The sequence below is a fragment of the Salvelinus namaycush genome, chromosome 32, assembly GCF_016432855.1.
Source record: "Salvelinus namaycush isolate Seneca chromosome 32, SaNama_1.0, whole genome shotgun sequence".
Taxonomy (NCBI): domain Eukaryota; kingdom Metazoa; phylum Chordata; class Actinopteri; order Salmoniformes; family Salmonidae; genus Salvelinus; species Salvelinus namaycush.
Window position 1 is genome coordinate 7,136,529 of NC_052338.1, and position 54,825 is coordinate 7,191,353.

Here is a 54,825-nt window from a genome sequence, read left to right on the forward strand (position 1 = left end):
GAAAGTAAAATACCCATGTTAACTGAGTCTACAATGGCAGACTCTTAAAGTAGAGTACAGATAGTGAGAAGTTACATTCAAGACTGAAATGGTCGACTTTATACTATATGCCTGCTCTTTAAATGACAGACTGACCAGGTAAAACTATGATCCCTTATTGATGTCACTTATTAAACCCACTTCAACTAGTGTAGATGAAGGGGGGGGAGACAGGTTAAAGAAGGATGTTTCAGCATTGAGACAACTGAGACATGGATTGTGGATGTGTGCCATTCAGAGGGTGAATGGGCAAGACAAAAGATGTAAGTGCCTTTGAACGGGGTATTTAAGTGCCTTTGAACAGGGTATGGTAGTAGGTGTATCAAGAATGGTCCACCACCCAAAGGACATTGAACAAATTTGACACAACTGTGGGAAGCATTGGAGTCAACATGGGCCAGCATCCCTGTAGAACACTTTCGACAGCTTGTAGAGTCAGTACAGTATCACACATTACAATACAATGCCATAAAGTGTGGGCCTGTAGTACCTGTAAATCAACTAAACTGTGTTGTTTATTTCCATATGCAAAGAATAAAGCATAATTGTTCATGTAATATTAGCCTCGTAACTCCAGGAAGAGGAAATAGGGATGAAATAATCAAGTAAATGAAAAGACAGAGACAAATGCTTTTGAACTACTAGTTATTTTATTTAAGAATGTAAAATTCAGTGCAAAGTAATGTAATGCATTAGTGTCTAGATCCCTGTTAGGTGGCAAAGTGTCACAAGAATCCTGTGGGGAGAGAAAACAAGAGAATACATTAATTTAATGGGTGTTAACTAATCAAGGTTCAACGAAGCACTTCAAGTCCTCAAATCCTGAGAGCGAGAGAGAGAAAGAGAGATAGACAGAGAGAGAGAGCGATAGATGGACAGAGAGAGAGGTGGATGGAGAGAGAGAGATAGAGAGAGTGGCCTTTCAGATCTCTGCAGTAGGACTACATGCTAGCCATGAGGTTCTCCAGGTGGTACTCCAGGAGTCTGGAGAGCTCAGTGACCAGAGACACTGGGTTAAAGTACCAGGCCAGCTGCTGCCCAAACATGTCATCTAGCAGAGCCATCAGCCCGCCCTGAAGAGAACACCACACAACACATAGATAATGGCTCTGAGTTACTAGCTTATCAAGAGGAAAGAGACAATGAGAGTTACTCCCTGTAAAACGTCATTGAAACCCTGTTAATCAGGAAAAAGTAAACTAGGAATAAGGAAGTAAACTCTTGACTCTTACATTGAGCAGCAGCAGGTATCTCTCAGCCTTTGGCTCAATGCTGACAGCAGCGGGCAGGAAGGAGTACAGGAGAGCATACAGACGCTCCATGAACCCACCAGGGTGCTAAAGGAAACAGAGGAGGAGAGAAGAGAAATTGAAGTGAAATTGCCAAGAGAGAGACATCGAAACATGTACCAGTGAGATGCTACTTACCACCATCAGGGACTTCTGAGCTGTCATCATCCCAAACATCACCAGTTCAAAGAGGACATCTATCAGGTTAACATGATGGATCTAGGACAAGAAAACAGGAATGATTTCAAATAGATCAGATACTGTGATGTATAAAAGACATGCATGTGGAAGAACTCAAAGTGAGACATGAAAGAGTTAATGAACTCACCTTTGCCTCAGCCAGCTCCCTCTCAATGTCAATCTTCTTGGAGGGGTCACTCAGGTAGTCCACAAAGTCGTTATAGGCACGGATGAATTCGGCCTCGTCCTATCACAAAGCAAAGAGCATTGATGTTAGTGAACAGAACACATTTCCCACTGAGGACGCTCTCTTTCCCTTGAATGAATAATGAGTTAGTGAGCTACCATGTGGTGGGCCTGAACCAGTGCGCCCATTAGGACCTTTCCCGCCACAAACAGATGGTTCCTGCTCAGGGTGGAACCAAGCAGTGTCTAGAGAAGAGGGAAGAGTTAGGGTGAGACACCCATCTTCCTCTAAGAGACAGACAGAACAAGAAGATACAGAGAGTAAAAAAAAAAAAAAAAGTGGGTCCACTCACAGTGAAGGCCTGGCGCAGGGAGACGAGCCTCAGGGCGATGTCCTCCACTCTCTTGGTGGTAAGGTAGAGGCTGTGTGAGGGAGGGAATGGAGCATGTCAACCATTAGAGTCAATGGAGATAACAGCATGGTGACCACTATCCTTCAGCATCTGACAAGCCCAGACTACACAGACATTTAGAGGAACTCACTTTAGCAGAGGAACCTCCCTCTCCTCAGGCAGCAGGTCCTCCTCCCAGCCCTACAACAACAGAACAAACATTCAACATCAGTGACCAATGCAATGACATGACAAACAATGGGTCAATGGAAGGATCTTAATGCTACTAGTCAATAGAATGTGTAGCTGTGTGTCTAACATCTGACCTCATAGCAGTTGTGGCCCTCAGGCTCTGGCTCAGTGAACTGCTGATTGGTGGGCGTAGAGACGGAGGCAGCCTCCGACCACGCCGAGGAGGAGAGCAGCCCGTCCAGCCCCATGTGGAGAGTGGTGTACACAACCGAGACATCAGTCTGCTGCTCCAAAAACACACACAACACACCTGTTTACCACACACACACCTTATTAGAAAACAGAGCATATCTAATGGAAAAATGCCCAGTAATTGGTATTCTATATACATAAGAAAACCTTTATTTACCTGGTAGCAGCCAAGCGTCACGTCCACAGACGTCTCGTGGCGGAGGTGAGACGCATACTGGGTCACCCTGCCAGCCACATACTGACAGAGAGAGACGACATGTTAAGGCCAAATGGAATAAGTGAAGAAAAGCCTAATCTAATACTATTTCAGTAGTATTTACATCTTACCTGGATCCAAGTGACGGACTGCACCTTGGTGGCACAGTAGGGGATGCCCTCTGGACTAAGCCTGGCTGTCTCCTTGGAGATGGCCCACACCAGTTGAGTCTCCAGGCCTCGAACCCTACTCACATGGTGCATCCTCACCGCCACCTGCTGTGGAGAGAAACAACAAGTAACATCAACAAAACAACATCAGCCATCGCTGTAACACATTTCCATCAAGATCACATGACTCTGACAATGTAGATTAGGACTAGGTAGTTACAAAGACACATACCTGGGATCCCCCACGCATGTAGGTGATAATGGGGCTGATGAACTGGAAAGTTCTCCAAGCTTTAGCCACCGGACCGGCATTGTTCTGCACAAGAGGGGGGTGACATTACAATACATTCAGGTTAGAAACAGCAAACATTGTAACGGTGATGTGACTCTGTGTGGTTCTCTTACCCTGATCACAACAGGCCCACAGTACAGAGGGCTGAACCTAATCGGGATCAGCTGCCAATTACCAGTGGCCTCCTAAAGCAGACAACAAAGATTTTAAGAATTAATATGTGGGATACTTTTCAAACATAAAACCAAAAACTTTCTGAAAAGTGTACCTCAAGGATAGTCGGCACATCCTCAAGGATGATAGCAGCATCCTGGACATGAAGGATAACTGGCAGCGGTGGCACATCCAACTGGACCTCATCCAGTACAGTTGATTCTAAAATGAGGAAAAGGAATACAAACAAACAATTATTAGGACGTAAAACGTAGCACGCTAGCTAGTATTACTAGCAAAAGTGCATCGCTTAGCAACAATTACTAAAGTTAACGTTAGCTTGCAAGTCAGGATTACAGAAATACACAACATTTCACAAATTACATTGTCAATGTTGAATGTGGTAAAATAAGAAGTTTAAAACTCCACATACCCCTTTCCAAGTCACTGTCGCTGTCCACCTCCAGACGATCGCGAACCCTGCAAAACGGAAAAACACAACAAAAACAACCCACAAATGAATTTGAACAACCTGTCGACGCAGAAGGCTGCCGACGTCCTCGCACTCTCTCCGTCAATCTTGAAAAGCACCCAGGCATTTTCCAGTCGATGTTTCAATCTCAGGTCTCACAAATCAGTCAAGTTTGTTGTTGTTGAACAGCAAATTGAAGTTGTTCTTGTTTTCGAACAGAAAACGTTCAATAGAACGCCGATATGTTCTAACGGTTAGATGTCTCATGGCAACACACATATTTGAAAATTGTTGTTTACAAAATTGACAGCTGTGTTGCCATAGAAATGAGTTTGGAACTCTATGGTTACCATTAGAATCCTATACAATTCCTGGTAATCATTCTAATTCTATTGACCCTATTTTGTCACCAGAGGCTTTCCTATGTTGTGTGTGTATAATATAAAATAAAAAGACCCAATGTTGTTTTTTTAAGTCACTAACTAGGTCAATGGCCCATTTAAATGTTTTAGCTTGTTTCATGGAAGTTGTTGAACCTCTGAAAGTCTAGGCTATGCCTCAGTGGGCTATAAAGTCTTGTGGAGCACAGACAACCCGGGTTAAAACATATTGACCACATTCAGACAAGGGGGGCGAAGCCACAGCCCACTGAGGTAGGAGAGCACTGAAGCATCTGCATAATAATAATCCATATCTCTTTTATAAACAGGATATTATCATTGATTATATCAAAGTGTATGTATGAATAAGTCAGTCTGACCTTTTTCATGGCAGGTTCACCTTTTGAAGCCAGATGAGGTTCCCAAAGCGTGCTGCGCACCCACCAAGCTCAGTCCCATCTCTGTACTCTTCTACGACGACAACAACAATGTGATCCTAAAGAAGCATCGCAACATGGTGGTCAAGACCTGTGGATGCCTGTGACATCTGTGGTGGCCCATCTATTCTACATCATTTTAATAAACTTCACTACCATTGTTCCAAAAGATACAAACAGGGTAATATACCTTGCAACCAGCAGTTGATAGCAATAATCTGGCAATATGCGGAGAAATAGTATGTATTTACACTGAACAAAAATATAAATGCAACATGCAACAATTTCAACGAGTTATAGTTCATATAAGGAAATTAGTCAATTAAAATATGTTCTTTAGACCCTAATCTATGGATTTCACATGACTGGGAATACAGATATGCATCTGTTGATCACAGATACCTTTTTAAATAAAGATAGGGGTGTGGATAAGAAAACCAGTCAGTATCTGGTGTGACCACCATTTGCCTCATACAGAGGGACACATCTCCTTAGCATAGAGTTAATCAGGTTGTTGATTGAGGCCTGTGGAATGTTGTCCTGCTCCTCTTCGATGGTTTTGCGAAGTTGTTGGATATTGGCGGCAACTCGAACCCACTGTCGTGCACGTCGATCCCGAGCATCCCAATCATGCTCAATGGGTGAGATGTCTTTTGAGTCTTCGATGGGCACTACTTCTTCTTCTTCTTCAAGCTACAGATCACCACCACTACCATCCTCTACTTGACCATGATCATGGTGTTCATATTCTTCCTCAACGACAGTGGCACACTACGCAACGACAGTGGCATACTACGCAAAGCTAGACTGTAACAGGTTTTTTCAGAGGAGCTCAAACAAATACGGTGTATCCTGGTTTTTACTTTACCAAACAGTACTGGAGCTTTTTGCAGACTTTGGCAGATTCATCGGCTGTTTCCGGCCAACCCTCCCGTTAGGAATTGAATCAACCTTTTAATAAATGGAATTTGGTGGTACTATAATACCGAGCCGCGCTAGTTGAAAATATTGATGCCAGGGTTATTTTTGGTCTGTGTGCTCCTGAAGTACCGTGGCCCTGTGTTCTCTTTCATTTGTTTTGTTTTTAATGTATTTCTGGTACCCTCCTACCTGAGCGGAATGAGGCATGTGTGGCGTTTCACTGTTAAAATCATCCCAGTGGGGAGATGAAACACCTGTGTGTTGCAAAGTCACATGCTCTAAGTCAGGGGTATTCAACTCTTACCCTACGAGGTCCGGAGCCTGCTGGTTTTCTGTTCTACCTGATAATGAATTGCACACACTTGGTGTCCCAGGTCTAAATCAGTCCCTGATTAGAGGGGAGCAATGGAAAAAATGCAGTCGAACTGGCTTCGAGGTCCAGAGTTCATTTTGAAGGCTCTAAGTCATCTCTGCTCTACCAATGTGTTTTAATGGGCTGATGTGGGTAATACTAATACAGAGAACAATTGTAAAACGTTTTTTTTTATCTTTAAAGCTTTTGGCCTTTTTATGCCATTGTGTTTACCACCATTAAATCTGTAGTTTGAAGCATCTATTCTTCCACACCCAGAAACCTGTTCCTTTTACTCTCTTTTCCGAACGCAGTAGACAACCAGTTCTTATAGCCTTTAGCTGTACCCTTATCCTACTTCTCCTCTGTTCCTCTGGTGATGTAGAGGTTAATCCAGGCCCTGCAGCGCCTAGCTCCCATTCCCCAGGGGCTCTCATTTGTTGACTTCTGTAACTGTAAAACCCTTGGTTTCATGCATGTTAACATTAGATGCCTCCTCCCTAAGTTTGTTTTACTCACTGCTTTAGCACACTCTGCCCACCCGGATGTTCTAGCCGTGTCTGAATCCTGGCTTAGGAAAGCCACCAAAAATCCTGAAATTTCCATCCCTAACTATAACATTTCCCAACAAGATAAAACTGCCAAAGGGGGCGGAGTTGCGATCTACTGCAGATACGGCCTGCAGAGTTCTGTCATACTATCCAGGTCTGTGCCCAAACAATTCGAGCTTCTACAGTACTTCTAAAAATCCACCTTTCCACCTTTCTCACCGTTGCCGCTTGTTATAGACCACCTTCTGCCCCCAGCTGTGCCCTGGACACCATATGTGAATTGATTGACCCCATCTATCTTCAGAGCTCGTACTGTTAGGTGACCTAAACTGGGACATGCTTAACACCCCGGCCATCCTACAATCTAAGCTAGGTGCCCTCAATCTCACACAAATGATCAATGAACCTACCAGGTACAACCCCAAATCTGTAAACACAGGCACCCTCATAGATGTCATCCTGACCAACTTGCCCTCTAAATACACCTCTGCTGTCTTCAACCAGGATCTCAGCGATCACTGCCTCATTGCCTGCATCCGTGCATCAAATGACCACCCCTCATCACTGTCAAACGCTCCCTAAAACACTTCAGCAAGCAGGCCTTTCTAATCGACCTGGCCCGGGTATCCTGGAGGGATATTGACCTCATTTCGTCAGTAGCGGATGCCTGGTTATTCTTTAGAAGTGCTTTCCTCACACAAAAAATTCACCCAACTTATTGTGGGAAGCTTGTGGAAGGCTACCCAAAATGTTTGACCCAAGTTGGTTGGAGGAGAAACCTGAGAAGGCTCGGCCTCTGAATCCGACTCGTTGCTTAATGGGGAGAACCGGTTGAAAGTTTCTGTCGGCTGAATGAGTGACACCAGTTGAGCATGTCGACAGCATTTCATTCCAGAAGCCTTGAGAAAATTGTCCGGCTACGTGGACTGTTTTTAGGAGCATATACCCACATGGGGGATTTATACTACTATCTGTACTTACTGGTGGCACAGACGCTGTTTCATCCTTTCCTACACTTAAATTGCCCTTCCCTAACGATTGCATCTGAAGCTGTGCTTGCAACACGGCTATCCTCACCATAAGGCGATAGTAATCCTGTAAGGTTATATTATGAGTACAGGGACTGCAATTAGATGGCATAGCGTTAATGTTACTACTACCCCAGGAAATCTTAAGTCTTATTACATACAGCCAGAAATAACTATTGGATATAAGAGCAACGTCAACTTACCAACATTACAATCAGGAATACGACTTTCCCGAAGCAGATCCTCTCTTCGGACCACCACCCAGGACAATGGACCTAATCCCAGCAGCTGACCGAAAACAACGGAGTCGGAGAAGGGGCAGACGGAGCGGTCTTCTGGTCAGGCTTCGTAAACGTATCCCTCCCAGCTCCCGAGTATACTACTCGCCAATGTCCAGTCTCTTGACAACAAGGTAATCAGAGATTGTAACATTTTCTGTTTCACGGAAACATGGCTGTCAGAATCTATGTTGTCAGAATCGGTTCAGCCACCGGGCTTCTCCATGCATCACGCCGACAGAGATAAACACCTCTCTGGGAAGAGGAAGGGCTGGGGTGTATGCTTTATGATTAACAACTCTTGGTGTAATCATAACAACATACATGTACTCAAGTCCTTCTGTTCACCCGACCTAGAATTCCTTACAATCAAATGTTGGCCATTCTACCTACCAAGAGAATTCTTGGCACAGCTGTGTACATCCCCCCCCCTCAAGGGAACACCAAGACGGCCCTCAAGGAACTTCACTGGACTCTATGTAAACTGGAAACTATATATCCGGAGGCTGCATTTATTGTAGCTGGGGATTTTAACAAAGCAAATTTGAGAACAATGGTATCTAAATTTTATCAGCATATTGATTGCACGACACTGCACGACACTTGGCCACTGCTACTCTAACTTCCGTGATGCATACAAAGCCCTCCCCCGCACTCCCTTCGGCAAATCCGACCACGACGCCATCTTGCTCGTCCTGGCTTATAGGCAGAAACTCAAACAGGATGTACCAGTGACGAGAACCATTCAACGCTGGTCTGACGAATCGGAAGCCACGCTCAAAGATTGTTTTTATCACGCGGACTGGAATATGTTCCGATCAGCCTCAGAGAACAATATTGACCTATACTCTGACTCGGTGAGTGCGTTTATAAATAAGTGCATTGGAGACGTCGTACCGACTGTGACCATTAAAACCTACCCTATCCAGAAACCATGGATGGATGGCAGTATTCGTGTAAAACTGAAAGTGCGATCCACCGCATTTAACCATGTAAAGAGGTCTGGAGATATGGCTGAATATAAACAGTGTAGTTATTCCCTCCGCAAGGCAATCAAACAAGTGAAATGCCGGTACAGGGACAAGGTGGAGTCACAATTCAATGTCTCAGACAGGAGACATATGTGGCAGGGTCTACAGGAAATCACGGACTACAAAAACAAAAACAGCCACGTCACGGATACCGACGTCACGGTTCCAGACAAACTAAACACCTTCTTTGCCCACTTTGAGGATAATACAGTGCCACCGTCTCGGCTCGCTAACAAAGTCTGCGGCCCCTCCCTTTCCTTCTTAGTGGCTGGAGTGAGTAAAACATTGAAATGTGTTAACCATCGCAAGGCTGTTGGCCCAGACGGTATCCCTAGCCGTGTCCTCAGAGCATGCACAGACCAGCTGGCTGGTGTGTTTACAGACATATTTAATCGCTCCCTATCCCAGTCTGTTGCTTCAAGATGGCTACCATTGTTCCTGTACCCAAGAAGGCAAAGATAACTGAACTAAATGACTACCGCCCCATAGCACTCACTTCTGTCATCATGAAGTGCTTTGAGAGGCTAGTCAAGGATCATATCACCGCTACCTTAACGCCCACCCTAGACCCACTTCAGTTTGCATACCGCCCCAACAGGTCCACAGATGACGCAATCGCCATCACACTGCATAATGCCCTATCCCATCTGGACAAAAATAATACCTATGTAAGAATGCTGTTCATTGACTACAGCTCAGCATTCAACACCATAGTACCCTCCAAGCTCATCATCAAGCTGGAGGCCCTGGGTCTCAAGCCCTCCCTGTGCAACTGGGTCCTGGACTTTCTGACGGGCCGATAGGAAGGTAGGAAACAACATCTCCACTTTGCTGACCTTCAACACTGGGGCCCCACAAGGGTGCATTCTCAGCCCTCTCCTGTACTCCCTGTTCACCCACGACTGCGTGGCTACGCACGCCTCCAACTCAATCATCAAGTTTGCAGATGACACAACAGTAGTGGGCTTGATAACCAACAACGACGAGACGGCCTACAGGGAGGAGGAGTGGGCCCTCGGAGTGTGGTGTCAGGAAAATAACCTCACACTCAACGTCAACAAAACAAAGGAGATGATCGTGGACTTCAGGAAACAGCAGAGGGAGCACCCCTCTATCCACATCGAAGGGACAGCAGTGGAGAAGGTGGAAAGTTTTAAGTTCCTGGGCGTACACATCACAGACCAACTGAAATGGTCCACCCACACAGACAGTGTAGTGAAGAAGGCACAACAGCGCCTCTTCAACCTCAGGAGGCTGGAGAAATTTGGCCTGTCACCCAAAACCCTGACTAACTTTTACAGATGCACAATCGAGAGCATCCTGTCGGGCTGTATCACAGCCTGGTACGGCAACTGCACCGCCATCAACCACAAGGCTCTCCAGAGAGTGCTGCGGTCTGCACAACGCATCGCTGGGGGCAAACTACCTGCCCTCGATGACACCTACAACACCCGTTGTCACAAGAAGGCCAAAAGGAGGACAAGGACATCAAGGACAACAACCACCCGAGCCACTGCCTGTTCACATCGCTATCATCCAGAAAGCGAGGTCAGTACAGGTGCATCAAAGCTGGGACTGAGAGATTGAAAAACAGCTTCTATCTTAAGGCCATCAGACTGTTAAATAGCCATCACTAACTCAGAGGAGGCTGCTGCCTACACTGAGACCCAATCATTGGATACTTTAATAAATGGATCACTAGTGACTTTAAAACAATGCCACTTTAAATAATGCCACTTTAATTACGTTTACATATCTTACTTTACTCATATCACATGTATATACTGTATTTTGTATAAAAATCTACTGCACCTTACCTATGTCGCTCGGCCATCGCTCATCCATATATTTATATGAACATATTTTTATTCACCCCTTTAGGCATTGTGTGTAGTAGGTAGTTGTTGGGAATTGTTAGATATTACTTGTTAGATATTACTGCACTGTTGGAACTAGAAGCACAAGCATTTCACTACACTCGCATTTTAACACCTGCTGACCCAGTGTATGTGACCAAAACATTTTGATTTGATTTTACATGCTGACCACACCGCTCACATTACATGCACGATCGTTACAAAATAAATGTACACATACATGTTATTCAATCATTACACACACATAGCTCACGCACGTCTGCATAGCCAGGCGCAAAAATTTGGGATGCACCGATATGACATTTTTGGCCGATACCAATATCCAATATTTTCCTTGCCAAAAAAACTGATACCGATAACCGATATTTAAAATTTTAGCAGACTTTTAAGCTTTCTAGTACAGTTAAATAGTTAACACACAGACACACACATGGACGCAGCGGTCTAAGGCACTGCATCTCAGTGCAAGAGACGTCACTACAGTCCCTAGTTCAAATCCAGGTTGTATCACATCCGGCCGTGATTGGGAGTCCCATAGGGCGGTGCACAATTGGTCCAGTGTCGTCCAGGTTTGGCCGGGGTAGGCCGTCATTGTAAATAAGAATTTGTTCTTAACTGACTTGCCTAGTTAAATACAGGTTACATACACACACACACACCACACTGACCAAAACGTTTTGTTGGCATTTACATACATCCCCATTACCAGTAAAACATCATCAAAACCTATTTCTTTCACTTACTTGAGTCGTTTCATTCTCAACCAGGATTTCATCATGCATGTCAAGCAGTGAAGTTTCAGCTCTGTCTGTCCGTGGCCTCCCTTCCTTTGTGCGCACTGTCACTGTGTCCGTTTCCATCTTGTCCAGCTGTGTATGTAACATTTCACATAAACCCTGTTTCTTGTCTGCATCGAAGTAGCGGTCCTTGTACCTAGCCTCGAGCATGGTGACGACACAGTAAAGAGGCTCAGAGAGAATGCCACCGAATCGCTTGTTCACAGCCTCGAGTACTTTTGTAAGTTTTAACCCAACGGTCTGTGTCGGCAGTTTTGTTGAGCAGGTGTTTCAATGCTATGACAGGGGGTATCACATCTGCTGCAGACACAGTTGAGCTTATTTCTCGAGTCAGTTGTTCGAACGGAGCTAGGAGTGTTCATGTTTCCAAGTGTCAAACATGTCCTCATTTGCCTTTGAAATGGCAGCAGCGGTATGAGAACCAGCGCATTCTTGAGCCTTCAATACCTTCTTTCCTCAGGAGGAAATTCTCGTATGATCCACTGTGCTGTCAGACTCATAATGATCATGGGGCTGATATCGCTGGTCCAAATGTCAGTTGTGAAGCTAATAGCAATGACGCTTATGGATGTGAGTTTCAACAATACTGTGTAACTCCGGTAGGGCAACATCTGAAAAATAGTGTGTACCGGGGCTCGACCAGTCGATGAAGGCCAACATCATCAAAGACAGAGGACGGTTGATTGTCAAGGGCAATGAATTCCATTATCTTGACGTTAATGGATTTCGCCTTTGAGTTGTCTCACTGAAACTTTCTTACTCTTTCAAATGACTGCTCGACTTGAACTTGTTTAGTTGTTGGAAGTGTGCGCTTAGTATCTTTCTGCTTTTGTTCTGTGTAGCGCTGTATTTTTTGTGGCGTCATTACGTTATCTACTTACGTTATATTGGTATGCACGCCAGCTTTGACATCGGTTTTGCACGTCAGCTTTAAACGAGACATCGGGCCGATGCCGATGTTGGCATTTTTAGCTAATATCATCCGATTCCGATATGCTCACCGATATATCATGCATCCCTAGCTAAATTAGAACTTGGTTCTATTTCAAATCAAGTTCAAATCAAATTTATTTATATAGCCCTTCTCACATCAGCTGATATATCAAAGTGCTGTACAGAAACCCAGCCTAAAACCCCAAACAGCAAGCAATGCAGGTGTAGAAGCACGGTGGCTAGGAAAAACTCCCTAGAAAGGCCAAAACCTAGGAAGAAACCTAGAGAGGAACCAGGCTATGAGGGGTGGCAAGTCCTCTTCTGGCTGTGCCGGGTGGAGATTATAACAGAACATGGCCAAGATGTTCAAATGTTCATAAATTACCAGCATGGTCAAATAATAGTAATCACAGTGAACAGGTCAGGGTTCCATAGCCGCAGGCAGAACAGTTGAAACTGGAGCAGCAGCACGGCCAGGTGTACAACAAAGAGTCATCATGCCAGGTAGTCCTGAGGCATGGTCCTAGGGCTCAGGTCCTCCGAGAGAAAGAAAGAATTAGAGAGAGCATACTTAAATTCACACTGGACACCAGATAAGACAGGAGAAATACTCCAGATATAACAGACTGACCCTAGCCCCCCGACACATAAACTACTGCAGCATAAATACTGGCGGCTGAGACAGGAGGGGTCAGGGGACACTGTGGCCCCATCCGACGATACCCCTGGACAGGGCCAAACAGGCAGGATATAACCCCACCTACTATTTGTGATGCTTGACGTGCTGCAAGTCCCGCCTCTCCCATCTCCTCAATAATATTTAGGAGCATATACCCACGTGCCATCTCCTCATTGGTTTTTAGGAGCATATACCCACTTGGGTGATTGAAAGATGAACTGAGGTCCACACTCCAGTTCAGTTGGTGGTGGTAACGCACCTTAAAGGTGGTTTCCAACAGCCATATAAAGTCCAAAGAAGAAGAAGCCTGTGGATTAATTGTCGGAGTAGAGGACCTTGTGCATTTCAGGTCAAATAATAACCCAATGATTATATCCGAGGACAAATTAGCTAGCACCAGCAAGCTAGCTAGCTAACTTGCCATACATATTTAATGCTCATTGACCTGTCCCCAAATTAATATAGTTGGTTCAGAGTTAGTTTTGATATTTCAACCTGTGTGTCCTGATCGCGTCTGGTGCGGTTGGACAAAATCAAAATGCGTGCGATGGCGCACGCGAACGCACGAGCACGAGTGGTCTGGTCAGCATGTAAATCGAAATGTTTGGCAGATAGCCAAGTAGCAACAAACAGCACAACAGCACGGAGACAAGTCCGGAAGTTGATGGCGGGAGTGATTGATTCGTGTTGGTCCACACAGAGGATGACAACAAATCCAAAAGAATGGAGCCTTCAGAAAGTATTCATACACCTTGACCTATTCCACATTTTGTTGTCTTACAGCATAAATTCAAAATTGATTAAATATATTTTTGTTCACCCATCTACAAACAATACCCCATAATGACAAAGTGAAAACATGTTTATAGAAAAATGTAATGCTGAAATATCTCATATTTGGCACCGATTACAGCTGTGAGTGTTTCTGGGTAAATCTACTGTATAAGAGCTTTGCACACCTGGATTGTACAATATTTCCACATGATAATTTTTTTAATTCTTCAAGCTCTGTCAAGTTGGTTGTTGATCATTGCTAGACAGACATTTTCAAGTCTTGCCATGGATTTTCAAGCCGATTTAAGTCCAAACTGTAACTAGGCCACTCAGGAACATCCAATGTTGTCTTGGTAAACAACTCCAGTGTATATTTGGCCTTATGTTTAGGTTTTTGTCCTGCTGAAAAGTGAATTTGTCTCCTAGTGTCTGTTGTAAAGCAGACTGAACCAGGTTTTCCTCTAGGACTTTGCCTCTGCTTAGCTCTATTCCGTTTCTTTTTATTGTTAAAAGAACCTCCTTATTCCTTGCCGATGACAAGCATACCCACAACATGATGCAGCTCCTACCAGGCTTGAAAATTTGAAAAGTGGTACTCAGTGATGTGCTGGATTTGCCCCAAACATAACACTTTGTATTCAGGACATTAAGTTAATTTCTTTGCCACATTTTTTGCAAGCAGGATGCAGACAGAATGCATGTTTTGGAATATTTGTATTATCTACAGGCTTCCTTCTTTTCACTCTGTCATTTAGGTTAGTATTGTGGAGTAACTAAAATGTTGTTAATCCATCCTCAGCTTTTCCTATCACAGCCATTAAACTCTGTAACTGTTTTAAAGTCACCACTGGTGTAACGTCCTGACCAGAGTTCTTATGTGTTTTGCTTGTTTAGTGTTGGTTAGGACGTGAGCTGGGTGGGAATTCTTTGTTGTGTGTCTAGTTCGTCTGGTTCTGTGTTCAGCCTAATATGGTTCTCAATCAGAGACAGCTGTCAATCGTTGTCCCTGATTGAGAATCATATATAGGTGGCTTGTTTTGTGTTGGGGATTTGTGGGTGGTTGTTTCCTGTCTCTGTGTTTGTGTTCTGCACCAGATAGGACTGTCTCGGTTTTCACGTTTGTTGTTTTGTATTGTTGTAAGTGTTCACAGTTCGTCAAATTAAACACGTTGAACACTAACTGCGCTGCATTTTGGTCCTCTCCTTAATCCATGGAAGAAAGCCTTTACAACTGGCCTCAGGGTGAAATCTCTTAGAGGTACCCTTCCTCTCCGGCAACTGAGTTAGGAAGGACACCTGTATCTTTGTGGTGACTGGTTGTATTGATACACCATCCAAAGTGCAATTAATACCTTCACCATGCTTAAAGGGATATTCAATTCCTGCTTTTTAATTTATTTTTTACACATCTACCAATAGGTGCCCCTCCCTGGTCTTTGTGGTTGAATCTGTGTTTGAAATTCACTGCTCGACTGAGGGACGTTACAGATATGTGTATTTGTGGGGTACAGAGATGAGGTAGTCATATAAAAATCATGTTAAACACTATTACTGAAGTCCATGCAACGTATTATGTGACTTGTTAAGCAAGTCCTGAACTTATTTAGGCTTGATTACTTATTGACTAAAGACATTTCATCTTTTCATGTTTAATTCATTAGAATGGTCCAGTGAGTGTGTGTAGGGTCAGTGTAAGCGAGTCAGTGCAGATAGTTTGGGTCCCATGAATTGACTATTTAGCAGTCTTGTGGCTTGAAAGTAGAAGCTGTCTCGGAGCCTGTTGGTCCAAGAGCCGATGCTCCGGTACCGTTTGCATGAAGGTAGCAGGATGAAGAGTCTATGGCTTGGGTGGCTGGAGTTTTTGGCAATTTTTCAGCCCTTCTTGTAACGGCAGCCTTCCTTCTCTTCAAGAGAAGAGGGAGTGTAACAGGGATCAGACCAACACGCAGCGTACCCAGTGCTCAACATGTTTAATTACGAACGAAAACGTGAACACTTACAAAACTACAAAATAACAAATGTGGCAAAACCGATACAGTCCTTTCTGGTGCAGACAAAACACAAAGACAGGAAACAACCACCCACAAATCCCCAACACAAAACAAGCCACCTATATATGATTCTCAATCAGGGACAACGATTGACAGCTGCCTCTGATTGAGAACCATATTAGGCCGAACACAGAAACAGACAAACTAGACACACAACATAGAATGCCCACCAAGCTCACGTCCTGACCAACACTAAAACAAGCAAAACACACAAGAACTATGGTCAGAACGTGACAGTACCCCCCTCCTGAGGTGCGGACTCCGAACGCACGCCCTAAATCTCAAGGGGAGGGTCTGGGTGGGCATCTGTCCGCGGTGGCGGCTCCGGCGCAGGACGAGGCCACCACTCCACCATTGTCTTTGTCCCCCTCCTTAGCGTCCTTTGAGTGGCGACCCTCGCCCCCGACCTTGGCCTAGGAACCTTCACAAAGGTCCCCCCTAGATTGAGGAGACAGCTCAGGACAGAGAGGTAGCTCAGGACAGAGAGGTAGCTCAGGACAGAGAGGTAGCTCAGGACAGAGAGGTAGCTCAGGACAGAGGGGCAGCTCTGGACTGAATGGCAGCTCCGGACTAATGGCAGCTCCGGACTGAATGGCAGCTCCGGACTGAGTGGCAGCTCCGGACTGAGTGGCAGCTCCGGACTGAGTGGCAGCTCCGGACTGAGTGGCAGCTCATGACTGGAAGGCAGCTCATGACTGGAGGGCAGCTCATGACTGGAGGGCAGCTCATGACTGGAGGGCAGCTCATGACTGGAGGGCAGCTCATGACTGGAGGGCAGCTCATGACTGGCGGGCAGCTCATGACTGGAGGGCAGCTCATGACTGGCGGGCGGCTCTGGCGGCTCCTGACTGGCGGGCGGCTCTGGCGGCTCCTGACTGGCGGGCGGCTCTGGCGGCTCCTGACTGGCGGGCGGCTCTGGCGGCTCCTGACTGGCGGGCGGCTCTGGCGGCTCCTGACTTGGCATGGTGTACGGGTTAGAGACAGTTTGCACTGTTCTGTGAAGGGAGTAGTACACAGCGTTGTACGAGATCTTCAGATTATTGACAATTTCTCGCATGGAATAGCCTTAATTTCTCAGAACAAGAATAGACTGACGAGTTTCAGAAGAAAGGTCTTTGTTTCTAGCCATTTTGAGCCTGTAATTGAACCCACAAATGCTGATGCTCCAGATACTCAACTAGTCTAAAGAAGGCCCGTTTTATTGCTTCTTTAATCAGAACAACAGTTTTTAGCTGTGCTATCATAATTACAAAAGGGCTTTCTAATGATCAATTAGCCTTTTAAAATGATAAACTTGGATTAGCTAACACAACATGCCATTGGAACACAGGAGTGATGGTTGCTGATAATGGGCCTCTGTACGCCTATGTAGATATTCCATTAAAAAAATCTGCCGTTTCCAGCTACAATAGTCATTTACAACATTAACAATGTCTACACTGTATTTCTGATCAATTTTATGTTATTTTAATGGACAAAAAATGTGCTTTTCTTTCAAAAACAATGACATTTCTAAGTGACCCCAAACTTTTGAATGGCAGTGTATGTAAATAAGGTATCTGGTTTTTTTTATCGATTTGCTAAAATGTAAAAAATAAATAAAAATAAAAATAAAAGTTTGCACTTTGTCATTATGGGGTATTGTGTAGATTGCTGATATTTTTTTTTGAATACTTTCCGAAGGCACTGTACCTAGGGGCATGGCTCAGAAAACCAGTCAGCATCTGGTGTGAATACCATTTGCCTTATGCAGCGCGACATCTCCTTTGCATAGAGTTGATCAGGCTGTTGATTGTGGCTTGTGGAACGTTGTCCCACTCCTCTTCAATGGCAGTGCGAAGTTGCTGGATATTGGCGGGAACTCGAACACGCTGTCGTACACGTCGATCCAGAGCAACCAAACCATGCTCAATTGGTGACATGTCTGGTGAGTATGCAGGACATGGAAGAACTGGAACCTTTTCAGCTTCCAGGAATTGTGTACAGATCGTTGCCACATTGGGCAGTGCATTATCATGCTGAAACATGAGGTGATGGCGGCGGATGAATGGCATGACAATGGGCCTCAGGATCTCGTCACGGTATCAAATTGCCATTGATAAAATGCAATTGTGTTCATTGTCCGTAGCTTATGCCTGATCATACCATAACCCCACCACCATTTTGTGGCACTCTGTTCACAACGTTGACATCAGCAAACCGCTCGCCTATACGACACCATATACGTGGTCTGCAGTTGTGAGGCCAGTTGGACATACTGCCAAATTCTCCAAAACGATGTTGGAAGCGGCTTATGGTAGAAAAAGTAACATTAAATTCTCTGGCAACCTCTCTGGTGGACAATCCTGCAGTCAGCATGCCAATTGCACGCTAGCTCAAAATTGTTGACATCTGTGGCATTGTGTTGTGTAACAAAAACTGCACATTTTAGAGTGGCCTTTTATTGTCCCCAGCACAATGAGCACCTGTGTAATGATCATGCTGTTTAATCAGCTTCTTGATATGCCACACCTGTGAGATGGATGGATTATAATGGCAAATGAGAAATGCTCACTAACAGGGATGTAAACAAATGTGTGCACGGAAATAAGGTTTTTCTGAGTATGGAACAGTTCTGGGATCTTTCATTTCAGCACATGGGACCAACATCCTACATGTTGTGTTTATATTTTTGTTCAGTTAGATGAATCACTGTACCGAGTGTTGAAAGGGTTTCCTGACTGTGACTGAAATGGACCTGTTCCTTTAAGCATCACTCTAAGATGTGCATACCATCAATCAATAATATGAAGCTAAGAAAAAGCATTTGTATACAACGTGATAGCAAAAACATTAACATTGGGAGCAATAGCCAGGACCAGATTAAGAAATCATAAACCCCGGGGCTTTGTTAAAAAAAAAAGTTAAAAAACAAAAACAACGTATTATGCATGTGACTGTTATTAAATTGTATTTTAAAGGCATGGGCATAGCTGGTGTAGCATATTTTAATGTTAGTTGGGTCATTCCTACTATGCGTAGCCTTTTGGACCATTTTTTCCCAAAAGTTATATCTTCCAAAAAATAAAAGTATTCTATCAGAAAAAGGACATGTTTGACTTTCAGAAAAACATATGGGTCAAGCTCAGGCACTGAAATGTTTAAATTGGGTCATTAACCCGACGACAAGCAAATTACATGATCATAACATTGTTTCAAAAGTTTGTGTTCTTGGTTACCATGGATGTGAATAGTGACAGTGGAGCACATGGATGTCATAAATCAACCAAGAAGAAGACAAGGACATATATTTGTATATATAGTGTATGTGGACACTCCTTCAAATGAGTGGATTTGGCTATTTCAGCCACAGCCATTGCTGAAAGGTGTATAAAAATGACCACAAAGCCATGCAATCTCCATTGACAAACATTGGCAATAGAATGGCCGGTACTGAAGAGCTCAGTGACTTTCAACGTGGCACCGTCATAGGATGCCACCTTTCCAACAAGTCAGTTTGTCAAATTTCTCCCCTGCTAGAGCTGCCCCGGGTCAACTGTAAGTGCTGTTCCGGTCAACTGTAAGTGCTGTTACTGTGAAGAGGAAACGTCTAGGAGCAACACCGATTCAGCCGCGAAGTGATAGGCCACACAAGCTCACAGAACGGGACCGCCAAGTGCTGAAGCACGTAGCGCGTAAAAATTGTCTGTCCTCGGTTGTAACAAACTACCGAGTTCCAAACTGCCTCTGGAAGCAATGTCAACAGAAGAACTGTTCATCTGGAGCTTCAGGAATTGGGTTTCCATGCCCGAGCAGCCGCACACAAGCATAAGATCATCATGCGCAATGCCAAGTGTCGACTGGAGTGGTGTAAAGCTAGCCGCCATTGGACTCTGGAGCAGTGCAAACGTGTTCTCTGGAGTGTTGAATCACGCTTCACCATTTGGCAGTTCGACGGACAAATCTGGGTTTGGTCGGATGCCAGGAGAACGCTACCTGCCCCAATGCATAGTGCCAACTGATAAGTTTGGTGGAGAAGGAATAATGGTCTGGAACTGTTTTTCATGGTTCGGGCTAGGCCCCTTAATTCCAGTAAAGAGACATCTTAACACTACAGCATACAATGGCATTCTAGACGATTCTGTGCTTTCAACTTTGTGGCAACAGTTTGGGAAGGCCCTTTCCTGTTTCAGCATGACAATGCCCCAGTGCACAAAGCGAGGTCCATACAGAAATGGTTTGTCAAGATCGGTGTGGAAGAACTTGACTGGCCTGCACAGAGCCCTGACCTCAACCACATCGAACACCTTTGGGATGAATTGGAATGCCGACTGTGAGCAAGGCCTAATCGCCCAACATCAGAGCCTGACCTCACTAATGCTCTTGTGGCTGAATGGAAGCAAGTCCCCACAGCAATGTTCCAACATCTAGTGGAAAGCCTTCCCAGAAAAGTGGAGGCTGTTATAGCCGAAGGGTGGACCAACTCCATATTAATGCCCATGATTTTGAAATGAGATGTTTGACGAGCAGGTGTCCACATGCTATTGGTCATGTAGTGTATATAAAACAAAATCAGACAAGATCCTATAAGATACCAGGAGTATCTTAAGAAACAAAAAGATACCTCAAAACAAAAGAAAGTGGTGAACTGAAACCCATCTCACAACTTTCCCAGTGAGGAAAAAAAGGGGGGAAAAGGAAGCAACGGAAAATAAACCAATGTAACAGAAGATCAACTATCCAGAAAAGAGTGGTTATGGAGTCATACCTGTCAAGCAACACACCACCAAAATCACCTGAAGTCTTACAGCTACACAATGATGACCTATCTGCCCCTCAAATAACTCCAAATCTATGTGATTGTTTTGGCCCACAGACCGTGATAATTCAACAAACAGAGGCAGACAAAGCACAGCCTTCCACTTCAACCTGCACAGCATCACAGCCATCTCCCAGAGCAAATCAGCCCATTGCAGACATATATGAGGGACTGATTGGAAAGTGGTGTGTTGTGAAATAGGATGAAGATCCTTACCCTGGTATTATACAAGATGTTGATGCAGAGAGATGTGCTCTAGTCAAAAGTCATGTGGGAGCCAACCGATTATTTTGGCCAATGAGAGAGGACATTGTACAGTATGGTACCAACCAGGGAATGTGCTTGGGCTTGTCCCTGAGCCTCATCCAGTGACAAAACGGCATGTGATGCTTGATGGCGCAGTGTGGGAGGAAATTTGGTCTCGTTAAGCAATAGAGTGCATTAAGGGCAAAACCTAATCTTGCATGAGCACACACCTGTCTCATGAGTCTGAATCAATAGACTGCAGCCAGTGAACCAGTCATGTGTTTAATGTCAACCCGTGTTTCCAACCTTGTACGTGTATTTATGCCTAATGCATTGAATCCCAAATTGTTCTAAAATATGCTGTTTTTTGAGGTTTTGAATGGTCTGTTTTATATCTTCAATAAAATAAAAAATGTACAACTGTGACAATGTTTAATGGAATTTTCCATCGGTTGTTTTATATGAAATGGAATTTCCACCACAGTAAGTCAGGAAAGGGTGTATTAAATTACAATTGATTTTGATGATGTTTCCCATATGTGAATCTTATATGTATGTTCTTAAGATATTTCCTAAAATAATGTAAAATATTAAGATTTTGATTAGGTAAATACATGTTTCTGAGTATCAAGGCATATATAGACATTTAGACATGACAATGATGAATACATATAATTAAAATGTACATATAGTAAAAAAATATATATAAAACACAAATGTCATGTGAAATGTTATATAAAACACCTTAGGCACAATTTCGGTAATTTCCTTTTCAACTAAAATAGCAAATTTTATGACGTGGAAGTAATGACATTTCCTCTCAGGTATTTGGGGAAACCAATACAAATCTTTATATTTTTTTAAAGTATGGTCTCAGCCCCTATTCTATCTTGTCTACAGACAGAGTGAAGAAAATATTCAGATAGATAAAAAGCAGTTTCAACGTTTCATTTTCTAAAGCATTTAACATCCAAAAGTGCTCGTATTTGCAAATCAACTATGTATCTGTCACTGTGGGGACAAAGACGCTAACCAAATTCCCATATCGATCAATGTGATACAATCCTTTTCCAAAGCGTCTGGTCTATACCTTAACATTAATAAATGTGAACTCATAGCTGTCAAAGATTGTGTGACACCTTCATATTATGGTATTCCAGTAAAAGAAGAACTTACATATTTAGGCATAACCATTACAAAGGATCAGAAGTCTAGAGGCTTACTAAATTTTAACCCTCTTATTAAAAATACCCAGAAGAAGCTAAATCAATGGCTACAGAGGGACTTATCTTTAAAAGGTAGAGTCCTAATAACCAAGGCCGAAGGTATCTCTAGACTAACATATCTTCTATCTTTGTATCTTGACAGTAAAATAAGCAAGGAGATAGACCAGATGCTTTTCAACTTTCTTTGGAGAAACCGTACCCATTACATTAGGAAAACTGTTGTAATGAACACTTATGAGAATGGTGGACTGAATTTTCTGGACTTTATTACTTTAAATAATACTTTTAAGATCAATTGGATAAAACAATTCCTAAGAAGACCCACTTCTATCTGGAATTTTATTCCTCATCATGTCTTCTCTACTTTTGGTGGCCTTAACTTATAATATTGACAAAATTCCAGTGAAACTTTCTGCTTTTCATCGGCAGGTTTTCTTGTCATGGTCCTTAATTTATAAACACAATTTTTCTCCACACAGATATTATATATGGAATAATCGGGATATATTGTATAAAAATACTTCTTTGTTTTTAGAATATTGGTTACACTAATGTAAATTTACTAACAAAAAAACATATTTTCTTACCCTACAAAAATAAATTGAACTGTATTTTAAGACAGTTAAATACTCTACTAACAAAAAAGCTGTTAGAATTGTCAGTGTATGTATGTATGTATGGTTCTTGTGTAATTGTAATGTGATATTGTACCCCCTTGCTCGATTGTCCATTATATATAATCTATATATACTTGTGTTCCCTTATGTACTTTCTGTATTGATTTTTTGTTAATAATTTTTTTTTACAAAAAGAAAAAAAGACTGATGTGCTAAAGTCTGTGCTAGCGAAACAGTCCTCTGATTTAGCGTTTCCTTCATCAGACCACTTCCGTATTGAGCGCGTAACTGGTACTTCCTGTTGGGGTTTTTGCTTGTAAGTGTTAATCAAATTTGCCAAATGGAGGGCGAGCTTTATATTCTTCTCTCTATGTGGAGTAAAATTGATCTAGAGTTTTTTTTCGCTGATGATAAAATGTAACTAAATTTAACTCATCTTCTGGACTGTTTTACTGATACATTTTAATCAAACGTACTTCGGCAAGTTAGTTCGTATTACTTTCTATTTATAACTTATTTGGCAATATTCAGATTCACAGCACGACTGCAAAGAAGCCCACCTGGAAATCGACCATGTTTTCTTGTAGATGACGTCATGACGCCACGTCGAAGTAGCCAGCCAAAGAGGGAGTAGTCCACCACTTTGTTTAGGCGACCAAAGCTTTTGGACTTAGCTACTAACACTAATATTAACCTTGTATTATCTAGTTTACTAGTTGCTGTAGACTACTATCAAAAAAGTAGATCGACAATGTCATTGGCAGACGATGTCGGATGGACATGGTCCGCAGATGAGACAAAGGCGCTGATCTCGGTATGGTCAGACGAGCAGATTCTTCTGAAGATGGAGCAAACGTATAGAAACAAACATGTTTACAGCGAAATTTCGGAGCGGCTAAAAGACCTTGGTGTCAAACGGACGTGGAAGCAGTGCCAAAACAAGATTAAGGCCTTGAAGTGGAGATACAGAGAAACACTGAGAAACCCAAGCAGTAGCCGACCGTGTCCGTTCTTTTCTGAACTGCACGAATTTCTCGCCGCCATGCCTGACATGCCTGAGTCCAAGGAAACTGACGAGGAGGAAGATAATGGTAAGAAAATCAGGTTACATTAATAGTTTTCAGTGTCAGACTTGACAATTGTTTTCTTAACTAAATGGATAGACAATTATTTAAAGAAATGTGGCGCAATATTAATTTCTAGAATTCGCAGCCCAATTCTGCTATTTTTTTCAATGGACCAATCATAACAAGCTCAAATATATATATATATATATATATATATATATATATATATATATATATATATATATTGATGTGTAAAGATCTGATGTTAATGGTCAAAAGACCAATTAGTGGAAAAAATATAAAAATTGAGCTGCCTGTGTAAACCCTGTCACACAGCTCAACATAATAATCTTCAAGAGTTTAAGGCTATGTTTAGACAGGTTACACAGTTATGATATTTTTCCCACAAATTGGTGTTGACCAATCATTTCAGGTCTTTTTTACATCAAATCTTTTTAAGAGCTGATCTGATTAGCTAATTTTCACAAATTAGTCAAAAAAACATCCGTATTGGGCTGTTTGTAAAGAATGTAACCTGTCCCCAGGCTTAATTCGTATCACATATAGGTTCGATATGGCAAGATGGCGCCGACAGACATGGCAGCTCTGCTTCTAGCTCCTAAGCAACTTTGCAGATTTGATTTGTTGAGCGGCTGGTGGAAATTCGTCCTCTGTCTTCCCCAAAACCCAAGACACACACACATTGAGAGGCACAGTGTGCACGCAGCACCCCTGGGTGGATTAAGTGCCTTGCTCAAAAACACAACAGCAGGGCCCGGTTGGAAAACGTACCTCAATGCAGGGATGGGATGTACTCCAAATTTGACCTATATCCAAGCTGATACATTGAAGATTTATATACTGCTAGTTTTTATGGAAAACTGCCCTTTTCGTCCTCATGCTAGCTAGCAGTAGTCACTGCAACCATTTTGCAATGGCATTGTCAGCCAATCAGCTCCTTTGTTGATCAACATGACGTGCCATTCCTAAATGGCTGGTGTGGCTACTGCTAGCTAGCATTAAGGCGAAAAGGTACGTTTTCTGGAAAAACTAGCAGTATTTCAATCCTCTCGATGTAAGTTATCAGTTTGGATATAGATAAAATTGTAGTGGCACATCCCATCCCTGCATTGAGGTACATTTTCCGACCCATATCGCACACCGGCTCCGCAATGTTTTAATCTAACCATGACTGCGTTCCGACCCCAGTGCAGTAGTGTAAACAAGTGTAACGGTAGGATCAGAATTTGCAGGCTAACAAACAGCTGACTGAATGACCACAATGCAGCAGCAGCAGCACACAGGAATATAACCTCTAACCCTGCAATAATTTCAAGTTTTAGGGTGAGTTCATAAATCCAGATTCAGAGCGTTTTGCTGAAGCACCAACGCTACCTGGCTAAAGTTAGCTAGCTTGCTACTTTCAGACATAAGAGAGAACATCTCACTCTGACCATTTTACTTGGCCTAGCAGAGCTGGTTGAGCTGTTTTCATGTTATCTAGAGCATTGGTGACTAACTGTGCTGCTGGCAACAATTTCATAGTTTTTTTTGCAGACGTTTACTGACACCGGTCATGTTCAACGGTTGTTGCACATTTGTAAATTAATCCGTTATTCTGCACACTGAAATCAGAGTAGATGGCCAAAGGGATTTTACGTTCGCACCCTTAAAATCACATGCACAATTACAGTGAAAAATGCCTTTCTTGCAAGCTCTAAGCCCAACAGTGCAGTAATCATAACAATGTAATACAAAAATAGCAAGCTAGAACAAAACATGCGATATATAGAAATAAGAACACGATAAAGTAAGCATACTATATACAGGGTCAGTTCCAGTACCATATTTACAATGTGAAGGGATACCGCATTGATAGAGGTAGATAGAGGGGTAAGGTGACTAGGCTAGGCATCAGGATATATGATCAACAGAGGAGCAGCAGCGTATATGATGATAGTCAGTATAAATGTGTGTGTGAGCAAATGATGGAGTAAGTGTTTGTATATAGAATGTTCATTCAAATTATGTTAACTAATGCGGCTCATGCAATGGAATATATAAAAAAAAATTGTAATGTCAGTGGAGTTGAATCCAAAAATCGCAGCACATATTTTACTTCCTGCTTTGCTGCTCTGGGTACACTCATCATTGAATTGAATGTGGACGTCCATTGTATTTCTATGGCAGCACATGCAGTCAGGAGCGGAGGAGAGGACAAAATATGGGTCAAAGTTTTTTGAACCGTTATTATGGTGACCTCGGTCATTTGGCTGTCCAATTACAGTCTTCCAAAATGCCATGACAGTCACAGCCCTAATTGGATTAAATGTTGGGTATTTCAAAACTGAAAAATAAGATTCTCATCCTCCGAATACGGATTTGGTAATCCAGTCTGACCTTTAATCAGGATTAGGTTAGGTTGGTTTTAATGCAGAAAATACATATAATCTTGATCCCACTGGAAGGGTGGATTCAGGATGGATTTAGAAAGTAGAAAGGCACTACTGTGATTTTTCTTTGTAATTAAGGTGGGGAGGCTTAAAAAAACGTTCTTACATCTGAATACCAAAGCTTCATTATGTTTAATTGATTGCAGTATAGGTCAGTTGTTATATTGAGAAGTGTCAAATAAATGCTTGTAGGCTACTTATAAGTGAAATGCAGGCTCTATTATTTGTAATCTTAGTTGCCTTCATTCATGTAGTTAACTCATTTCTGTTTCATTATGCCAGTGTAGAAGTAGGAACATAACCTGTCCAGTAGAAGGCTAGCCTCTAGGCTACTGCCACCCACATTTAGCTACGCAGCAACAAAACCACTCCATGACGTGTACAATCTGATAATCTGTATGTGGCAATTGCAATAAAAGATGGCCTGGAACGTCAACAAATGTTTTCTTTCCTACCAGGTCTTCCTCTGTCGTCTCTGCGTCTTTTGGTTCCTCCACTGCGGCTGGTGTCGGCAGCTCTATGGCAAGTTGTTCAGCGGAGAGACACAATGGACTACGGGTTGGTGGAGGAGTTTGTCACCACTGTTTTGGAGATGATCCCTGATCTGATGAGTTACAGAGAGAAAGTACAACTCATCATGGGGCTGCGAGCACAGGTGAGAGATGGAGGGGTATGACTGAAGTAGAACGTAGGGTGACATTTGTGTGCATGCAGGGCTCCCTTGAGAAAGAGACCTTGGGCTCAATGGGACTCCTGGTAAAAATAATGGTAAAATAAAACAAATCCGGTTACACTTTACTATAAGGTTCCACTTGTAAAGGGGTTATAACTATGTTTTTAACATTTCTTCATTTGTAAATGCATTATAAATCATGAACAAATAGTTATATCGCATTGGTCAAAATAATGCAATAACTGGTCTGTGTTTGCCAAATAGTGAGCCAATATTTACATCCAGTTATTAACAATGTTTAAATGCACTTAACAAATGCGTATAAGATTAATTCTTATGTACCATCATGCAACCTTCTATTCAATAGTTGCACAGTTGAACAATTAGTTATTTGCATTGGTGCTCTGTCCCAGGAACAGAAGAGGTTGGTTTTCATGATGTCTTGACCCACATTTGAAACCGTGGCCAAATTTACATTCATATTACATATTACCGCTTTATATCAATATAATATTATATTACCAGATTATATCAACACACTTACCACTTCTCTGTGATAGTCCAAGTATGGGGAACGCTCTGGTGTGAAATGGTAACCGTAATATTTTTGTTTGGTGAAACAGTGGAGGTATCTTCTCACAATGCTTAATGTTTTGATCTTCATACCCACCATTCATTGACTGAACAAGTTTAGTGTCATCTTCTCTCATGTACGGTACCAGTCAAAAGTTTGGACACACCTACTCATTCCAGGGTTTTTCTTTATTTTTTCTATTTTCTACTTTGTAGAATAATAGTGAAGACATGAAAACTATGAAATAACACATATGGAATCATGTAGTAACTGCAAAAGTGTCAAAATATCTCTTGGCTTTCTCTCAACCAGCTTCATGAAAATGCATTTCAATTAACAGGTGTGCCTTGTTAATTTGTGGAATTTCTTTCCTTCTAAATAATCAACAGGATTTCTGGATCCAAAAGTGAAACAAATTGTGTAGAGAATGTACCCTCTGAAATGTTTTTTCTTGTGAACGTTACTTTCGCGCAATCTCTTCTTTCTGGCCTTTGCACGCTTTTCATAGCCATGTCCATCCTGATTCTTCACGACACACTATGGGTGCAATGCACTATGGGTCACATTATGGGTGCGTTCGTAAATTCACTCTGGAGTGCCAGAGAGAGCTCAGAGTGTGCTCTGGGCGTTCGTAAATTCGGAGTGTTTCGCTCTCGGAGCGTTTAGAGCACACACTGGTCGCTCTGGCCTAGGAGAAGGGTTGATCCAAGAGTTCTGACCTCACAAAGGCAGTCAAGCTAACGTTAGCTAGCTTGCTAGCTACTTCCAGACATAAATGAGAGAACACCTCACTGACCATTTTACTTGCCCTAGCAGAGCTGGTTAAGCTGTTTTCGTGTTATCCAGAGCATTGGAAACTGTGCTGCTGGCAACAATTTAATCAAGCTTTTTTCCCGATGTTTACTGACACCGGCCATATTCGTTTGGTAAATTCATCAGTTATTCTGCCCTCTGGCACACAGACGAGAGTGCTCGGAAATCGGGGAGATAGCCAGAGTGAATTTACGAACGTGTCAACACAATTCTGGGCACGTTCCAGGTCGTCTTTATTTCAAGCACGTTTCACAGATGTGCACATCTCACAAAGTCATGGGAATTTCTCCGGAACCAGCAAACCACACCAATAATATGGCTTGAGATCTTCAGAGGAGGCTTTCATCCCTGGAATAAATAAGTGTACCAATTAATCATCAAGGTTTCAAATGTGGGGCTATTGGTCTGAAAACAAACCATATGGGTGATGTGTTCGGAATGAGGATTCAGTAACGTCCTGGATGTAAATTTGACCAGGGCGTCAGGGTTTCAAAGGTGGGTCAAGACACGTTATGAAAACCAACCTCTTCTATTCCTAGGACAGAGAAACAATGCAATCACACCCAAAAGTGAGAAAATAACTATTGTTTAACTGTGCAACCATTGAAAAATAAGGTTGCATGATGATACGTAAAGGTTCAGTATTATACGCATTTTTAAGTGCATTTACATACTGTGTAACACTTACTTTAACATTCTTATACCATACTCACTGCCAGATTGGTTTGTTTGCATCTAAAATGCCTCAGTGTTACCTGTTTGTTGTTGACAGCTGGTTCTGGAGTTGTGTCGCTCTGATAGTTCAGCAGACCCAGAGACCATCCAGCCACACCTGAGCAGGATGAGGACCTGCATCATCACTCATAGAGAAAAGGAGGTGAGTGCCACTCAAGTGATCAAGCCTTGTAACTCTGTTGGCTAGGTTCATTTACTAACTGTGTTATGTATACTTGCTGTAGATAGATACAGAGGTGGAGGCATCGGAATCAAACTTCTTGGAACTCGTCCAAACTCTTCTCGATGACCCAATTGAGAGGGAACACTTCTTCCAGGTTGGTGTGAGAACAATGTTTCTGCTAAACAGACATTTAAATCAAAGAGGTAAACTGTACGGCAGTGTGTGCGCAATCTGTTCCACATCTTATTCCATGGAAGTCCTCGTTACTGGCTTACTCAGTAATGCTGAACCCCAACCTGCATTAGCTAATATTGAGTTGTATAGCTACTAATGATGTCAATAGGATGCCTCACACTCAATTAAGGCATTTGTTTAATCTGTTTTACACCACTCAGATGCACTTTAATGTTTCCTCTAGGATGTTTTTCCAGAAGAATTCGGGCCCAGGTATGACGCAGCACTGCAGACTCTGATGTGGGAGTTCCTCATCAGGCTGGAGAAGTTGCTTCCAATGCCAACCTTTCAACAGGTAGATGCAATTTGGGAAGAGCCAATAGTGGCAACCTTGGCCGATTTTGAGTTGTTGTTATATTGCGGAGTCTACCATACCTTACTTTTGTCATTTGGTCAATTTAATTTGTTGCTAATTTTAAACCACCTCCCCTTCAGACTGTATCATGGCTCAGACCTGCCCCCTCTGTGCTGAAGGAGTGTGCACATTCTGTGACTCAACCTCAGCCTTTGAAGACTCTTCTTCAGCACAGCAGATGCCATGGCCATTTGTTCACTAATGGTAGGCTTTTTTCCAGCTCTGTTTTCATACAGTGGCAAATAAGTTTTTCATTACGTTTTTAAATGTAACGAGACTAACAGGCTGCTACACTGGACGTGTAACTGTTGTAGAGACGCTCCCATTTGTTTTGAAAGGAATCATGGGCGTAAGCAGCGAGGGCTCTGGGGGAATTTATGCTTTGTTTCTATTTTCAAGATATTGATTTAGTAAACATCTGAGGGATGGAGTTGGAAAAATGTAACCACTCTCATATTCACAGACAAAGCTATGGATACAAGGACTGACCATCCATACCAAAATTTTAGTTTTAACCATGATTTGAGGCTATAAAGTAAAACAAACGTATATTTTCATTTTGATGGGCTACGACAGTTGAACTAAGCTCATGAGGCATTTACAAGTTATATTCTTCAAGAATCATATATCATCATAGCATATATCATTTAAATCCAAAAATGTATGTAGCAATCACAGGCAGACTAAATATTGATCTTTTTCCCAATGTTTCAGCTCCTTCATCTGGTGCCGACGATCGTATCCTCTCTTCACTGTCTCACTCGCTCTCAGAGAGGATAGAAATGGACATTGATGAAGCACGCTCGCATAGCCAGTCTTTATCCACGTGTGCATCCAGAAAGGACGGGGACACTTTGATAGCGCAAGGTAATGTAGAGAAGGAGCTGGGGATGAGTTTGGACACGGTTAAGAAGGCAGTGGAAATGGTGGATGGAAGAACAGAGGAATGGGGAGAGAACGACTATGAGGAGAGACTGCGACATGACTTGGCTTATGATGTTTTAAAGGTAGAGATTGTAGATGGAGAAGACATGTCCTCGACATCATCGATGACAGCAGACGACGTCGGATGGACCTGCTGGACACCTGAGGAGACAAAGTCGCTCATCTCTGTATGGTCGGATGAACAGATTCTTCATAAGATGGAGCAGAGCTATAGAAAAAGACATGTTTACAGTGAGATATCGGAGTGTCTAAAGGAGCTTGGTATCAGAAAGACAACCAAGCAGTGCCACAATAAGATAAAAGCCTTGAAGTGGCGCTACAGAGAAACACTGAGGAACCCAAGCAGCCGACCGTGTCCGTTCTTTTCTAAACTGCACAAATTTCTTGCCGCGGTGCCTGATATGCCTGGGTCCAAGGAAACTGGCAAGGTTTCAGATGGAGAAGTCATGTCTTTGGATCGGGATGAAGGGCCTTCTGTGGCTGTCGAGTTGGCGCCTCAACATGAGAAAATGGTTTCCAGAAAAGTGAAAGGCAAGACACTCCCCGGAGAGCAAACCAAAGAGAAAAATGAGGATGAAACATTTTGCATCCCTCAAAGTGACAGCAAGATGAAAAGCCCCCCCAAAAAACATTGTCGCAAACAGATGGTTGAAGACATGTCTTCTACAACATCGGCAGACAATGACACACGGACCTGGACCCTGGAGGGGACGAAAGCACTGATCTCCGTGTGGTCAAACAAACAGGTTCTTCAGATGATGGAGCAGAGTTACCGAAAGAAACATGCGTACAGTGAAGTTTCAGAGCGGCTAAAGAACATCGGCATCAAAAGGACGTGGAAGCAGTGCCAATCAAAGATGAAGCACATGAAGCACAGCTACAGACAAGCACTGAGGAACCCAAGCAGTAGTGGCCGAGCAACCTGTCCGTTCTTTTCTGAACTGCACACATTTCTCGCCAACATGCCTGATATGCCTGATTCCGAGGGAACTGGCAAGGTTTCAGATGGCGAAGTCTTGTCTTCGGATCAGGATGAAGGGCCTTCTGTGGAGTTGGATCATCGACATGAGAAAAGGGCGTCTAGAAAAGTGGAAGTCAAGGCACTCCCCGGAGAGCAAACAGACGAGAGAAAAGGGGATGAAAGTGACAGCAGAATGAATAGTGGAAGAAAACAACAGGTGGTTGAAGACGTGTCTGATTTAGAACTTCAGCCCGTAGTGCTGCTGACCCAACTTGATGACAACAGTCATATGACAGGTGAGTAAAACATAAAAAAATATATATATATCTTTTTGACATGTATGGAAGGTGTGTGTGTGTATAATTCATTCCAAGATTTAAGTTAGTGGTGTGTGTGTGTGTGTGTGTGTGTGTAGAAAATGTATTCCAAGGCTCAAGTTAGGGGTGAGAGTGACATCTGTAACCTTCTAACAATGGTACTTCTCTCTTCCAACACCAGTTGGCGCTCCTGGTCCTGTTTCCCATACCACAGAGCAGTCTCCTAAAAGAAGCAAGCGTGCCAAAACGTGCTCCTTATGTGGGAAGAGTTTTGTTGAAGCGAAGGATTTGACAACGCACATGCGAAGTCACACTGAGCAGAGCCCTCACCAGTGCACCCAGTGTGGTGAAGGCTTTGACCATCAGGACGACTTACAAAAACATCAGCAGCAGGAGTGTGAGGAGATGATGAAACGACAGGAGGTCAATGAACACCAGCATGGAAAGAATGACAGGATATCAGGACAGTCCAGTAATGCAAGTAGTGATCCCAAAACATGCCATCTATGCCATAAGACTTTTGAATTTCAATATATGTTGAGAAGTCATCTTATCATATTTCACAAAGGCAAAATACTTTTTAAGTGTCCTCTTTGTCTGAAGGGTTTTGCCTTCCTCCGTGATTTGAAGAAACACCAGAGTAACAAAAGATGTCCTACAAGTGAAGCCGTCAAAAAAAGGAAGGAGCTAAGATCAAAAAGCCCTTCTGCTCGCATCATTCCAGAACTTTCCTTAAATGCAAATAATTCCAAAACATGCCCTGTATGCCATGCAACGTTTTCACAAACGTCTAGTTTGAAAAGCCACTTTCTTCACCATCACGCCTCAGACAAAAGCCGCTTTAAGTGTCCCAGTGCTTTGAAGGCTTTTGTATCCCACAGTCAAAGGAAGAGACACCAGCAGAGCAAAAGAGGTTGTCGGTTAGAGAGAGTTTACAAACATGGGACTAAGCCAGCATGGTCACTGGCTCCAAGGGAAAATAAAAATGACATTCCTCAGCCTTCCAGTACAGCAGCCCAGGAACCACCGATCTCTCAAGCCCCCACCACTACAGCACAGTCCTCTAATAAAAAGACAATTCCTAAAGCATGTCCTCTATGCCATAAGACTTTTAAATTTGAAGCTACGATGGTAAGGCACATTGCTTCACACCAAAAGGAAAGTCTCAACAAGTGCCCTGAAGTCTTGAAGTGCACATTTTGTGACGAGATTTTTTCTCAGGGCATGGACCTGAAGAGCCACTACAGTCGTACTCATCAATTTACGGGACCGTTCCCCTGTCCTTCTTGTCAGAAGACTTTTGTTTCGTTAACTGAGCTGCGCTTACATCAGAGAAATGAGTCCACTCCTTACCAGTGCTCAGTGTGCCAGCGACTATTCCGAACACAGTACACCCTGACTATTCACGAGCGAATTCACACAGGGGAGAAACCATTCCTCTGCGCTGAGTGTGGAAAGGGTTTCCGGAGTGAAAAACTACTGCAATCGCACTCTAAGAGTCATGTCGAGGGAAAACCCCACGCTTGCTCCACTTGTGGGAAAAGGTTCCAGAGAAAAGAGCTATTGAAACAACACATGTTGCATCACACAGATGCTGCTTTCATCTGCCCAGACTGTGGGAAGAAGTTTTTTCAGTTGGTATGGTTAAGAAGGCATATGTTAATGCACACTGGCGAGAGACCGTTCCTCTGTGACCTCTGTGGAAAGGGTTTCAAATCTACGGCTGAATTGAGGATACACACCCGGACACACACTGGAGAACGGCCATTCAAGTGTCCAGAATGTGGCAAAGGTTGTAGGCAGAAGAGTGAGCTGCAGGAGCATCTGCGGAGGCACACAGGGGAGCGGCCGTATCCATGCACAGTGTGCGATAAACGCTTTTATGTCAGCAAAGATAGAAAACGACATATGCTCATACATACTGGAGAGAAGCCGTTCAAATGTCAAGCATGTGGCATGGCTTTCAACCGTAAAGCACTTTTGAGGGTACACCAAAAAAACAAGTCGTGTTTATATAGCCACACAAGTCCCCTACATTACACTCCCCTACATTACACATCATTGTAATATTTGGGGATTTGTGTGGCGTGATCAGTGTTGGGATTCATTACTTAGAAAAGTAATCTATTGTTACATTTAAGAAAATGTATCTTGTCAAGTTACGATATTGTTGCATGAAAAGTAATATATTACATATTACTTGTTGTGATTGTGTTTCTTTTCTTCCGCTGTCCATTCAATACCATGAAGCTCCACTATAGGCCTACCTGTATCAGATGAGCAAAGCCACACCTAAGGTGCTATCCTAGGTGCTGAATCCTTCATTCACAATTACAATTGATAGCCTGATTGTCACCCATCAGACTTGTGAATTTAATCTGGTCTTTAGACTGCATCTATTGTTATTATGTGTGAAATTATGTTCAATATAGTTTAGGTGTAGTTTTGATTGGCCGTTAGTCAACTGTCGGGTGAAGGAAGGGCAGCGTGGGGAAAAAAATACATGTCTTCCTTAAAGTGCTTAGAACACACTCGTGATTGTAATATCGAAATTCTAACGTCAGTCAGTGTGTTAAATAGACTTATTTAGGAAAGGTCAAGGACAGAGGAGGTATGACTTTATTACAATGCATTTTGTGTAGGGTTTATATGACACGGTTTGTATTCACCTTCAGCAGGTTAATGCGCCGGTTATTTGAAGTCATCCTTGTTGTCACTTGATAGCCTGTATTTAGTGGCTTTAATGTACATTTCGTTTCGTAAAGCTGCCTAAATGTTTATGGCCAATAGGCCTATTCCTTTGTATATTAAAATATAATTTTGTTGTGATCAAACATTGGATTTATCATTTTGATTGTTTATATGGACATTTTGTAAGAACACTTGGAAATATTGTTTAGGCATGTGCATCTTTTGTTTATTATCATAATGCCTATAGATTTCTCCTCTTTCACGCATTTCTGGAACTTAGGCTTCCAGCTTTTGTGCCTTTCTGCATGACCTCCAGATGCTATTTTAGATTTGATGTGGTGTTTCTGGACGAAGAGATCAATGCTTGCTGCCTGTGCAGAGTTTGCATTTGACTAAAACGTCCTCTTTCTCTTCGACTAAGTAAAAGTAATGGGAGTATTTTCACAAGGAAAAGGATAAGCAGGGTAACAACACAGCTGCCATCTATATATATATATATATATCTATCTATATATATCACAGCAAAAAAAGAAACGTCCTCTCACTGTCAACTGCGTTTATTTTCAGCAAACGTAACGTGTAAATATTTGTATGAACATAACAAGATTCAACAACTGAGACATAAACTGAACAAGTTCCACAGACATGTGACTAACAGAAATGGAATAATGTGTCCCTGAACAAAGGGGGTCAAAATCAAAAGTAACAGTCAGTATCTGGTGTGGCCACCAGCTGCATTAAGTACTGCAGTGCATCTCATGGACTGCACCAGATTTGCGAGTTCTTGCTGTGAGATGTTACCCCACTCTTCCACCAAAGCACCTGCAAGTTCCCAGACATTTCTGGGGGGGGAATAGCCCTAGCCCTCACCCTCCGATCATACAGGTCCCAGACGTCCTCAATGGGATTGAGATCCGGGCTCTTCGCTGGCCATGGTAGAACACTGACATTCCTGTCTTGCAGGAAATCATGCACAGAACGAGCAGTATGACTGGTGGCATTGTCATGCTGGAGGCTCATGTCAGGATGAGCCTGCAGTAAGGGTACCACATGAGGGAGGAGGATGTCTTCCCTGTGACGCACAGCATTGAGATTGCCTGCAATGACGACAAGCTCAGTCCGATGATGCTGTGACACATCGCCCCAGACCATGATGGACCCTCCACCTCCAAATCGATCCCGCTCCAGAGTACAGCCCTCGGTGTAATGCTCATTCCTTCGACGATAAAAGCGAATCTGACCATCACCCCTGGTGAGCCAAAACCGCGACTCATCAGTGAAGAGCACTTTTTTGCCACGACGGTGGGTTTGTGCCCATAGGCGACGTCGTTGCCGGTGATGTCTGGTGAGGCCCTGCCTTCCAACAGGCCTACAAGCCCTCAGTCCAGCCTCTCTGAGTTTATATACTGAGTATACCAAACATTAGGAACACCTTTAATTTGTAAGGGAATGAACTGTACAAGGTGTCAAACATTCCACAGGGGATCCTGGCCCATGCTGACTCTAATGCTTCTCACAGTTGTCAAATTGACTGGATGTCCTTTGGGTGGTGGACCATTCTTGACGGGAAACTGTTGAGCTTGAAAACCCCAGCAGCGTTGCGGTTCTTGACAAGAACCGGTGTGCCTGGCACCTACTGCCATACCACAGGTTTTCAAGTCCGGAGACTAAGATGACCATTGCAAAATGGCTTTCAAAGGCACTTCAATCTTTTGTCTTGCCCATTCACCCTCTGAATGGTACACATACACAATCCATGCCTCAATTGTCTCAAGGCTTAAAAATCCTTCTTTAACCTGTCTCCTCTTTATCTACACTGATTTGAAGTGGATTTAACAAGTGACATCAATAAGGGATCCTAGACTGACCAGGTGAATGCTATTTCATGGGAAGAACATGTTTTGTACACAATGTATAACACACAGAGATATGATGAAAGTAAAGGACTTGTTACTTGAAAAAAGTAACTATTGCTATATTTGAAGACAACTCGTTATATTACTCCGTTACGCACAAAAGTAATATATTACGGTAACACGTTACCTCCAACACTGGCCTTGATGAGCATTAGCTTGATGTTTTTATAGCATTAATGTCTTGTCTTTATTGAAGGTAGCATCATTGTTGTTATTCCAAGATAAATCACTCTGTGCCAGGTGTTGGAAGGGTTTCCTGTCTGTGACCGAACTGACCCTGCATTTCTTTTTTGGGTACCTAAATAAAAATGTAATAAAGGATTATTCTTGTTATTGGGAGGTGGGGAATATGATTAAATGGTTTATAAGCATAGCCTATATCCTGTAAGCGTAGGGCAAACAGCTAGTATAATCAAGGCTCAGGAGCAATTCAAACTACAGTGGGGTCTGAAATTGACGCCTTTTGATAAAGATGAGCAATAACGACTGTTTAAAATAAATCATTTAAATACTGAGCTATAGTGTGCACATTGTTTGGTTGAAAAATTATATTTTATACTAATACAGTTGCTCAGGTAAAGCCATTTTGTTTAACAAGTAAAAAATGTTTTCTCAAAGGTAGGGGTCAAAATGATTAACACCCCTGTTTTCAATTCCTTTTCAATGCCTCACCTTGTGAGGATAACGACACTGAACATTTTGGCACTGAATGGAACGAATCTTATGATGGTCCAAAGGTCAGCCATTTTGGTCAGGGAGTTGGTCAACCATGGTTTGCCAGTGCTGTGATAAGATATTGTGTAAAACAATGGATGTGAAGAATTTATCTGCACTGTATCAGTTTTAGAGGAATGATTCCATTAATTTATTTAACTGCCAATATGCCAAAATTATATTCAAACTATTCAGTCAATCCACAGCCATACACTGGCTGAAATCAGTTGATGATAGTACTTAGACAAGTTGTAAATGCAACAAGTACTAATATTGTATTATATAATAGCACACTCAGCTTTCCAAGAAAACAAAATCTGAGACATTTATGGTCTGTTTTCATATTTTTGTTGGCTATTTACACAGAAAATGTGTATAAAAGCCGTATAAACTGTATTTATAATCATGACAATATTTTAGGTAGACCTTAATTCCGTTAAATATGTGTCTGATACATCACATGCCTTACTTTTATTTTCCTGCATAAGTAAAAGCAGGAAATGCATCACCTATGCCTCTACTGCAGCGTTTCCTAAACTCGGTCCTCTGGACCCTAAGGGGTACACATTTTTGTTTTTGCCTTAACACTTCACAGCTGATTCAAATGATCAAAGCTTGATGATGAGTTGATTATTTGAATCAGCTGTGTAGTGCTAGGGCAAAAACCAAAACGTGCCCTTGGGGTCCCGGGGACCGAGTTTGTGAAACCCTGTTCTACTGCCATTCATTCTATTTAGACTGGTTTTGGATTTCTCCCTGACCAAGATTACTTCCATTTTGGCCCCATTATGGAACTTTGATGGATTATGACAGCTCTCTGGTAATATAATATAATTTCTAAGGATAGAACCCACAATCTATCTGCAATATTAAAGCTGATCTGCTTATTTGTGGATTTTGATGTGTGCTTGGGGTTATTGTCTTGCTGGAAGATCCACTTGTGGCCAAGTTTCAGCATCCTGGTAGAGGCTAAAATGACCTGTTACTGGGTGAAGTTCATGATGCTGTTGAAGTTTTATCAAAAATGACGGACTTCAGCACACAAAATAAAGATTGCCATTACACAGGACAAACATTGGTACGAGGTAGGCATTAAAGAATGTATTTTTTAATATTTTTTACAAGTATCAACTAGTTGATGCTGTGGCGATTTTAGCATGCCAATCTTGGTGGGACAACAAGAAAAGTGGGATGAATGCCAGCAAAGCCACAACACTAAACAATACACTAATTGCACTATAGCGGTGACAAACGGTGCCCACAAACTGTTAGGGTCTACATAAAGCTGTCCCAACACCTTACCACTGCTACACCTGGCTATCAGCGGAGCTTTGTCTGGCAGCGAAACAGTTCATTCTGCCTCATTTACTGCCTTTAAAAAAAACATGGCTGACTTGCTTAAACAAATGTGGTTTATGCTGACAATAGAGATGTACAAGCTATGGCATAAGGGGACAACAAGCAGATAAGTGGCAATCCGTAATTTCGATTAAGACATTAATGAGCGAGCTAGGACAAACATAGTCAATATAATTATTTGTTCAGCACTTTTGAAATGTACAGCAACAGAATTCAGAACATGGGCCGTTCTTACAGTGTTCTCCCTGTACACCAAGTCAGAACCGTAATATAAGTAAAGGGGGCATATAAGCAGACATTGAAAGCTCTTACAAAATTCAATGATTACATTTCTCAAATACAGGTTATAGGCTACATGTGCACCACCAAGTCAGAACAGTAGGCGAAATTAAAAGGTAAAAATAGACCAAATTATTACGGTGAGGCACATGGGCTACTAACAGCTTACTACACAACATACACTTATTATTCCTTTTTTAGCTACAGTATACATATCTCCCTGGCATATTACATAATTTATGCAGCAGCATACAAGACATTTTTGGACTCACCTTGTGCTGTACTCACTTGAACAGGAAGGTGGCGCGGCGGGGCTTCGTGGGCAAATTTTGTCATCAAACTTTGTCAACAAAGTCTGTCATTCTCTGGACTTATGGCGCGTTCAAGACAACTGGGAACTCGAGAGAGAAAAAAAGGTTGAATCATGATGATGTCAGTGATCTTCAGGTCGTAGCTCAAGAAACAGGCCCAAGTTCTGAATTTACAATTCCGAGTTGGATGAACGTTCAAAACGTATTTTCCCAGTCGTAGCTCATTTTCCCCAAGTTCCCAGTTGTCTTGAACTCACTAAAGTCAGATTTTGCAGTTCTGAGTTAAGTTGTTTTGCGCGTGGCACACATCATGCTTCATTGACAGCATAGCCAATGTTTATAATTTTAAACCAGGAAAGGAGACCCTTAATCTTAGATTTGGGACCACACAGCCACTCCACTGAATAGCAGGCTAATTGCTTTGCAATGCTTGCAGTTAGCCACTGATTCCTTCCAAACCACTCATTGTTGAATTTGCGATTTCCAACTTGTTGTGTAATGTTTATGTCCAATGGCCGATGACGTTTTATCTATAATTTCTCTTCATATGACAAGGATTTAAAAGGATTTGCCAGTAGATTGTCGACTTGACTTCATGATGATGACTGCTAGCTAAGATTTTGAAAGTATGATATTGACATGATCAGTCCAATCAAAGCTACTGTAGATATAACGTGATTTCACATAATTTTATCTGTGGCCAATGACCTTGAGCCTTCTTGGATGGGCACTTCTAATCTAACTCTATGGCAGCACCCAAGGGGCTTGAATTCTCTAGCTCTACCCTTAGACTTGGCGGTGACGCTGTGTCCCCATGAGTGACAGAACACTGAGTCAATCACGGCGCAACGCTCCGTATTTTCTGCTGGCTGCCACACCACCACAGAAAGCACTGCGCTAGGCTGAAACACCTGCATTTTGAAGCTGCCTTACTCAAGAAAACAAAAAAGAGACCATGTTTGTATGCAGCTTTATTAACTCAATGATATATATATTTTTACATTGTTTGCAAACTGATATGTGACACGTGTAACAGTATAACTTTAGACCGTCCCCTCGCCCCGAAAAATACAAAGGCCGCGGCCCTTGCAGAGCAAGGGGAACCACTACTTCTAGGTTTCAGAGCAAGTGACGTAACCGACTGAAAGGCTGCTAGCTCGCACCACTGCTAACTAGCTAGCCATTTCACATCCGTTACACACGTATTAATGCCAAAATAACATGCAAAACAGGAAATGTGCTAAAAATGTGGGGCTCAAAACCCCCACCTGCCTTGAACGACGGGTTGCCACTGAGTGGCGGAACACTCTTGTAGCCGCATCACGCTAGAACCCTGTATAAAAAGTTAAAGTAAGTGATGCCTGGCTTGCTAGCAGAAAAAATGTTGCAAACGATTAAAGTGTGGCTGTTGGTAGAATATAGTCAGCTTATGATTCTGTAACCTTTTTCGTCCAATTCCGAACAGGAAGACAATTGTCTAGAGACAAAAATACCTTTCCAAACTGTAAGCATGATGCATGGACATTATGTAGTTAGTCAGTGTAGTGTTCTCCCAGGTAGGGGCCTGCTCCCGCCATTCAAATAGATCAGTCCTGGGAGAGATCCTTTTGTGCCACCTAGTGGCGTAATGGTGAATGCCTATCAAGCAAAGTTGGCTAGGCGATTAAAAAGTTTTGCAATTGATTTAGGCAGGCTACCAAATGTGACACTGCTGCGCCACCTATTTCTCTGCCTTTGCTCTCCATAATAGCCAAAACTAACTGGCTGGCTAACACATAATACAGAGCAGATAAATTATTCACATTCATTGTTTTACACAATATCTTATCACAGCACTGGCAAACCATGGTTGACCAACTCCCTGACCAACATGGCTGACCTTTGGACCATCATAAGATTCATGACCATTCTAGTATTCTAATTCCATCAATTTAATTGTTTGCATTATTTCTAATCCTCCTTATTTGGAAATCAATCATGTTCTCTTTCTTTACTATTATTCTGCCTTTTTACAGTGAGATTAGATTGGGGGGAGGTATACAGGTCTTAACAGAGAGAAAAAGACAAAGGACATGTGGATATCAAAAGACAACTATAATACCAAACAAGTTGGTTAACATGACAAAAAATGACCTATCATATTCATTTGAAAAACATAGAAGATTGGAGAAATAGGAGGGAAATTCATTCAACATGGGCCAATCTAGGGGTTCTCATTGGTAACAATATTAATTTCCCCCTTTGTTCCAGCTTTATCCCTTTCTCCATGTGGTAGCACCCTCTGCCTCTTTGTTTCTCCTTAGTCCCCCCCTTTCCCCCCTCAATATACACTACCAGTGAAAAGTTTATTCAAGGGTTTTTCTTTCTTTTTTACTATTTTCTACATTGTAGAATAAAAGCGAAGACATCAAAACTATGAAATAACACATATGGAATCATGTACTGTAGTAACCAAAAAAGTGTTAAACAAAGTGTTATGATTTTTATGAATAATGACTAAATGATGTATACATTTAACATTGAACTATAACTAACAGAATTCTACCCTGTCACTGTATGATTGTATGACATGTATTAGAATCATAAATCTAAATCTGATGTGTGTAGTTTTAGTCAGAATTAGAACAAGGACTTTTTGTTCCTTTTTAGTATGTAAGCAGGGTGCAAGTGTGAAACAAATGATAAGAGGAGCTATCGACAGACAAGCTGTACTACTGTGTTCCTTACAGGACATTCTGTCCCCACCCAGGGAGGGGAGAGACCTTGGGATTGTAGTAGATTGTATAACAGGTGGCAGACAATGTATGAGAAGGAGAAGACTTGTGAACTATATTGTCATTGTTTCTGAGAGGAGGGACATTTATGATGAAATGTGGGGTATATAGACCAATGTACAGGAAATGATAAGCAGAGCTCTCGTAAATAAACATGCTGACTATTGTAGACTGGCCTCTGTCTGTTTCATTTCAATAAGAACCTTACAAATTCTTAGTAACAGACAGAGTAGTTTAATTGAAGTTCAGTTTATGAACATTGAGAACAAAATTCTCATGACACAAATCAAAATATATTTTATATTTGAAATACTTCAAAATAGCTACCCTTTGCCTTGATTACAGCTTTGCATTCTCTCAACCAGCTTCAAGGTAGTCACCTGGAATGCATTTCAATTAACAGGTGTGCCTTCTTAAAAGTTAATTTGTGTTATTTCTTTCCTTAATACGTTTGAGCAAATCAGTTGTGTTGTGACAAGGTAAGGGGGTATACAGAAGATAGCCCTATTTGGTAAAAGACCAAATCCACATTGTGGCAAGAACAGCTCAAATAAGCAAAGAGAAATGACAGTTCATCATTACTTTAAGACATGAAGATCAGTCAATACGGAACATTTCAAGAACTTTGAACGTTTCTTCAAGTGCAGTCGCAAAAACCATCAAGCGCTATGATGAAACTGGCTCTCATGAGGACCACCACAGGAATGGACAACCCAGAGTTACCTCTGCTGCAGAGAATAAGTTCTTTAGAGTTAACTGCACCTCAGAAATTGCAGCCCAAATAAATACTTCACAGAGTTCAAGTAACAGACACATCTCAACATTAACTGTTCAGAGGAGAGTGTGAATCAGGCCTTCATGGTCGAATTGCTGCAAAGAAACCACTACTAAAGGACACCAATAATAAGAAGAGACTTGCTTGGGCCAAGAAACACGAGCAATGGTGGAAGTTTTGAGATTTTGGGTTCCAACCGCCATAGCTTTGTGAGATGCGGTGTGGGTGAACAGATGAGCTCCGCATGTGTTTTTCCCACCGTAAAGCATGGAGGAGGAGGTTAGTGGTTAGTGGGACTATCATATGTTTTTCAACAGGACAATGACCCAACACACCTCCAGGCTGTGTAAGGGCTATTTTACCAAGAAAGAGAGTGATGGAGTGCTGCATCAGATGACCTGGCCTCCACAATCCCTCAAACTCAACCAAATTGAGATGGTTTGGGTTGAGTCGGACCGCAGACTGAAAGAAAAGCAGCCAACAAGTGCTTAGCATATGTGTAAACTCCTTCAAGACTATAGAAAAGGATTCCAGGTGAAGCTGGTTGAGATAATGCTAAGAGTGTGCAAAGCTGTCATCAAGGCAAAGGGTGGCTATTTGAAGAATCTCAAACATATTTTGATTCGTTTAACACTTTTTTGGTTACTACATGATTTCATATGTGTTATTTCATAGTTTTGATGTCTTCACTATTATTCTACAATGTAGAAAATATAAAAAATAAAGAAAAACGCTTGAATGAATAGGTGTTCTAAAACTTTTGACCGGTAGTGTATTAGAGAAGTCCATACAGTCCATAAGCCCTCTGGGATAGCACATACATTGGACTTTGAAGGGAAAACACACTTACAAATGGGGGGTGAAGAGAGACAAAAAAGAGAGTTGGAGAAAGTGCAAACAACAGAATAGAATAGATACTTTATTGTCCATTTTACATCAGACATTTATCGATTTGCTGTCACAATACCAAACCTGACACACCAACACACACCCACAATGTCCAGAGCAGCACAGCGTCAGCCACAGATCAGCGCCGCCAGAGCAATTGTAGGGGTTAAGTACCTTGCTCAAGGACACAACGGCAGAGAGCGACGTGAAGAAAGAAGAGGGAGAGGCACTGTGCCAACAAGAGCATGGTGGTTTTGGATGGAAGGCATCGGTAAGAAGAGAGGGATGAAGAAGAGGAGGAGTAGAGGGAATTGAGGGTGGATTTGGCTTCATTCTGGTATCTCATCTTGCGCTTGTTATCCGTCCCTGAAGAGACCAGCTCAATAATAGAAATACACTGCAGGGAGAAGATGAGAAAGAGACCATGTAAGTATCACAGAGTAAACAGTTGTTTCCTACTTTGGACATCAGACTACTAGGCTACAGCAAAACAAAATGACATGCGCATGTGTTTCACAATTTCACAAAACTGTTGTTTTGTGTGAGAATCGAGTGAAGCAGACTTCGTCTGTGAGTGAAAATGTAGATATATATGGTACTTACAGAAGACAACTCCAACGCATATGACTCCTAAGATTGCCATTATAATCATCATCTGAAAAAACAATATAAAGCCTTCAAATATACTGAAATATCAACCTTCAAATATCTAAAACCACTTCCATATTCTCTCTAACACATTTCAATATTAAACACATTTAATAGCAAATAGCAAATGTATATACTGTACTCTATACCATCTACTGCATCTTGCCTATGCCATTCTGTACCATCACTGATTCATATATTTTTATGTACATATTATTCATTCCTTTATACTTGTGTGTATAAGGTAGTTGTTGTGAAATTGTTAGGTTAGATTACTCGTTGGTTATTACTGCATTGTCGGAACTAGAAGCACAAGCATTTCGCTACACTCGCATTAACATCTGCTAACCATGTGTATGTGACAAATAAAATTTGATTTGATTCTTAATCTATTATTGTTTTTAATTTGGAGAGAGCTGAATCTAAAATCCATTCAGCATTACTCTCTCATCATGACAGCTGTAACCTCGCTCTTTACATATATACTACCGTTCAAAAGTTTGGGGTCACTTAGAAATGTCCTTGTTTTTGAAAGAGAAGCACATTTTTTGTCCATTAAAATAACATAAAATTTATCCGAAATACAGTGTAAACATTGTGCAGATTTTAATGGAATATCTATATAGGCGTACAGAGGCCCATTATCAGCAACCATCACTCCTGTGTTCCAATGACAAGTTGTGTTAGCTAATCCAAGTTTATCATTTTAAAAGGCTAATTGATCATTAGAAAACCCTTTTGCAATTATGTTAGCACAGCTAAAAACTGTTGTTCTGATTAAAGAAGCATTAAAACGGGCCTTCTTTAGACTAGTTGAGTATCTGGAGCATCAGCATTTGTGTGTTCGATTACAGGCTCAAAATGTCCAGAAACAAAGAACTTTCTTCTGAAACTCTTCAGTCTATTCTTGTTCTGAGAAATTAAGGCTATTCCTTGCGAGAAACTGAAGATCTCGTACAACGCTGTGTACTACTCCTGTCACAGAACAGTGCAAACTGTCTCTAACCAGAATAGAAAGAGGAGTGAGAGGCCCCGGTGCACAACTGAGAAAGAGGACAAGTACATTACAGTGTCTAGTTTGAGAAACAGACGCCTCACAAGTCCTCAACTGGCAGCTTCATTAAATAGTACCTGCAAAACACGTCTCAACATCAACAGTGAAGGGGCGACTCCGGGATGCTGGCCTATTAGGCAGAGTTGCATAGAAAAAGCCATATCTCAGACTGGCCAATAAAAATAAACGATTAAGATGGGCAAAAAAAACAGACACTGGACAGAGGAACTCTGCCTAGAAGGCCAGCATCCCGTAGTCGCCTCTTCACTGTTGACGTTGAGACTGGTGTTTTGCAACTTCACACACCCATTCCACAGGGCACAGTCAACAGCCTGATCAACTCTATGCAAAGGAAATGTGTCAAATGGTGGTCACACCAGATACTGACTACCTTTTTTTAAAGGTATCCGTGACCAACAGATGCATATCTGTATTCCCAGTCATGTGAAATCCGTAGATTAGGGCCTAATTAATTTATTTCAATTGACTGATTTCCTTATATGAACTGTAACTTAGTAAAATCTTTGAAATTGTTGCATGTTGCTTTTATATTTTTGTTCAGTGTATATTGCTCTCAGTTGCTTCTCTCACTCCCATCATTATTTACAATGTACAGTAAGTAGATGCAAAAAGGGCTTTATAAATAGATTTCATTGATTGATCGATAGATACCGATCATTAACAGATCAAACTGTCGTGCGTCACGTAGGCTGGGATTCAAGCCAAGGCGCGCGTTATAGAACAGCCCACTGGAAATGTCACGGATTCCTCCGGGATGTTCATAATGCACACCTGTCCCCGATTCCCACTGATTAGCATTTGTATGTATGTACCCTTTGGTTTCCATGGTGCTGTCGATTATTGTTACTATGTCCGTTGGTGCGTGTGAGTACCTGTGCTGTGTGTTTTGGCTTTCGTGCCCTTGTGGAATGCGCAGATGATTACGGGTCTCGTCCCGTTTGTTAATCATGGTGTGCTTGTGTTATTTATTCGAGGTACTCCTCGCTCTTTTGTTTGGGTTTCAACCCTGTGTGTTGTATACTTGTTTGTTTGGTCCTCATCCCCGTGCCTGTACACGGCACGCTGTAATTTGGGTAAAGAAATAAAAAACTATATTACGCATTCCTGCGCCTGTCTCCCATTCATACCAACGTGACAGGAAAGCCAACAATGCACCTTTTTTAAAGGCAATTTCCCCAATATTCGCACCCGGTAAACAGATGCACATGTCGGTTCAAGCGTAAATTACCTTAAAAATACTGATCTATAACACCCCTTTGGAATCACGTCCATAGTATCAACAAATAGCACTAATGTGATACTGCTGCAGTACGTCACATGGGTTATGTGCCAAGAGGGTGTAAGCATGACTATGACACCACTGCAAGCCAATGACCTAAACAGGCACACCTGGGTGATGTAGTTTATGCCTGTATGGCAAAGAATGATTTGATTTCAGAGAGAGACGTTAGCCGTGATGAATATTACATTAGAGCCGGCTCTGTAGAGCATAAGAGGGGAAAGGAATACAAATCAACTACGGGGCTGCAGATCAGATGACTGAGATTAGGAGAGAAACAAGTGGAGCGAGAGTGAGAGATGGAGGGAGTGAGGAAGGGTGGGAGAGTGCATGACAGGAAGAGAGGAATAGAGGAAGCATTAGAGTGAGAGGAAGAGAGGGATGAGCTGTAGGGGTTACATCACGAGTCGAGCCACAGCTGGGTTTTGGGTTTTTAATCTTGCGTCACACTGTAATCCAGATTGGGATTTCTAACCCCTCCCCCTCCTCAACGGACACACATGAATGGACTGGCAACGGGACAGCCATCTGTGCTCAAAAGCAGAGGCGGGAGGGGGAGAGGGGGGTTTGGGGGTTGGTTGAAGGTTTATACATTCATGCTGTGAGAAAGGTGGATTGAAGGAAAGTTGGATAGAAGGATCTACATTTTGTATATAGTAAGGGCTCTATTCAATCCGTATCGCGGAAGTTCAGCGTGATTGAAATGTAAAGGCAATGTTCCTGCGTTAGCGACTGCATTCGCGATGAAAAACGTTGCAATTGTCGGCCCAATCGGAAATTACCTTCACATTTCTATTGCGCAATCTGTAACGCTTCAGCGATCCAGATTGAATAGAGCCTTAAGTGAGGTCACAGGAGAACAGAGCAAACAAAGGGCTAAAATGGTAGTTGTAAGTACGAAGAGTCACAGACTGGCAGAGTTATTCCTTCATGTACAGGGACATCATTTGTATAAATTGTCTGAGCACTGTGGAAATACCCCAACGCCTTGTCATAATATACAGCTAGTGTGTGACTGCCATGGTGTGGCGGCCTGCACTATGGAAGCCTAAGCATAAAACAGCAAACTCACTTTATAATTAGAGTGACCCGTGTGAAGGTTGTATTACAAATGACTCCTGCTTGTGTGAAGAGTTGCCTGAGACCTGAAGACTTGTGTTAGCCCCGTGAGCTAAAGCCTAGGCTTTTACTAAGAGGGTTAACACAGACATGTGGCGTGTAGGAGAACCGGGTTTGAACCCACTCGGTTACATACACAGACAGACAGACACACAAACCTTGAGGTTTTTCCACCAGTACTTGTTCTTAAGCTTGGCAGCGCTGCTCTCAAACTGTGAGGCCCCGGCCTGCAAAGCATCGGCCCTGTCGTCCAGCTCCGACAGTCTCTGATCCCTCTCCAACACCTTGTCCACGTTCACACGCATGATGTCTACTACCTGTAGGGGACAGGGGTGGAGTGGAGAGGAGAGGACAGTCAACATTGTATTCTTGTTCATGAAGAAACCTACAGGTAATTGCCAAAATAAAGGAAACACCAACATAAAGTGTTTTAATAGGGCGTTGGGCCACCACGAGACAGAACGGCTTCAATGCGCCTTGATCATACATTCTACAAGTGTCTGGAACTCTATTTGAAGGATGAGACACCATTTTCCCACGAGAAATTCCATCATTCGGTGTTTTGTTGATGGAAAACACTGTCTCAGGTGCCGCTCCAGAATCTCCCTTAAGTGTTCAATTGGGTTGAGAACTGATAACTGAGACGGCCATGGCATATGGTTTACATCGTTTTCATGCTCATTAAACCATTCAATGACCACTCATACCCTGTGGATGGGGGCATTGTCATCCTGTGGGGGCGTAGTCAAGGCAACCAAAATAATAGCCTGCCCAGCAATTTTATGCATGACCCTAAGCATGATGGGATTTTAATTGCTTAATTAACTCAGGAACCACACCTGTGTGGAAGCACCTGCTTTCAAAATACTTTGTATCCTTCACTTACTCAAGTGTTTCCATTATTTTGGCAGTTACCTATAGAACATCTGCATTGGAGGCTAGCATTGCCCCTAACAGTCGAGAAATCAATTCTTACTGAATATAAATAATGTGAACTTTTAACTACCAATGTCACCAATGTACAGTAGACGGCGAGGAAGGGACAGAGTCGGCATTGCCCAATGAGAAGGTAATCAATCACGTCTTTTCAGAATGTAAATATCAATGTCACAGAGAGTTGAGGACAGTCAGCATTAGTTACCCAATGGTCAAGGAATCAATTGACTGAGTAGAAATGATGTGAGCCTCCACTACAATTGTTGATGCCACAGGTGGTGAGGATAGTCAGCATTCCTGAATGAACGGTCAAGAAGTGAGTTATTTCAAAACTAGTGCACCCACATCCAACAAACAGGTGCGGCGTATAAACAATGCCATAGGAAAAATAAGAATACCTGCATAGCACACGCTGGTTGAATGATCCGGTATTTCATTAGCAAAGTGTTTACCTCTGTGGGCCCTCTTCATCCTCATTATGAGTGATTAGAAACTATGTGTAAACCTCATACAGATGGCCAGAGAATATTCCAGGGGGTCTCTCTCTGTGATCAATGTTTAGGCCCTTGTAAACTCTCACTGACTCATCCCTCTTTTCTTCGATCATTCTTCCTTTTACGGACCACTCATCCTTTAATCCCTTCCTGCCTCCCATCACCTTGCCCATCTCCTCCACTTAGGACCCCGCCCTCCCATCGTTCTTGACTTTGATTCTCTCAGGAACAATTTTCATCTTTCGTCACACAGCAATAAAGAAAACGCAGTATCGTTTATCCTTTCATCCTCCCCTCTATTCATCCCCATCATTATCGTTTCACCCCACCTTCCACACGGTCTTTATAATTGTTCACTTCACATATATGCATTCTGTACATTTTTGACAAATAAAGGTTGTTTACGCGACTGCCTAAATGAGTAATCGCACTGACATATCAAAAGAACAACACTTCAAAAACTGTCCTCTTCTCTGAGTCTTACCTCGTCCACCTGTGCCTGCGTCTGCTGCAGTCGTCGGTTACTGGTGAGGTTGGGGGCTGGGGCTGGGGGGCCCCCTTCTCCCTCAGGGGCCCCCGGGGTTCCTGCGTCTGTGGTCGACCTGTGTAGAGAGAGGCATTAACTTACTAACAACAACAACAACTACCAAAACCCCACCAAAACTGGTAAGGAAAATTTATGATAAAAGTATGTATTATGTATTATTTGTGTATCTGTTTGAAATGTTATTGCATTGTCAGGAGCTAGTAACATAAGCATTTCCCTGCACCCGCATAGACTTTGATTTGATTTTGATTTGATCTTGCTAAGCCATACAGTATAGTAAGTAGGCAATACTAGCAATGGTGTCTAAGTGAAGAATAACTTAACTGCTGAAGTAGCCCTCTTCAAACACTAAGGACTAATAAGCACACAGACTGAATGAATACGAAATATATCGGCTATGGTAGAAAATGATACATGGGATGTTTAAACTACAAAAGCCAATCATAGAGGCCTGTTCTCTCATCATGTCTGAGCCACATCCTGAGCAAACAACCACTCTGGTTTGATTTGGTACAGAGTTTGTATTAGACAGGCTTGATTTCCACGAGCAAAATGGAGAGAGATTCGAGGGAAATAGCCGTGAAGGCTGCTCTTTTCAAAGATGGATGCATTTTGCTCCAGATAAACAAGCCAGGCAAGGTGCTGTACCCTAATTATTGAGTAGATAACAAAAAAAACTATAAAACAGATATTTTTTTTAAAAATATTACAACAGCTAGCTTCATAAAGAAGATGGATGATGAATATTGACTGAGTCATTGTGAAGGAGTCATTCTACTGTTGATATGGTGAGACTGAGAGACATGTAGCCTAATATTAAAGGCCTACTTTCTGTGATATATTTTACGTTTGGGTAAACTATTCGAATCCTAAAATGAATATATAAGAGCAATTAACTATTTCAACAGATGTTTAGTATAGCAGTAAAACAATCCATAATTGCAATTAGTTGACATCGCTAAAACAATACAATTACTCTAACATCCTTAAATAAGTATTCAAAACGCTGTAGTCTATATCTCTATCGGACACATATTATCATATACATTTAGCTGAACTAAAAAACTGGATACAATTCCGTTTACTCACATGTCGATGGTAGCTGCTTTATAATATTCCGCGGTCAAGGGGGAGTAGGGAGTGGGGGCACGAAAAAGACAGAGAGAGAGATACACTATAGCTACAGTATATTTGAGAAAGTAGTACTATCCACAGGCAAGGGAACGATTGTTTCAATACTCCGTAGAAATCCAGCCGGTTTCTGTCACCTCTGTCCAATTTCTTACAAACTCTCTGCGAGCCGACGCCTGTGGAAAATGTCGACGCGTCTTTGACGCACAACTCGCAGTCTACACAGCGATGGATGTAACGGTCCCAATCGATGGTTGCAAAAAAATATTCTGTATATTTTTTATATATATTATTTTTTACAACCATATGCAGTACCAGTCAAAAGTTTGGACACACTTACTCATTCAAGGGTTTTTCTTTATTTTTTTACTATTTTCTACATTAGTAGTGACCACATCAAAAGAATGAAATAACACATATGGAATCATGTAGTAACCAAAAAAGCGTTAAACAAAATATATTTTAGATTTTAGATTCTTCAAAGTTGCCACCATTTGCCTTGATGACAGCTTTGCACACTCTTGAAATTCTCTCAACCAGCTTCATGAGGTAGTCACCTGGAATGCTTTACCAACAGACTTGAAGGAGTTCCCACATATGCTGAGCACTTGTTGGCTGCTTTTCCTTCACTCTGCGGTCCATCCTCATCTCAATTGGGTTGAGGTTGGGTGATTGTGGAGAACAGGTCAGCTGATGCAGCACTCCATTACTCTCCTTCTTGGTCAAATAGCCCTTACACAGCCTGCAGGTGTGTTTTGGGTCACCATCAAAGCACCCCCACACCATCCTACCTCCTCCTCCATGCTTCACGGTGGGAACCACACATGCAGAGATCATCCGTTCACCTACTCTGTGTCTCATAAAGACACGGCGGTTGGAACGAAAAATCTCTAATTTGGACTCGTCAGACAAAAGGACAGATTTCCAAAGGTCTAATGTCCATTGCTCGTGTTTCTTGGCCCAAGCAAGTCTCTTCTTATTATTGGTGTCCTTTAGTAGTGGTTTCTTTGCAGCAATTTGACCATGAAGGCCTGATTCACGCAGTCTCCTCTGAACAGTTGATGTTGAGATGTATCTGTTACTTGAACTCTGTGAAGCATTTATTTGGGAGGTACAGTTAATTGCCGATTTCTGAGGATGGTAACGCTAATGAACTTATCCTTTGCAGCAGAGGTAACTCTGGGTCTTCCTTTCCTGTGGCGGTCCTCATAAGAGCCAGTTTCATCATAGCGCTTGTGTCACGCCCTGACCATAGAGAGCCTTTTTATTCTCTATTTAGGTTAGATCGGGGTGTGACTAGGGGGGGTGTTCCTATTTTATTTCTATGTTGGCCTGGTATAGTTCCCAATCAGAGGCAGCTGTTTATCGTTGTCTCTGATTGGGGATCATATTTAGGCAGCCATTTCCCCACTGTGTTTTGTGGGATCTTGTTTTTGTGTAGATGCCTGTGAGCACTCCAGAACGTCACGTTTCGTTTATTCTTTATTGTTTTTTTGTGTGGTTCACTTCAATAAAATATGTGGAACCCAGATCACGCTGCATGTTGGTCCGAGTATGCTTCCAACGACGTTCGTGACAGAAGATCCCACCACAACAGGACCAAGCAGCGTGCCCAGGAGGAGAGGGTATCCTGGACTTGGGAGGAGATATTGGATGGGAAGGGATCCTGGACTTGGGAGAAAATCCTGGCAGGACAGGATCGCCTTCCTTGGCGGGAGACGCAAGGAGAGAAGGGAGGACAGCGACAATGCCGGGGTTCGTGACCACAGAGAAAGCCCAAAACACAGCTCAATTTTTAGGGGGGGAACACGGGGTGCGTGCCGGAGCTAGCGGTCGAGCAGCGGAGAGGGCTAGAGCCTGTGTGGGAGTTGATAAAGGAAGGTAATGAGAGATACCGGAGAGAGGTTTAGGCAAGGAGTATGCTGCAGCGCAGGCGCGCTGAACAGTGCCTTCTCAGGCCGGCACCATCTGTGCCAGCTCCACGCACCAGGTCTCCAGTGCGCCTCCACAGCCCAGTACGTCCTGTGCTAGCTCCCCGCACTCACCGTGCGGAGTGTGTCATCGTTCCGGTACAATTTGTGCCGGCTCCACACACTAGACCTCAAGTGCGCCTTCCCAGTCCGGTACGTCCTGTGTCTCCTCCTCGCACTTGCCCTGAAGTGCGTGTCACCAGTCCGGTGCCACCTGTGCCGGCTCCACGCACCAGGCTTCCGGCGACAATCCCCAGTCCAGAGCTTCTGGCGACGGTCCCCAGTCCAGACCTTCCGGCGACGGTCCACGGTCCGGAACCTCCTGCGACGGTCCACGGTCCAGAAGCTCCAGGGCAGGAGCCTTCCTCTGCGCCGATGTCCAGTCCAGGCACGGCGTCCAGTCCCGCTCCATGGCAGGAGCCTTCCTATGCGCCGGTGCCCAGTCCAGGCACGGCGTCCAGTCCCGCTCCAAGGCAGGAGCCTTCCTCTGCGCCGGTGCCCAGTCCAGGCACGGCGGCCAACTCAGCTCCATGGCCGGAGCCTTCCTCGGCGCCGGTGCCCAGTACGGAAAGTTCTTGAAACTGACCTTCATGTCTTAAAGTAATGAAGGACTGTCCTTTCTCTTTGCTTATTTGAGCTGTCCATGCCATATTATGGACTTGGTCTTTTATCAAATAGGGATGTCTTCTGTATACCAACCCTACCTTGTCACAACACAACTGATTGGCTCAAACACATTAAGAAGGAAATAAATTCCACAAATTAACTTTTAAAAAGTCACACCTGTTAATAGAAATGCATTCCAGGTGACTACCTCATGAAAATGGTTGAGAGAATGCCAAGAGTGTGCAAAGCTGTCATCAAGGCAAAGGGTATCTATTTGAAGAATCTCAAATATAAAATATATTTAGATTTGTTTAACACTTTTTTGGTTACTACATGATTCCATATGTTACTTCATGGTTTTGATGTCTTCACTATTATTCTACAATGTAGAAAATAGTAGAAATAAAGAAAAAACCTTGAATGAGTAGGTGTGTCCAAACTATTGACTTTTGACTACTGTATATATTTTACAACCATATATTTTTATATATATTATTTTAAAAACAAAACTTTTTAGAACCAAGGTTTTGGAGCTACAGTATATTGTCGACTATTGCAAAAATATAGTGAACGGAAATGGAAGCGATCACTTGCTTGTCGCCAGTAGAAACGTGCGGTCTCTCTCTCAGAAATGATAATTCCATTTTTAAAAAACGACAGTTGCTCTGACCTGCCTTTGTGAACCTCTAGGGATAGCCTACTGCTTTGTTTTGTTTTTCTCAGATCAATAACGCTTGAAAGTAAACCATGTCAGTGTCTAAGTAAATCCACTGCAAAACAGAAATGGAGCTCAACATAAAGTGTTTGTGGGTGTCTGTGTTCGTGGGTCTACTGGCCGCTTCAAGCTCATGCAGAAGCAAGAAATACAGTGTAGGCATCAGATCATGATGAAGTTGAGCTCAGCTGCTGCAGAGGCCACTTAGCAGACATGCTTTCGAGCAATGTCTCCTCGGAGTCCACAATGACTTCAAAGTTCACAATACAACAGTTTTCTTTTCAGCCAGAGGGCACAAAGGGTTACTGGTACAGTGTTTAAATGCGCTGAACTGGTAAATGAATGTTTTTGCAATGGGCTTGTTCTCTATTTTAGTGCTGTTTTAGTGCTCACTCGTTGATTTGCTTTGGTGCTTCCTCCTTTTTACATCATTTCATTCTTTTAGGAAAGTCTAAATGGAAGTCTAAATGGAAGTCTAAATGGAAAGCGAATTATGAAATCATTAGGGAGTATGCATAA

The 54,825-nt window shown here is 42.5% G+C and overlaps 3 protein-coding genes across 4 annotated transcripts; 1 reads left to right on the forward strand and 2 right to left on the reverse strand.

Moving 5' to 3' along the window:
* Window positions 1-980: 980 nt before the first annotated feature.
* On the reverse strand, window positions 981-2,526 carry LOC120026775. The gene is made up of 8 exons (XM_038971492.1): window positions 2,413-2,526; window positions 2,238-2,287; window positions 2,048-2,117; window positions 1,854-1,940; window positions 1,657-1,755; window positions 1,467-1,547; window positions 1,272-1,376; window positions 981-1,112 (listed from the first exon to the last, which is right to left on the reverse strand). Exons 1-8 carry the CDS (start codon window positions 2,524-2,526, stop codon window positions 981-983), a joined length of 738 nt encoding a protein of 245 aa, XP_038827420.1.
* Window positions 2,527-23,150: 20,624 nt separating this feature from the next.
* LOC120027149 lies at window positions 23,151-34,913 on the forward strand. 2 transcript variants are annotated; one of them, XM_038972013.1, is made up of 8 exons: window positions 23,151-23,880; window positions 26,768-26,964; window positions 29,142-29,246; window positions 29,329-29,421; window positions 29,686-29,796; window positions 29,937-30,060; window positions 30,571-30,723; window positions 30,864-31,053. In XM_038972013.1, the coding sequence occupies exons 1-8, from the start codon at window positions 23,541-23,543 to the stop codon at window positions 30,944-30,946; spliced, it is 1,206 nt and encodes a 401-aa protein (XP_038827941.1). In that variant the 5' UTR covers window positions 23,151-23,540; the 3' UTR covers window positions 30,947-31,053. The 2 variants fall into 2 exon arrangements, with proteins under 2 accessions (XP_038827941.1, XP_038827940.1); XM_038972012.1 differs by adding an exon at window positions 32,261-34,913 and having other exon boundaries at window positions 23,163-23,880; window positions 30,571-32,058.
* A 9,253-nt stretch (window positions 34,914-44,166) lies between these two features.
* Window positions 44,167-53,077, reverse strand: LOC120026776 (vesicle-associated membrane protein 2-like). The gene is made up of 5 exons (XM_038971493.1): window positions 53,061-53,077; window positions 49,822-49,939; window positions 48,066-48,224; window positions 44,390-44,441; window positions 44,167-44,183 (listed from the first exon to the last, which is right to left on the reverse strand). The coding sequence occupies exons 1-5, from the start codon at window positions 53,075-53,077 to the stop codon at window positions 44,167-44,169; spliced, it is 363 nt and encodes a 120-aa protein (XP_038827421.1).
* Between the last annotated feature and the right edge of the window lie 1,748 nt (window positions 53,078-54,825).

Coding starts and splice junctions, on each gene's coding strand:
- LOC120026775 (XM_038971492.1), bottom strand. CDS start 2,526: ATGGGGCTGGACGGGCTGCTCTCCTCCTCGGCGTGGTCGGAGGCTGCC. Junction 2,288..2,412: donor AGGGCCACAACTGCTATGAG/GTCAGATGTTAG, acceptor CTGTTGTTGTAG/GGCTGGGAGGAGGACCTGCT. Junction 1,548..1,656: donor GGGAGCTGGCTGAGGCAAAG/GTGAGTTCATTA, acceptor TTCTTGTCCTAG/ATCCATCATGTTAACCTGAT.
- LOC120027149 (XM_038972012.1), top strand. CDS start 23,541: ATGTCATTGGCAGACGATGTCGGATGGACATGGTCCGCAGATGAGACA. Junction 26,965..29,141: donor TCATGGGGCTGCGAGCACAG/GTGAGAGATGGA, acceptor TGTTGTTGACAG/CTGGTTCTGGAGTTGTGTCG. Junction 32,059..32,260: donor TGACAACAGTCATATGACAG/GTGAGTAAAACA, acceptor TTCCAACACCAG/TTGGCGCTCCTGGTCCTGTT.
- LOC120026776 (XM_038971493.1), bottom strand. Junction 48,225..49,821: donor CGCAGGCACAGGTGGACGAG/GTAAGACTCAGA, acceptor TGTCCCCTACAG/GTAGTAGACATCATGCGTGT. Junction 44,442..48,065: donor ACTGGTGGAAAAACCTCAAG/GTTTGTGTGTCT, acceptor TTGTTTTTTCAG/ATGATGATTATAATGGCAAT.